The sequence below is a fragment of the Caretta caretta genome, chromosome 8 (assembly GCF_965140235.1).
Source record: "Caretta caretta isolate rCarCar2 chromosome 8, rCarCar1.hap1, whole genome shotgun sequence".
Lineage (NCBI taxonomy): Eukaryota > Metazoa > Chordata > Testudines > Cheloniidae > Caretta > Caretta caretta.
In genome coordinates this window covers 103,099,029-103,167,231 of record NC_134213.1, presented here as the reverse complement: position 1 = coordinate 103,167,231, position 68,203 = coordinate 103,099,029, and the positions used below count along the sequence as shown (strand labels likewise).

Sequence of the window (68,203 nt, the reverse complement as noted above, 5' to 3'; positions counted from 1 at the left end):
GCAGCTGGGGATCACCAGGGCACAAGTGTACTCCTGGCCGCACCCCTTTTCATGCCCCCCCCCCACACACACACACATGGAAGGCTGGGAAGGGTCCAGAGTGGTGCTGGGCCATGGTTCATTGTGTGCACCGTGGTGCACTGGACTGCGCCTCCCCAAAAGCCAGATGGCCGACAATACTTCAGTTCCCCAACACTGCCCACGCTACCCCCAACTACCATACCCATGGTGCCCATCGACATCTTGGCTGCACCATCTCCTTCCCAGGGTGCGGGGGCTCACCCAGAAGCAAAGGCCCCTTTGTTCCTCACCCCATCTTCCTGCTTCTGTGGCAGGGAGGGTGCGACGCTGTATGGAATTTGGAGGACACTTTAGGATATTATGAACACCAATATTGTGAAATTGCAATGAGTTGTGTCAGGTATGCCATATAAGGTATCTGCAGAAATGTTATAATTTTCCAAGTATGATGATCTTGTTTATATGTTTGTGTCACCTTTGCATTATGCGTTATAGATGTATGTATGTATGTCTGTGTTTCAAACTTGTGCCATGCTTCTGAATGACACCCCCAGACAGTTTGGCATCAGAGCTGCCTAGACTGCTTGATGGCTCATCACTTGTACAATGAACCCATTGAAAGGGTCAGGGATATACCTTATGACTCAGCAAGACATGCCAGGACATGCCTATGGAGAGAACTCTAAGGCTTCCAGGCCATGTGCTGGGCAGCTTGTGTTTGGAACAAAGGAAATCAAGCTGCCTGGCAAAAGACTAGAAAAGGCAGCTGATCTTCTGCTTCTTGTCTTCATTCCTGCTTGTTACCTCTGGAGTAACCGTTCTACAAACAAAGTTCTGAACAAAGGACTGAATGACCCATCCAAGTTGTGGATGTGTTCCAGAGGGACTTTCAAGCCAGCAAACTCACCAATACTGCTAGGAACCTGATATATGGACTTTGAAATCTTTGTTTGTATGTAACAGTTTACCATTTAACAACTCTCTTCTTCTTCTGTCTTTTTTCTTTATAATAAACCTTTAGTTTTAGACACTAAAGAATTGGCTGGCAGAGTGGGATTTTGGTTAAGATCCAAACCTTATACTGATCTGGTAACGTGGCTGACCCTTTGGGGGTCAGAGGAATATTTTGCATGTGTGAGCAGAGATTTTTAAATAACTTCTCACTATACTGGACCTAGGTCCTGATTAGGAGGCAGAGAACTGGAATGCAATAAAAGGGGCTGTGTGATTCCTTTGGTTGCTTCTTGATAACCAGAGTGGGGGATCAGAAGCACAGTTTATGACTGGCTGGGGAGTTTAACTTCAGTGTTACCCACCGGTCTTGGAAGTATCTGGTCTCTCTTTTGCAGCCTGCCCTGACTGTGGCATTTCCAGTGAGGGATACCCCAGGTCACAGAGGGGCACTGGGCTCTTCTCTTTACCCTTCTGGCTGTGGAGGGGGGCACTGGGGACTAGGCTGCTCTTCTGGATGGCTGCAGCAATGGCTGCAGCAATGAGAGCTCAGGGACGGTGGGTAGTAGATTGTCCTAGGCACAAGCAGCAGGGGGAAGAAGTTGTGACGGCGAGAGTGGGAGCAGGCTACAACGGGGAGCGGTTAGGAGACAGACTTAGATGGAGTGCTGGCTGGGGGAATAAGATATAGGAACTGGCATTTCAGCAGCAGAGCAGCTGTGCAGAGCCTTGAAGATCAAGCTGAGAAGCCTGGATGTGATGCAAAGGGTGAGATCACCGCTTGTTTGCTGCCAAGGGCTTTGAGCTACCGGGAGCTCAGCTGTGTCAGAGCCGCTCCACACAAGGTGTCTCATGAGGTGGAGGCTGATCCTGGGCTCTGCTGCAGCAGAGAGTTCTTTGGAAGGCAGTTAATGCCTGACTAATCTAATTGCCTTCTATGACGAGATAACTTGCTCTGTGGATGAGGGGAAAGCAGTGGACGTGTTGTTCCTTGACTTTAGAAAGCTTTTGACACGGTCTCCCACAGTATTCTTGCCAGCAAATTAAAGAAGTATGGGCTGGATGAATGGACTATAAGGTGGATAGAAAGTTGGCTAGATTGTCGGGCTCAATGGGTAGTGATCAATGGCTCCATGTCTAGTTGGCAGCCGGTATCAAGTGGAGTGCCCCAAGGGTCGGTCCTGGGCCGGTTTTGTTCAATATCTTCATAAATGATCTGGAGTATGGTGTGGATTGCACCCTCAGCAAGTTTGCAGATTACACTAAACTGGGAGGAGAGGTAGATACGCTGGAGGGTAGGGATAGGATACAGAGGTCCCTAGACAAATTAGAGGATTGGGCCAAAAGAAATCTGATGAGGTTCAACAAGAACAAGTGCAGAGTCCTGCACTTAGGACGGAAGAATCCCATGCACCACTACAGATTAAGGACCGAATGGCTCTGCAGCAGTTCAGCAGAAAAGGACCTAGGGGTTACAGTGGATGAGAAGCTGGATATGAGTCAACAGTGTGCTGTTGTTGCCAAGAAGGCCAATGGCATTTTGGGATGTATAAGTAGGGGCATTGCCAGCAGATCGAGGGACTGTGATCGTTCCCCTCTATTCAACATTGGTGAGGCTTCATCTGGTGTACGGTGTCCAGTTTTGGGCCTTCCACTACAAGAAGGATGTGGAAAAATTGGAAAATGTCCAGGGCAACAAAAATGATTCGGGGACCGGAGCACATGACGTATGAGGAGAGGCTGAGGGAACTGGGATTGTTTAGTCTACGGAAGAGAAGAATGAGGGGGGATTTGATAGCTGCTTTTAACTACCTGAAAGGGGGTTCCAAAGAGGATGGATCTAGACTGTTCTCAGTGGTAGCAGATGACAGAATGAGGAGTAATGGTCTCAAGTTGCAGTGGGGGAGGTTTAGGTTGGATATTAGGAAAAACTTTTTCACGAGGAGGGTGGTGAAACACTGGAATGTGTTACCTAGGGAGGTGGTGGAATCTCCTTCCTTAGAAGTTTTTAAGGTCAGGTTTGACAAAGCCCTGGCTGGGATGATTTAGTTGGGGATTGGTCCTGCTTTGAGCAGGGGGTTGGAGTAGATGACCTCCTGAGGTCCCTCCAACCCTGATATTCTATGATTCTATGATGTTGCAATATTTTCAAATGCAGATTACCAAGGGACTGACTTTTACTAGTAGTTGTCAATGAAGGCTGATCCAGTGGGCAATGAGACAATATCTGGAATATTCCTTGGTCCATCTAAAGGAGACTTTTAACAAAGTTGAGGTACTGGTTCTGTATTAGAGGAAAGCCCAACCCTGAGTTTCTGTGGCATCCTTAACCGCCTTGTGCTGAGCCAGACTCTCAGAGAGATATCCTCTCACCTCCCGTCTCCAAATAAACATGAAGGTTAGACACAACAGTATATATACAAATACAACCCCCTACTAACTCACTAACAATTTTCAGTTAGTCTTTGAGGTGTGCTGCTCAGTCTCTTGCATCTGTGTGTTATCCCTTCAGTCTCTGCATAGTGGAGTTCAGTACCACCCATGCGCACCCGCTCTGTGGACTCCTCCATGGCCCTTCCTGGTTCCATCTCTGCAGATCTGGGCTCAGCTAGCTTTAATCCCCTCTGTTTCCCCCTGGCACTTCCTTCCTGCCTTTTTGTCAGCCTTGGCTCCTGATCCCACCAAGCCGACCAACCTGATTGTCTAATTACCACTGCCAGCTTTCTCAAGGGGAGCTAACTAACGTCTGAGTGCTCAGAGCACAGACTCACCTGTTCGCTCCCCGCACTCTGTCCCACCATGCTTTAAGGGTGCAGCAATTTTAAGTAAGAGTTAGACTCCTCTTCCTTTTTAAACAGCTTCTTGATTATTTTATGCCATTTTCCACTAGACCATTAGACTGCAAATCTCGGACTATATGTAATGTTTTTACACTAGGGCTGTCAAATGATTACAAAAAATAATCGCAGTTAATCACGAGATTAAAAATATAGTTGCAATTAATCACAGTTTTAATCTCACTGTTAAACAATAACAGAACACCAATTTAAATGTATCATGCATAGTTTTGGCTGTTTTTCTACATTTTCAAATATATTGATTTCAATTACAATGCAGAATATAAAGTGTACAGCGCTCACTTCATATATTTTTGATTACAAATATTTGCACTATAAAAAAGATAAACAAAAGGAACAGCATATTTAAATTCACCTTGTGCAAGTACTGTAGTGAAATCTCTTTATCATGAAAGTGCAATTTACAAATGGAGAATTATTCTTATTATTTGCACAACTGCACTCAAAACCAAAATAATGTAAAACTTTAGAGCCTATAGGTCGAAGCAAGAAAGGGTATATGAATCTTTAGCACATCTGTCATATATATACCTTGCAACGCTGCTACAACCGTGCCATGCGAACGCTTGTTCTCACTTTCAGGTGACATTGTAAATAAGAAGCAGGCAGCATTATCTCCCGTAAATGTAAACAAACTTGTTTGTTTTAGCAGTTGACTGAATACGAAGTAGGACTGAGTGGACTTCTATGAGGTGAATTGAAAAATACTATTTCTTTTGTTTATTTTTTTCAGAGCAAATATTTTTAATCAAAAATAATCATATAAAGTGAGCACTGTACATTTTGTAGTCTCTGTTGTAATTGAAATCAATATATTTGAAAATGTAGAAAAACATCCAAAAATATTTATAATACCTTTAAATAAGTATTCTATTATTGTTTAACAGTGCAATTAAAACTATGATTCATCACAACTATTTGTTTAATCCAGTCAATTTGTTTTACGTTAATCACGTGCATTAACTGTGATTAATTGACAGCTCTAGTTTACACCCTTATTTGTTATCAAATTGTCTAAACTCACATCCATCAAACTGTGGACCATTATTTGACACGACCACTTCCGGTATACCATATCTAACAAAAAAGAACTTTATGTGCATAATAACATGTTTTGCAGTAGTGCTTTCTAGCAATGCTATTTTTGGAAACTGCAGTAAATAAGCCCAAACCAGTGTACAGTTTCTTCTAGCATATGTGAACAAATCAATGCCCACTTTATACCATGGAACTAAGCTCTCCTGAGTAAATATTATGGGCAGTGATGAGCTGCCAAAATCTTAACAACCGATTCCCTATAAAACGTTCAGATTTAAGGGATGTGCCCCAGTATGTATTTTTTGTACCAACAGGGTTACCATACGTCCGTATTTTCCCGGGAGGAATTTTTAAAATTTAAAAATTCCTCCCGGATGGCAATTTAAGAACCAAAAAGCCTGACCTGTCCGGGAAAATATGGGTGTGTGTTAACCCTGCCTAAAGTTCTTTTTTAAAAAGATGGGCCTGAACTAGAAATGAGGTCTGTTTCACATGCGTGGGTCCCCGCCACTCCCTGGGGGTGTGCTAGGGTGACCAGATGTCCCGATTTTATAGGGACAGTCCCAATTTTGGGATCTTTTTCTTATATAGGCTCCTATTACTCCGCACCCCCTGTCCTGATTTTTCACACTTGCTGTCTGGTCACCCTAGGGCGTGCACATGTGTGGGTCCCAGCTGCTCCCTGCCCCCCTCATTGAAGCAGGTGTGCAGGGTTACTGCCCTGGGACCTGCAGGGCACCAGTGGACATGGGGCCAGCTGCAGACAGGGGCATGGGGCAGGGCTGGCTGTGGGCAGGGGGTGCAGGAATGGCTGTGGGCAGGGCAGGGGGTGCGTGCGGCAGGGGCTGGCTGCGGGCAGGGTGGTGGGTGCTCACGGGGAGAGCAGCAGGACGCAGCCCAGGCCCAGCAGAGCAGCCGGGGACCCACCAAGCAGCAGCGGCCCCAGGGCTCGCGCCCAGGGCCAGGCGGCAGCCCACATGGCTCCCGCAGCACAGCGCCCCTGGCGTCCGGAGGAGGAATTACATCACTTCCCAGCTGGACCCCATTAAAGCCTCAGCGCCCACCTGAAGGGAAGCGGGTTAACAACCGGTTCTAAAACTGCTTCAAAATTTAACAACCGGTTCGCGTGAACTGGTGCGAACTGGCTCCAGCTCACCACTGATTATGGGCCCCTTTACTTGATTGGGTCTGTATTTCTGTCATGTTTCACAAGCTCTAATGGTTTCTTCTATGTACTCATCTATGTACCAGATGACTGGAGGATAACTAATATAATGCCAATTTTTTTAAAAGACTCCGGAGGTGATCCTGGCAATTACAGGCGGTAAGCCTGACTTTAGTACTTGGTAAATTCGTTGAAACTATAGTAAAGAACAGAATTATCAGACACATAGATGAACACGATTGTTGGGGAAGAGTCAACATGGTTTTTCTAAAGGGAAATCATGCCTCACCAATCTATTAGAATTCTTTGAGGGGGTCAACAAGCATGTGGACAAGAGTGATCCAGGAGATCTAATGTACTTAGATTTTCAGAAAGCCTTTGACAAGGTCCCTCATCAAAGGCTCTTAAGCAAAGTAAGCTGTCATGGGATAAGAAGGAAGGTCCTCTCCTGGATCAGAACCTGGTTAAAAGATGGGAAGCAAAGGGTAGGAATAAATGTTCAGTTTTCAGAACGGACAGAGGTAAATAGCGGTGTCCCCCAGGGGTCTGTACTGGGACCATTCCTATTCAACATATTCAAAAATGATCTGGAAAAAGAGGTAAACAGTCAGGTGGCAACATTTGCAGATGATACAACACTATTCAAGATGGTTAAATCCAAAGCAGACTGAAGAATTACAAAGGGATCTCACAAAACTGGGTGACTGGGCAACAAAATGAGAGATGAAATTCAATGTTGATAAATGCAGTCAGACACACTGGAAAACATAGTCCAAACTATACATATAAAATAATGGAGTCTAAATTATCTGTTACCACTCAAGAAAGATCTTGGCGTCATTGTGGATAGTTCTCTGAAAACAGCCACTCAGTGTACCATGGCAGTTAAAAAAGCAAACAGAATGTTGGGAATCATTAGGAAAGGGATAGATAATAAGACAGAAAATATCATATTGCCTCTATATAAATCCATGGTACGCCCACACCTTGAATACTGTGTGCAGATCTGGTCGCTTCATCTCAAAAACTTATATTGGAATTGGAAAAGGTTCAGAAAAGGGCAACAAATACGATTAGGGGCATGGAACAGCTTCCATATGAGGAGAGATTAATAAGACTGGGACTTTTCATCTTGGAAAAGAGACGACTAAGGGGGGATATGATAGAGGTCTATAAAATCAAGACGGGAATGGAGAAAGTAAATAAGGAAGTCTTATTTATTCCTTCTCATAACACAAGAACTAGGGGCCACCAAATGAAATTATTAGGCAGCAGATTTAAAATAAACAAAAGGAACTATTTCTTCACACAACGGACAGTCAACCTCTGGAACTCGTTTCCAGGGGATATTGTGAAGACAAGATTATAACAGGATTAAAAAAAGAACTAGATAAGTTCATGGAGCATAGGTCCAGCAATAGCTATTAGCCAGGATGGACAGGGATGCAAAACCATGCTCTGAAGTGTCCCTAGCCTCTGTTTGCCAACAGCTGGGAATGGGCAACAGGGGATGGATCACCTGATGATTCCCTGTTCTGTTCATTCCCTCTGGAGCACCTGGCATTGGCCACTGTGTTACCCGGGGTTCTTTCAACCAAAAGCTCTTGGTAACTTTTACTCTGTGCGAGGTGGTGTCAGGAAATAAATCTGGGGAGACACGGCCATCCGACCGATCAATGGCTGGCACAAACAGGACAACACAAGAGTCCTTTCACTTAAAGCTAAACTTTACTTAGTCTCAAGCATTTACACACGTCCGCAACAGGTTAGTAAAACAGCCCCAACCCTCGATGATTACCGAAGCTGAGTGTGGCTCTCGAGTGGCACAGCGGCAGCCCATCTGCCAGTGGGGAACACAACATGCATCCAGAGGGAGAGTCCAGTCCCGAAGAGTCCCCCCACCTCAAACTTTCCCCCCTTATTTTACACATTAGTAACACAATGACATGTCCCTTAAAGAAAACTTGTTAAGTAAGCAGTTTCAATGGTCAAGCAAGAGGTTCCTTCTGATTATTGATTAACCAGGTGTGGGGTTTTTCCAGAGTTTGCAGCCTTGAGGCCCCAATAGACATTCCTGGGGCACATCCTGCTCTTCTAAAACGCATGTGTCAGCAACTTCAACACAATTCTCATCAAGAAGGACGCGGGGTAAAGCTGCCCTTTCTGTGGCACCCAAAACCCCCTCCCCTCCTTCCTTGGTTAAGCTAAGACTGCTGACTTGGCTGCTTTTAGCAATAAGCCATAGTTGTTTCAGTCATTTTACGGTTTGCTGACATCTCCCCGTACAACTGTGCTAGATGGACGATTGGTTTGACCCAGTATGGCTGTTCTTACATTCACATTCATTTGAGGCCAGCATAAAATATCTCTAACCCTCCATTTACATTTTCCCATTCCCAATTGTCCTTTGTGTATTCAATTTAGCATGTCTTTCCGTAATGCTTTTGAAACAATTAGCTAGGGTAGGCCAGCCTGTGGCCTGGGACTCAGGGCAGCTGGGGCCAGTGCTGGAGCTGCCTGGCGCTCTGGGGCTGGGGACATTGACACCACAGCACCCAGCGCTCCTGGGCTGGGGGTGCTGGGGCCATGGCATCCCGGTGCTGGTGGCACTGGGTCGCTGGGGCCATGGCGCCCAGCACTCCGGGGCTGTGAGCACTCAGGCAGGCTGGCCAGGACTGGGGCTGGCGGCCGCAGTTAGGGGCTCAGGTCTCTGGTGGTGGAGGGGGGCAGAAGAGGTGGAGATGGGGTGAGGCCTCCAGCAGAAGGGACGGAGTCAGGTGCTAGCCTCCCCGAACAAGTGGCTCACGCCCTGTCCCCAACCACTAGGTCTTTTCCAAGCTTGCATACTATTTACAACTGCATAGGAAAGAATAATCTCTGGATCCTAGGGGGAGTGTCTGCTAACCCTTTGTTTGCAATAGCTACTCGTGGCGTGTGGACTATTTATGGTCTTGCATAATAAAAACCTGCCCCATTTTACATCCATGAACTAGGGCATAGGCCTCCTTTTCTGTCGGAACATATTGACACTCTGTTTTGGTTAGTGCCCTGGAAGCATACGCCACAGGTCTCCAGTGTTCACCATACTTTTGCACGAGTGCTGTGCCAATGCCTTTTTTGGAGACATCTGTAGCCACCATCATTGGGCAGTTACTGTCATAATATCTAAGTAATGGAGGCTCTTTTATGAACTTTTTCAGGTTTTCAAGTGCCTTATTATGATTGGCATCTCATGTCCATTGAGCATTTTTACACAGAAGAGCTTGCATGTTGCTGGTTTTATCGGCCAAGTTAGGTAGGTCTTGCCCAAAGGTTCAGGCTCTAACAGATCACCTTATTTGGGGTTAGAAAGGAATTTTGCCCTGAGTCAGATTGGCAGAGAACCTGGGGGTTATTTCGCCTTCCTCTGCAGCATGGGGCACGGGTCACCTGCTAGCTTGAACTAGAGGTGGAGTCTCTGGAACTGGAAGTCTTTAAATCATGATTTGAGGACTTCAATAACTCAGACAGAGGTTAGGGGTCGATTACAGGAGTGGGTGGGTGAGGTTCTGTAGCCTGCAGTGTGCAGGTCTAGATGATCATGACAGTCCCTTCTGACCTTAAAGTCTATGAATCTAGGTACAAACTGCCCTACAAACTTATCATTCCTAGGATTTTTTGTACCTCACCTTTGTCTGTTAGGCCAGCATATTGGTAATTGCCTGTATCCTGCTCAGATCTACTTGTATCTCCTGTTCCATCAGCCTTTCTCCCAGGTATGCTTCTCTGACCCTAAATTTACATTTTTGTTGATTTAGCTTTTTCCCTCCTCAACAAGCCCTTTCTATTGATCTTTTGAGCCTCTGGTCATGGTTCCTCTGGCATATGTCCCCAAATTAAAACATCATCCATCCATGCTTTGGTACCTTCAGGACCACCAAATATTTGTTGTGCTTTTCTGTGGAACACTTCAGGTGCAGGATATAACCCAAAGGTAGTCCGCAAAAGCAGTATCTCCCAAAGGCCAGTGTACAAATGTGTGCTACTTTTGTTCTAAGGGAACCTGCCGAAATCTAACTGATACATCTAGTGTGGAGAAATATTTGGCATCAACCATTTCTCCAAAGATTTCTTCCCTTGTAGATATAGGGAAAAGTTCCCTTTTTAAACATATTATTAAGTTGCTTAGGGTCTAGACATAGGTGAAGAGGTCCATCTTTCTTTTCAACCATTACTAAAGAATGGACCCACTCTGTTAGTTCTACTTTGTCTATGGTGCCTAGTGCCACAAACTTGTCCAGTTCCTCTTTGAGCTTCTGCCTGAGAAAAAGGTGCACTCCTAAGGGGGGGTGTATTATGGGACTATTGGCCTCAGTCCACTCTATCTTATATTCTGTTGAGAGCTTTCCAGTCCCCTTAAAGACATCTTGGTACTGGTCCTCAATATGTGTGATCCCCTCCCCCTCTAAAGAACACACTCTGTATAAGGCTCAGGGTCTGACACGTTTGCAACCCTAGGATTGGTGCTTTTCACTCTTGCACAATTACAAACCCTATCCTTTCCACATTGTCTTTTCCCTTTACTTCACGCGCACGTACACCGATAGTTGGAGTCAGCTCCCCGCTGTAAGCACTGAGCTTTACCTGTTTCTTTTCAGTGTGTCTTAGTTTTTCCTTTAAGACCCACACAACAGAGGCTGGTACCACAATTGCCAGTGCACCATTGTCCAACTTACCAGTCGCAAGGTTTCTGTTTGTTTCTAACATAATAGTTCAGTCACTAGGTGCTGGAGTTTCATGTGCAGTTCCAATGAAGAATTCTTCCCTGGTGCTTGCGCTGTTCCCTTCTTGGGACAGGGCGTGCACACGTTGTTTTTGTTTGAGCCTATGGTTTTCCTGCTTGCAAACTCTTGCAAAGTGGTTACACTTTTCGCAGGTGTTGCTGCGTTTTCCAGAGGCAGGCTATTGCTGTGGGCCACGCCTGCCATAACACGGTATACAGACCTTTGTACAGCCTTCTGCAAGCTCATTCCAATTTGTTTTTTTTATTCAGATTTATCTCTAGATCTCTCAAATCTGTTTTGCCTCTGCACTTCTCTGTAGGTTAGAGGAATTGTAATCTCGTCCACTGCTTCAGTATGTTCTTTTCCCTCCCACAGTTTTCATCTGGCTCGAATAACTTCAGAGGCCAGGCAAACTCGGATTGCCTTTTCTAAATTCAAGCCTGGATCTTCCAGCAGTCTCTTTCTGAGCTCTATTCCTCTGCTGGCCATAACAATCTGTTTTCTAATTACGGAACCGGTGAGTTCTCCACCATCGGCTCAGCAGTCTGAGATCAGGCACAAATTCTTCAAAAGTTTCTCCCTCTTTTTGAGCTCTCCTATGAAAGTTGTATCTTTCAAAAGTCTCCTTGCTTCCAGGAGCACAGTACGTCGCAGATTTCTGCAGCACTGCCTCATAACTAGCCTGCTCTTCTTGGCTTACCTGCAGACTGTTATGTACATCTAGCGCTTCTGACCCAGCTATAATAAGGAAAATCTTTTGTTTATCTGCCTTCCCAGTGGCTCCACTGGTCTGCTGCATTGGTGCAGAGTTTGAACTTTGTTGGGGCTCTGAGCTGCTCCATTTCCAGTCCGTGTTCTCATCACCCCACTCCGGACACCAGGTGATATTACTGCGTTCTTATGACAGAGACTAAGACAACATTGAGGGAGTTCATTCTTTATTAGAAGCAGAGGTGGATTAAGTTTTTGTGGGGCCCTGAGACAGAGGAAGTGGGGCACCTCCCCATCCCTTCCACCTGCAGTCCCCCCCCCCGCCCTCCTCCCCATACTCCTGCTGGGGAAATGGGGTTGGGGCACAGGGGCTTGCCCTACTCCACCTGCCCACAGCTCCTGCTGGGGAGCGGGGTCAGGGCACGGGGGCTTCCCCTGCTGTCTTGCAGGAGCACCGGGCAGGCAGAGTGCGGGAAGCTCCCATGCCCCGCTCCCCGCAGGAGTGCCAGGCAGGAGAAGCAGGTTGGAGTGTTGGGGCGCCCACTTTTCCAGGGCCTCCCAAGTGGCTGGGGCCCCTGGGCATGAGTCCCGTTGGCCCAGTGGCTAATCCACCAGTGATTAGAAGAAAGTCCAAGAGTGTAATGATCTTGGGGTTCATTAAATAACAAACCAGTGAATGAGAAAGGAATAAAACTTTAACAAAACAAACTGGAGAGCGTCTGTACTGAGCTGCTGCACACAGCCATGTGGTGTTCCCAAACCCTGCCTCCAGAGCACTGCTCCAAATTTCTATGGTTATAATACTGTCCTTTATGAAGGAGTGTCTCTAAATTATAATCTTCTACAAACATATCTCTACATCTTCCCTCTTAAAGAAAAACAAATTAACTCTTATACACATATATAAACAGCTAACAACTATCTAATAATTCATTATTAAATTCTCAACCCATGTAGTACATTTCCATAAACCCAATGTAAGAGGAGTGGTTACCTGCACGTCATTCTCGAGTGAGTCTTTACCACTCACTTTCCTCAAATACCCCTTCTCCAGGTAGGTTAGCAAGTCTCTATGAGTCTTTCAGGATGTTTAATCTTCTGCTCTGATCTTCTCTGAGTTGTTCTCTTGTTCCTTGACAGTTTCTCCTTTGTGCATTAATAAAGGATCAGTCAGATGGGAAATGTCAGAGTCCACATCTACTGTCAACATGTTGGAACTTTCTGGGATTACTTGTAAATCCCTCCGATTATGTCGAAATGTGTCCCCCTGCTCTGTCTGGACTACATAAGATGCAGCTGTTCTTTAATGGTACTACTTTGGCCCCAAGTGTTAGAGGTATGATCCCTCAGGCACACTCTGTCACCTGGGTTAAGAGATGGGCGATCACGGGCTCTTTTGTCAAAATAATATTTCTGGTTCCACTTCTGATTTTCTTTCATCTTCCGCATGGTTTCATTGTTGTGCGATTTCAGCAGGTTATCAGTAATTAGTAAGTTAGATCTGATCCTTCTTCCCATTAACATCTGACCTGGAGAAAAGCCATTCTCCCAGGGTGTACTTCAGTAAACCAGTAACGCTTTATACAAATCACCCCCACTGTCAAAAGTCTTTTTCATAAGGTTCTTTACTGTCCGTATAGACCTTTCCGCAAGTCCATTTGATTGGGGATAATATGGGTTGGATGTTTTGGGATGAAAATCCGAATCTATGGCAAATTGCCTAAAATCTGCACTGGAAAATTGTAGCCCATTATTGATAAAGATTTCACCTGGAATTCCATGTCTGGAGAAGATTCCCTTCATGCCGGCTATCACTGATTTACTATTAGTACTGGGCAGTGTGCAAATTTCTGGATACAGAGAATAATAATCCTTTGATTACCAGTTAAATAAGTTAGTGCCGATCTTCCCATAAAGCCTTTGTGGAGCTGGCTGAGGTCTCAGCGGCTCTGCCTGCTGGCGTGGCTTGTATTCCAAGCATGAAAAGCAGTTTCCTACCACATTAGCGATGTCGTGATTGATCCGTGGCCAATACAGCACCATTCATGCTCATTGTTTGCACTTCTCAATTCCTAAATGACTCTAATGGATCTTCTGCAGCATTTCTTTTTGGAGGCTCATTGGAATGACAACCTTACCGCCCTGGAAAATCACCCCCATCTATCAAAGTCAGTTCATGTCTGCAGTGCCAATAGTTTTGCATACTTGGACAGCAACTGCTTATTTCTTCAGGCCATCCTTTAATTATCACTTCTTTCAGGATTCCCAACGATTACTGAGGATGTGCCTAAGAGCTCTATGACCTCACCGTGTTAGATGCTGTCCAAGCACAGAACAAGACAACGTGCCCTGCCCCAAATAAAAATAAACATTAAGAACAGCACTGCTCTCCTATAACAATTATCCCCAGTGTCCATTCCATTATCAGAATCATCCCAGCCGCTTGATCCAAACTGCCGGAATTTAGAAACCTTTCTTGCTGTGCCGACTCCCTCCCCAGTCTTTGCATTTATGTGCAGGGAGTTTAATACATTAACCCACTGTGTAACCTCTACCTCTTATTTTAGAACAACTCCATCTCTCCTGCCTTATGCTGCCCATTGGAAGTATTAGCCAAATTGTTGGATCATATTAAAGAAGTTCTGTATTAAAATCACAAATGAGTTTGATTCCCCATAGTTTAAATTCCAGGGTATTACTAATTAAGAGGTCTCTTGGTTTTTGGTGCTGTTTCTCTCCCTCTATGTGTGAAACTTGCAAGCTGCTAATTGTGTTAGTACATTCTAAAACAGAGTCTGTTCTCAAAGCAATTCACACAGAGAGAGACTCAAAGCAATACTCTGTAACAACAGAAACAGCACCCAGAGACTCCCCACCCTTTTGTTGTATTCATCTCGCTTTGTTAACAATTGTGATTAAAATAGAGATAGAGGATGTATGTGGATGGATGCTTGGTGTGAATAATAATTGAATGATCAGGGAGGTGGCAGCCTAAGAATCCAGTGTCCATCAACTGAAGAAGGTGTCAAGTGGAAATAACCAGAGGACCCTCCGGAGGGCAGACTGGAATCCACCCAACAGCCTCAAGAATGGGAGAACCAAAGAACAAGATAACATCTGGCAGCACGGAGCCATCAGGAATGTGCCATCTCCTGATTGATTCAGCAACAGCATGATGAAGCAATTCCCATAGACTGGCATAGGAAGAAATTCCTATAAAAATGGACTCTAGCAAGTGAGAACTTTGGGGTCTGATTCTGCAAACCAACTTCCAGGAGCATCAGATGAGCATCTAACAAGGCCCTGCTCCCTCCTCATGTCCAGGCCATCTGGCCAGTGGCTTGGCATGAGCAACTCTAAGGCTGGTAACTATGATAACAACCTTGCAGAACCTGTGTGTGTGTGTATGAATGAATGTGTGAATAAATATGAAATTGAATGGAATGTTACAGCTATAACTAACTGCTTACTGAAAAGGAGGACTTGTGGCATCTTAGAGACTAACAAATTTATTTGAGCATAAGCTTTCGTGAGCTACAGCTCACTTCATCGGATGCATTCTGTGGAAAATATAGTGAGGAGATTTAGATACACACAGAACATGAAAAAATGGGTGTTTATCATGCACACTGTGCATCCTTACAGTCTCTAAGGTGCCACAAGTACTCCTTTTCTTTTTGCGAATACAGACTAACACGGCTGCTACTCTGAAACCTAACTGCTCACTAGGATTCTTTCTGTATTCACAGTAAATGTGGCATTTTGCCTTTTCTCCTTTAATAAGATCCTGCTGGTTTTTATTTTATTGGTATAACAAAATCAACTGAGTTAGGTGAAAAGCACTTCTTCTAAAGCCCACAGGACAAGCCTTGCGAAGTCTCAGTCTAGCAGGTGGGCATCTGTTTTACTTGTGTGGAGATGATGCAATCCAAACAGGCTCTGACTGCAGGAGTTACTCCAATGATCTTTGATTCCAAAATTATGCCTGTTACATTGTTGGATGGTCTCCCACATCAACATCCAGATATTTTCTCTAATGCTTAACTCTGACAAGTTCTCAGGGAAGATCATCCACACAGTGAATTCATCCGATGAAGTGAGCTGTAGCTCACGAAAGCTTATGCTCAGATAAATTGGTTAGTCTCTAAGGTGCCACAAGTCCTCCTTTTCTTTTTACAGAAATAGAAAGAATTCTCAGACTAAGGTCATGTCTACACTAGCAAGCTTACAGTGGCACAGCTGTACTGATGAGAAACTGTACTGTGTAAGAAATCCAGGAGCAGGCAGATGTAGGATAACATGCTCCCTGCATTAATCTTGTCTTTTCACCCATGTTTTAAGTGATTCCTGATTATAGCAAATTCCAGGTGTCTGGTGACACATATTCCTGTGTGGGCTATAATTGGAAGAGGTAGGATGTCTCGTATCCTTGCTATAACAACATTTACTTTGGCATCTGGGAGGCAGCAAAACAAAAAACATCAGCCCCAAGTGTCCCAGCCCAGGCTTCTTATTGTGGAGTCATAAATTAAAGAACCTAAATCAGTTAAGCATTGCAATTTTGAGCAGAGCAATACCTAAGGTGTTGCAATTCTAAGTGGGGCAACACCTAAACACATTCCTTCTGGTCCTTCCCCCCCACAAGTAAAGTTGGCAGCAGATCAGCTGCTGGGTATTTGTGTGACTCTACCTCTTTGGATATCATTGGATCAGTCTGCCAACTGGAACACCTATAAAGAGTAATTGGATGGTGCATTTGCTGGTCGGGAGAGGACATACACAGCAGGAAAATGACATCTGTGGTGGTAAGACTGATAACAGCTATTTGGTGCTGGCTGCATAAGGATGTTTCTCGAATCTTTTACCTGCCCGCTGTGCTTTGTCTGACCTACACGGTGCTGAAAGCAATCAAGCTGTATCAGTGGAGAAGGGAGCTGAACAAAGCTTTGAAGAGTTTTCCAGGCCCTCCAGTCCACTGGCTTTTTGGCAATGTCCATGAGGTAAGGAAAGAGTTGGGAGTGCAGAACACTTCAGTGGTGGTGGTGAAGACTTAAAGCTCAAATCGAAAAACCAAAAGCAGCTTCCTTCTATAGAGAGACAGCCTGCCTAGTGGTTAGAACACAAGTCTGGGAGCCAGGACCTCCTGAGGTTTTCTCCAAGCTCTGATATAAAGTTGCTATCTAGAATGGAGGGGTGGGGAAGTCACTTAACCTCCTGCCTACTCGTAGTGAAGGAGGAATAATAATGTTTACATTGGTCACTGGTTGTTGAGAGGATAAATTGATAATTATACAATGCTCTGAAGACATTTATGCTCTATAAATGCTGAAGTGTTAGGATTATAATTATATAGATTTTTATAAAGTTACTGCAGGAATTTGGAAGGGTTATAAATTCTCATGTTTCAAGAGATAAGGCAACCAGTAGCTAAGGAAGGCTTGAAAAAAACTATTTGTGTGGGAAAGTTCTTACAGAACTGTTTTTGGCTGGGTATCTTGTAGCATCTTCTGAATCTGATAGTACTGGCCGCTGTTGGAGACAAGATACTGGACTAGATGGACCCACTGGTCTGATCAAGTATGGCAATGACCATGCTCATATGAAGTAAAAGAGAAAAATAGTTAGAGCAACAACTCCACCTTCCTGGCCTCTAGGCTAATATCATTCAGATCTATGTTTCATGCATAATATTGTATAGCATACATTATACAGTGTGTGCTTTCCATTTAAGTAGCCACAGAAGAAACAATCAGATGGGGGCAAGAGGGATTTGAGACAGAAAAACTCTGGTTAAACTTTCAGTAGAAAATAATCTATGAGCAAGTTTATTTATTTACTTATTTTGCATGCTTCCCATTCAGTAATTTCTTTGCAGACATATAAGGTCCAAATTTATGCTTGTGTTCTTAGCTTATAGACACTGAAGGTCAGATAATTACTGAAGTCAACAGGGTTATTCATGTGAGTAAGTGTGAGCCTACTAATGTGAGTAAGGAATGCATAATTTAATCCCCAAGAGATTGGCCACATTGGGGGTTGGATTATCAGTGGCACTGAGCTGGGACAAAGGTGGCATCACATCACCTTTCTGCATCTCTCCGTCCCCAGTCCTGGGGACAGCAGGGGATTGTTTCAGACTCTGGTGTAATTTAGAGCAGTCTTGGGGCTGCTCTGTAATATGCCTAACTGTCTAGGGCCATCTAAGAGCCATCCACCGGCCAAGGATTCCTGAAGCACAGTGTATGCCAGTCACCCCCTTCTTGACCCCAGCAGACCCTCTATCCCAGGGGTCAGAAGCATGTAGCATAAAGGTTTCTATGCCAGCCTCTGAGACTTGGAGATCCCCAGCTGCCTTCTTATGTCAGCTTTCTACCCCTCTTACCACCAGAGCGGAGCACGGGGGATAAGGTAAGGGTTAGGGGACTTGCCTTGTGTGAAGCCTCCTGCAGAAATGAAATGGTAAACATAGTATTTTGTCCTTCTTCCCACAAATCTCTGGCCTGACAATCCTAATCAAGCAGCATGGGCTGTGTTGCAATAGTCTGAAAATGCTAAAGCTAGATCCCTAGAATCCACCAGGGCTTATAAAAAGCAAACCCAGCAAATTCTTTGCCATTTTGCACTGCTTCTTCTGCTAACTCATTTGACTGTGCGTAGGAAGGACTTGACATGGGATGCTTGAACTGATACAAAGAGAACTGCCAAAATGACTCACTCCTGAATTGTGAGCCATTATTTCAGCTGGAATATTGTGTTATGCAAGTGAGTTAGTTACACTGAATGGCAACCGAGTAGCTAGTTTCCTTGCTAGTGTGTTGTACAACAGCTCAAATAACAGAAATTGAGCGTCTGTCCCTCAGTAAGAGATCCTGCTTAGCTCAAGTAGATCGACACCACCCTGTGGTGTCAGTCGTTGCTTTACATTTTGTTTCTTCTCTTTATTTCACACTAGGATAGTTTATCTTCATTGGCACAGTTTCAGGTATCTCCACCTCTGACCCCTGTCTGCTCTAGGGATGCCCCCTTAGGTCTCAGGGCTCCTGCTGTCACCTCTCTATAAGCAGAGTCTTGCAACTCTGTCCCTCCAGACCATGGTTTCAGGCATGCAGTCCCCCTGCAGTTCACTGCCATTATCCTATAGCACCTGCAGTCTGGAGCTCTCTCTTTCAAGGGCTAGGACAGTGGTTTACCAGAGACCAGGAAGCCATCACAGATATTTAAGGACAAAAGCCTTCCAGAGAAAACATGCAAAACAATTGATACTCTATACGCTTGCTTCAGCTTACCAAGTGTGCCTAGCACCTGGAGACCTTGGCAGGTTCTAGTCCTTCATACCCTGGAGCAGGGGTTGCCATCTTGGTTAAAGGTTCCTGGCAATTGGTTGAATCCAAATGAGGGCCCTCTCAGTCAGTTTAAGCTGACACTTCTCTACAGTTTGTGGGGCCTTTGTTTCCCAGGTGTCCTGAAACAGGCAAAACCAGTTACTTTACCTTTCCGGGCGGGGGGGGGGGGGGGGGGGGAGGGAGGGAAGGGGGGTGAAACTTCAAAGGCCAGGTAGCTGCATAACCAGAACTAGGATTTAGCATTAATCACCCCTTAGCGTGTCTGTATTCCACAAGAATCTCAGCCAGCAAACCAGGAACACACAAACATGTATAAAATGTATTGATACAAAGGCCTATGAATGTTCGATAGACCCATACCCGTCTCACGCATCTCAATATAAGTCTTCTGAAGTTTCCATGTGTCCAAGGATGGACCCAAACTCCTCACTGTTTAAGTTTCTGCTTCTTGGCATTTCCACAACACCTCACACAAGGCGTTACGATGCCTATCTCATGCCTAAGCCCCAGTCTGAAACTCAAAGCTGGTGCAGAGAGGTGTTGCCCTGCCTGTCTCAGCTGCAGGGCCTGAGTGGGTAGATGTGCTCTCAGAATGACTAACTCCACACAGTGAAGCTGGGAGAGGGGAGGAAAAGGCAGCCTCTCTTATAACCATTAGCCCAGAGATTGGGGAATTCATCCAGGATATGGGACACCCTGATTCAATCCCCTTCTGCATTCAATCCCTGCCCATGTTCTGCCCCCCTCCTTCCCCCTACCCTGAAGCCGGCGGGAGTTCAGCTCCAGCTGGCAGGCTCCCTGCTAGCCTCCGCACCACATGGTGCCCAGGAAGCAGCCGGCAGGTCCCTCCTCCAGCTCCTATGCGTAGGGGCAGCCAGGGGGCTCTGCACGCTGCCCCTGACCCAAGCGCTGCCCCCACAGCTCCTATTGGCTGGGAACCGTGGCCAATGGGAGCTGCGAGGGTGGCACCTGTGCACAGGGCAGCACGCAGAACCGCCTGGCAGTGGCCTCCACGTAGGAGCCGGAGGGGGGACATGTCACTGCTTCCGGTGTGTGTGGGGGGGTCAGGCACTTGGGACCAGCCTGGGGAGAGTCGGGCCAGTGGCCCGGTGCAGCACTGGGGACGTCCTGAGGCTGGGGGAGCCAGTAGCTTGGCCTGACGCTGGAGCGGGGGGCGGCGGCTGGGGCAGGCAGCCTGGCCCGGGGGGGGGGGGGGTGCAGCCAGTGAGGTTAGAACAGGTGAGCTGGGGCTCCTCAGGCTGTGGGGAGGGGGGGCCTTGGGAGGAAGGGGCAAGGCCTGTGGGCTAGCCTCCCTGAAGGGGAGGTTCGCCAGCCGCCCATGCACTTCTGCCTCATGAGGAGAAGGGATCTGAGCATGGATTGTCCATTTTTCACATGAGTGCCCTAATGTCTAGGTTACAGAGTCAGTCTCACTAACTCTCTGGCCCAATGCATATTTAATTCTATATCCACACAGAGGAACAGCTTCAATGGGAGAGACTGAGAGACCCCACATCAGAACATCCTAGAATCTAGTGCTTAGGGCCCTCAGCTGGTTGGAGGGAAACCCTTGTTGAAATGCCTTCTCCTCATCTGACAGAGCGGGGAATTGAACCACAGTCCCCCACATCATGAAGGAGTTTCCTAACCACTGGGTTACAGGTTATAAGGGAAGCCTCCTCCTCTCTCCCACTGCCAAGGGGCATTTTGTGTAGAATTAAGTATGGAACATCACTATTCTTGGAAGAAGTAGCTTAGGCCTGTAACTCTAGGAGAGGTTCACAGAGATACGTGCCTCCCTCCAGCTCAGATTGAGGGGCCTAACTCCCCGAGAGATGTGGGGCTTAGAATACACCCCTCTCCTTCACATCTGCTATTGGCTGATTAAGGTGGTTCCGTGCCTAGCATGTTGGCTTTTGTGGATCCCATTCTTAGGGGCTGTCTCTCCCTACGCATCATAGGGAGCCTGGCCACCTAACTCAGCTTTTGTGGATTCCACGGGGTGCCTATTAAGAGTTAGGCATTGCACCACTCAGCCTTGCAATGCCTAAGTTTTGTTTGTGGATGTGGACCTTAGTGTTTCTCTGGCTAGAGCTGATCAGGATTTTGAAATGTTGACACAGACACATGAGATAACCACAGCAACATTTTACATTTAAAAAAAAATTGTGTCCATCTTCCAATCATTGCTATAGCTGCTTGGGAAATTTTGAAAAATTCAATGACAAAACAGGGGGAATAATGTCAAAGCTTTTTACCTGTCCCCTCTCTATCTTGCTTTCCTGCCACCTCTAAATCTAAGGTGAGGTCCACACTAAAACATTAGGTCAACCCAGTTACATCATTTAGGGTTGTGAAAAATTCACACCCCTGAGTGACATAGTTAAGACAACCTAATCCCTGGTATAGAGAGTGCTAAGCCAATGGAAGAATTCTTTTGTCAACCGAGCTACCGCCTCTCAGGGAAGTGGATTAACTATAGTGACAGGGTTTTTGTAGTCTGGAATTGGGACAGCAATTTAGCACATACTTAAGTCTCAGTAATCTGGAAGTTTTCCGGATTCAGGGCCCTAGACATGATGAAGTTTAAATTCTTTTCCTTATTTTTCTGTGTTTCTGACAAAACCAAAATACATGCCTATGGACAAGAAACCTTCCACTTTTGAGAGATTTGTTTCAGTTTGTCAAACAGGGCAGTATGGAGTATCTCCAGTGATTTGTTTAGAGATCAGGTGCTCTCAGAGGTCTGCCTCAAACCATCACAAAGCAAAACAAAATAAGCAGTTTTGATTGCCCCAAGGCTTCAGTAGAGACCCAGGAAGACAAGCTGGCTCCTTCCGGGTCTCATCTTATCTGAAGAAAGGGCAAAGTTTATAAACTCCTTTATCTCCCAGAATGCCATGCCCCAGCTCAGAAATGCAATTGGGCTGCTAGGGAACTCTGTCTCCTAGCAACCTTGCTCCTCTGAATCCGAGAGGACTATCCCAAGTCAGCCTTGTCCCTCACCTCTGAGGGGAGCTCCAACCCGCTCAGCCTGGGGAACCCCAGCCTCACATTCACCAGTATGTTTTAAGAGGTAAAGCCTGGACCAGGGTAGTGCCACATTTTAAGGGCCAGTGCGCTTCATTCCATCCAGGGCACTCTGTGTCACCCTCTAATTAATTCAACAGTATCATGTATAAATAATTAAAATTGGGATTGAAGCATCACTGGTGGGGGATTGGTGCTGACTGAATGTCCCAGGAGATGAATGAATCCCTACCCTGATGGGAGGGTGGGGAAAACAGGGTTAACTGGTCCAGAGGTACCCATTGCCAAACAAAACAGAAGCTAGGGAGGGGCTGCAGCCTATGGCCGTAGGAGTCCCACAGATGGCAGGTTGGGGTCCCTGTTTGCACAAAGTGAACCCTCGGACATTTGGAGTGCTGGACTATGGTGACCTGCTGTTACAACAACTAATCATAAATCTATATTGGGGTAGCACCTAGGAGCCCCAGTCATGGACCAGAATCCCATTGTCCTAGGCATTGTTCAGACATATAACAAAAAGACAGCCCCTGCCCCAAAGAGCTTACAACAGGTGGAGATAGACAAACAGGGGGAGCAATAGTTATAATTCATTTCACTATTATGACACCAATGATCAACAGTGTAGGGGCCTGTGACAAAGCTCTGTCCTTGCCTCTGTGGGTCCCACGTTTCCTGGCGGATTTCGCTAGCCTCAGAGGCTCACTGTGACCCTCCACGTAACCCTTCTTTCTCTAGAGACAAGGGCCACAGTCTACTGAGCCATTTTCATCATAAGTCAGCAAGGGAAATGAGGAGAAGTTATCCTTCCTTGCACAGTCTCTGTTGTCTCCCAGTCTCAGTGATTAATCAGGGGCAAAGGTGGGAGGGGGGGGAGCCCGGGCCCACCTTCTACTCCAGGCTCCAGCCCAGGGACCCTAATAGTATCAGCTATGGTAGCTGACCTTTTAGAAACACGCATGTACAATTCCCTAGGCTACTTCCCCCACAGCAGCCTTCACTTCCTCAAGCTCCACTTCACCCTTACCTCAGGGCCTCTTTCCTTGTGCCTGATATGGTGTGTACTACTCAGCCTCTCCAACAGCACTACTTCCTCCCACAGCTCCCGACATGCACACCCTCCTGACTGACTGGGAGGCTTTTAACTTGTTTCAGCCAGCCTCTGATTGGCTTCAGGTGTCCCAATCAACCTAACATTCTCCCTGCCTTCTGGAAAGTTCTTAATTGGCCCCAGGTGTCTCAATTGACCTGGAGCAGCTTCCATTTCACTTAACCTGGTACCAGGGATTTGATTAGCCTGGAGCTAATATATCTATCTCCCACTACTTTTCTATAGCCATCTGGCCTTCCCCTGTCACAGGGCCTCAGAAATCACAGTAGCTGTCCAAGTTAAAAGTCAGCTGAAAAGTCCAATGAGTAAAAATGGGTGGGAAAAGGGGGGGCTTGGCAAAGGCACATATCAGACACCTAACTTTTGTCTTCTCCTTTGTCATTAACAAAGCTGGCTGAAAATTTGCAGATGGAACATGATTCTGTCACAAAATCCGATTAATCGAAACCTAAACATTCCATAGACATATCAATTTTGACTGAATTTTGTTTAGGGAAAAAAATCAAAATGAAGCCTTTGTTTCAAAACAGTTTTTTTGTTTTGAATTTTTAAAAATATTTTATTTGTATATATTTACATTTTATTTTATATTCTTTTATAAAATAATGTAAACATGTAAAAATAAAATGCAAAATAGAACAATATAAAACATAAACATCAACTACAATGTAAAAAAAAAAATAAAAAAAATCAAAACAGAAACATACCGGTTTGAGCATTGGCCTGCTAAACCCAGGGTTGTGAGTTCAATCCTTGAGGGTGCCATTTAGGGATCTGGGGCAAAAATTGGGGATTGGTCCTGCTTTAAGCAGGGGGTTGGACTAGATGACCTCCTGAGGTCCCTTCCAACCCTGATATTCTATGATTCTATGATACCATTTCGATTTTATTGAAATGGAAACTTTTAATGGACCCCCAAATGATTTTTTCCCCCAAATATTCCATTTCACAGGAGACTTTGAAAATCAGTGTTTCATTCTGATTCTGAACAAAGATGAATTTTGAATTCACAGATTTTCCCATAAAACAGAATTTCAGGTTCCCAACCAGAACAGGTCATTCATTACTAGTATTTAGTAATCTAGATATTCACTAATTCTTATAGTACCGTAAAAGCACACGGTGCTGTAGAATAATAATCCCTGTCCTTATCGGCGCCATGAAAACGAATGATTTTCCTCACTGACTTTTAAGGAAGCATGATCAAATCCTATGGCACAAGCTAATGCAACAGAGACCAAGCAGAGCTGAGTTTGACCCTTGTCGCAGTAACACCTCCTGGAGTAGGTGGCACTTCAGAAGTTTTAAGAAAAAGGAGGATGGTACATAAGGAACATTAGCTGGGTGCTTGTGCCAACAATGTAGGCACACAGAAGAGAAGGCACAGAATCAGGAGTGGGTGGTGGAGCCTGAAGGAGCTATCAGAGTAGAAGTGTGGATGAAGTGTAAGAAGCACAAGACAGTGTGGGAGGAGATGAAATTTTAAATGGATGATCCTAACTATGTGTACTTGCAGGGCCAGATTCCCTAGCTGGTGTAAATCAACACTGCTCCAGGAAGACAATTTGGACATCACATATGTTTTCGGATCAATGGGCGAGAACAACAACAAAGTCAAAACTCTTGGCATTGATTTTGATTTTGATATTGACTTGAAGGAAACAGATCAAATGTTGAAAGTGTTGTTAATATTCAGCTGTATAATAAATTAGGGGACAATGGATAGAAATTTTTAAAAAGAGTAAATGGGATTGTCGCAGTTCAAGGAAACTGCAATTGTATTCCCCTTCTATGGTCCTCCAGGGCACCAACTCTAGGGTCCCAGCTTCTCCGCAGTCACCTCTCTTGGGCAAAAAGAACAGGAGTACTTGTGGCACCTTAGAGACTAACAAATTTATTAGAGCATAAGGTTTCAGAGGCACACATCTCTCTGCCTTCTGACGAGAGTATTTTCAGGCTTCACAGCTCCCTGCCTGCACTATGAATTCCCCAGCAAAGGCAGACTGCCTGTGGAGGTCTGCTTTACTTTTCTCCTCAGAGCCGGTAAACAGTGTAATTGCCACAGTTATAAAAAGTTACCACACAGCTCTTTCTAAGCAAGCACATTTATTCTTAAGGTATAAGCATTACAGAGAAAACATATTAAAAACAAACAATAAAAGAACTTACATGTGTGGTTTACCAGAGATCACCTCCAGCTCCAACAAGATTTCTGGCTGGTGAACAGTCCTTCAAACCTCACCAAGGGTCACAAGCTTATAACAGTTGTTATCTCAGAACGAGCACACTCATGAATCTATGGTCCCCTCCTTTGTTGAGTTTGGATCTTTGAAGAAACCATGAATGGGTAATTAGTCATACCGGGGGGTTCCCCCTCAGGGAGAAGCTTGCATAACCAGAGTAGATGCATTGCACACCCATCCTAGAGATTTCCTGGGAAAACTGTTGATCTTTAAAAGTTCATTCTTTTCTTGGCCCATTGTTTTAAGAGTTCTTTGAAGCACAAACCCCTTTCCAAAGTTTACATTAGTCCTGTCTCCCCCTAGAAGTTCGATACCATCCCATAATAATGCATATAGATTTGTATTTTCATACAATGAACTCCTAGGATACTTAATTCAATAAGGTTTGCCCAGGATATTGCAGGAAATTGCTATACCTTTCACAGGGATGACTAGGGTAATTATAGGCCAGTCAGTCTGACATCGATCCCAACCAAGATAATGGAGTGACTGATACAGGACTGGATGAATAAAGAATTAAAGCAGGGTAATATAATTAATACCAATCAACATGGGATTATTTAAAATATATCAAGTTAGTTTGACGGGATCTCTTTTTCTGATTAAATTAAAAGTTTGATTGATAAAGGTAACAGTGTTGATGTAATATACATAGACTTCTGTTAGGCACCTCTGATCTAGACCATACATCATCAAAGGAGCCACACTGATTTGCACCTGCTGAAGGTGCATCCCTGTAGGCCCGTCTACACTGCAAAACAAAACAAACAAACAAACAAAAACACGAAACAGACCACGGCATTGCATTGCAGAATCCGGGTCTACAGGCTGGGGCTCATGCTACTGGGCTAAATATAGCACTGTAGACATTTCTGCTCAGGCTGGAGCTTGGGCTGTGAGACCCAACCCCTTGCCAGGTTTAAGAATCCATGCTGGAATGTCTACACTTCTATTTTAAGCCCTGTAGCATGAACCCCACAAGCCTGAGTCAGTTGACCTGGGCTCTGAGATTTGCTGTTGTGGGGTGCTTTTTTTAAGTGTAGATGTACCCTAAAAGTCTTCATTGTGAGAAGAGACAAAAGAAGGCACATGATTAGGGCTGGCCGTAGATTTTTAATGTGCTTACTATTGTAGGCACCATAGTATCAAGTGCTGCATTATCCAGCCTATGGCTGAGATTGGTTGCTTTTGCTAAACCCTTACAGTAAGGCACAATTCTTTTATTAAGCTACTAACCACTGCTATCAAATGACATTGTAAATCTGACAAAAACAAAGGCCTTCAAGCCTAGTTCTACCCCCACAGAGGGGTATATGAAGGGAGGTAAATTTTGAATTGAGACTTTGTGGGTGGAAGATGGAACAATTTAATACTGGAGTGCACTAGGAAAGAAGTTGTGTGTACTTTGCTTGCTTAAATGTTTGTTCATCTCACTTTCACGGCAATGAATTATTAAATAATAGTTCTTCTATACCAGATAGATCACATACTTTAGATTTTGCACTGTCCGGTGATAGTTATCCATTCTTCTGACATTGGAAATGTTGTCTTGAACTCTACAGGAGAGAGATTTTGGCAAATGCCTGACCTATTGCTTCTGTTCTCTTTTTCCTCCATCATTGTTGCAGTTCACCGGAAGAGGGAAGGATCTGGACAAGGCTTTGGAATGGAGTAAAAAGTACACACGTGCCTTCCCCGTGTGGTTTGGAAAATTTGTAGTGTTTGTGAGCCTCAACGATGCTGATTATGCTAAGGCTGTATGTGCCAGGGGAGGTAAGAGGTGGTGCATTTTGCCTCTGAATGAGAACAACACACTTGTTATCGAAGTCCTCCAAGGTGTGATTCTGCTGTGAGGCCTGCCAGGAATTGAGTAAGCAAGTGTAAGCTCAGCCCTGATGTATGGCTGTAGCCTTCTGCCTTTTCTCCTTGGGGTTATGGGCTAAGTTCCCTTCAAACTGCTCGGCCGCACAGCGGCCTGTCAAGGGCCGCGCAGGTGCTCAGGGCTGTGGCAGAGAGAGACGCCTCTCCCGCAGCCCCAGAGCTGCTGTGGTGGGGAGAGGCGCCTCTCCCCCCAAGCCCAGGTGTGCTGCAGGGAGAGAGAGCCGAGGGGAGTCCTCTCTCCCGACTGCAGCCCCAGGGCAGCCTTCACCCCAAACCCCTCATCTCTGGCCCCACCCCAGAGCCCACACCCCTGGGTGGAGCCCTCCCCCCGCACCGCAACCCTCTGCCCCAGCCCTGAATCCCCTCCCGCACCCTGAATCCCTCATCCCTGGCCCCACCCTGGAGCCCACACTAACAGCTGGAGCCCTCACTTCTCACACCCCAACCCTCTGCCCCAGCCCTGTATTCCCTCCCATACCCTGAACCCCTTATTCCTGGCCCCAGCCCTGAGCCTCCTCCCATACACTGAACCCCCTCATTCCTGGTCACAACTGAGAGTCCACACCCTGAGCCAGAGCCCTCACTCCCCACCCACCCGCCAACTCTCTGCCCCAGCCCTGAGCCACCTCCCACACTCTGAACCTCTCGGCCCCACCCCCACTACACATCACCTCCATATTGGGGCACATAACAAAATTCATTCCGCACATGCATGGGAAAAATTAGAGGGAACATTTGTTATGGGTCTTGAGTTCACCTTTCAGGGCACCTGGTACCTCCACCCAAGGAAACCCCTACTAGTGCAGAGAACATAGGGGGCTTGTCCCTTCAGAAAATATTTCACACACAATATCATAAAGAGGAATATCAGTCAGAGCACACACAAATAAAATAGCTATCACAATTCCCAGGTAATAAAACAGTAACTATTGATTAGGTATGGGGAACTGAGACTAAGGGGCAAAGGAAAAAGGGATCAGGATAACAAAAGACAAAACCAACAATACATAAAATCCACCCCTTCCAACATATACAGCCACTAAAAGCCACCCTTTGGGCCCAGCACCTGCCTAGGTAAATAGTGAGTTAAGAATCATCCTTTGATTGGTGTTGCAGCACTGAAGTTGGTGGCTGGCTTAAAACAAAACAGCAGAATAAATAAATAAGGATGTTCTTATGAAATATCCACCCCAAGGATGGCCAGATCATCCTTGTTGCTCTCTGGTCCGGATTCCAATGTGCAGGTAGGTTGGCTCTTGGTAGCCCGACCATGACTCTCCACATTACTGAGTGTCCCAAAAATCCCATAAAATCCTCCCTTGGATAGGAATGCGGAGGGCTGAAAGGTCCTCCCTGGCTGTGACGTTTCTCTCCCTGCTACACTCCAAACACAGTCAAAAAAATGAAAGTAAAACCAAACACCCTGTCTCGTGGTGCTGCCTCATTATGGCTGGTTCTGGTTGTGTGGCTAGCCAGTCTGTCTCCTCTGCCACCAATTGCTGCTGCGATTCAGGGGCGAGTCCGGGAGATGCTCAGTATAGCATTTCAGAAGCACCCTCTCCAAAGGAGTTACATGAGGAGAGTTAGGGGAGGTAACAGGTGAGGATGGATGATTTTATGTATGTGTTTATAGAGGGTTGAGCAGTGAGGCAGCAAAAATTGCAAATGAAACAGTTATTTAAGTTAGTCAAAACTAAATCAGGCTGTGAGACACTTCAAGTGAATCCAACCAAGCTAACTGAATGGGCAACACAATAGCAGATGCAATGCATTGTTGTTAAATGCAAAGTAATGCATATTGGACCGAAAAAAAATGAACTACTCATACACCTTCCAGGGTTCTAACTTAAGTGTATTACAGAGCAGTCTACACTATGGGCTCCATTTTATTTCCTCTCTCTCCACTGCTGAAGTCCCTTCTTTGGCTGCTTCTGCCTCTGTCGGCTGGAGTCTCTGGCTGGCTTCTCTGCAGTTTTGCAGTAACAATAATAGCAACTTTAGCTTTCCAGGGAGCTCCATCCATTCTGAGTTCTCCAAACACAATGTCTCAGAGAGATCCCTAGCCCAGATAGAAAATGTGAAACTGTCCAATGACCATGGGTCTGTATACAACCACATATTGCTACCCAGCTCTGAAGCAATTCCCTAGGGTATTTCTCTACCATAGAAAAAAAATTTCTTGGACACTTGCATGCTGCACCTGTACCCGCACTGTGTGTCTATTTTTATAGGGCTACATAAAAAGAACACAGTAGCTAGGGTGCATCACCTTTAGCATATCCAGAGACAATAAACCGTTCTGAACTGTGATGGGGGAGAAGGTTGCGGGGGACGAGGGTTCACAGTGTTAGTACAAATGGTCCTTTTATTTTAACGATATAGGCTGGCCCTGTACAATGTTCCTATTCAGCTCTAGGCCTACAGTATCCTGGGTCATTGTAGTCTTGTGTCTCTTCTTCACGTAGAGACTTTCACATTGTGCTGAGTTATTTATTATATGCCGTCCCCCCATTATTTTAATATCCCAGAGACAAAGCACAGAGGGGGAGCAACATTCCTTTCTATATGTATGGTACAACAGGGGGTTACAGTTCAGGGCTAGTTGCACCTCTGTCTCCTCTTCTGAATGTACCCTCTTCTAGGTGGCTTCAAGCATTCACCTCTAGGGCAGAATCCTGTGATTCTCCCACTCTTAGACCAGGGTACTAGACTGTAGCACCCTGTGTACAAACTGTGCTTATCCCAACAGATCCTACTGGACTCGGTACCTACAGTTCTTCCCTCTGGGATCTAGTGGCCAGCAGGGGATAGAAGATCCAAACCAGCCTTCTTAAACAAAGTATTGTTTAGTTCTAACAGTAGGAACACAGTATGACAAGGGAAAAGGTTTCTAAAACAACAAAAGGCCTATATGTATGTTCATCTTACCCTCCTTGCCTTGGTAGGCACTCTAGACAGCCTAAGGTCTGGTGGGCAGTTTCTCCCCCTTAACCATCAGCTAAACCCATCTCCCCCTTCCTAGGCTGATTCAACCTTGGGGAATGGAGATAACATATCACCGTTACGAGTCCTAGGTGAAGTGAGCTGTAGCTCACGAAAGCTCATGCTCAGATAAATTGGTTAGTCTCTCAGGTGCCACAAGTCCTCCTTTTCTTTTGCGAATACTAAGACTAACACGGCTGCTACTCTGAAAGGTGTGTGTTAGTGAGCTCGTATCTGGACTACTGTCTGTTTTCCTGGGTGGTTTCCCTGAACAAAGCTCAGGCAAACATATGGAGCCCATAGTATTCTAAGGGCTTGTCTAGATGGTGAGTTAGTGCTTGGCAAACTGGGCTGTAAATCTACAGCACGTTAGCGTGTTGCACATTAACTAAACTAAAAGCAGTTCTTAGTGGAGAGCAGGTCAATATGTGCTAGGGAACTTTTAGCACATGGTTGCACCATCCAGATGGACTGTTAGTGCATGGCATGCTAGGAATGCGTCAGTGGACTGCACACTAGCGCGCCATCTAGACAAACCCATAGATTAAAGGCAACTCCACACCCATCACTACAGGTCTGCAGACAAGCTGTCTAGGGATATGAATGACCAATGTAATCAATCAATGTGGATCGAACCACTAACACAAAGCTTTTTTTCTCTCCCCATCACGATTTTGCAGATCCCAAGGATAATATTTTCTATCGCTACGTACTCCCATGGATTGGTATGTATAGTCTCGCTTTTAGCCATCAATAATGATACGGAGAAGCTAGTCCACCAGCTGAGTCCCTGTGTTTCCGTGATTGCAAAGCAAGGCTCTTTCAGGTTGTTTCAATACACAAAACCTCCCGGGGCAACTTCATCCCTTATTCTGACTATTCATGTTTATTACAGCAGTGCCTAAGGCAGGGCCAACCGAATGAGGGGCCCCATTGTGCTGGCACTATTCAGAGTGTGAGATGGGATGGAGCTGTTCAAATGAGTAGAATTACAACATGTCTCCCTGCTTTTGGGTCTCCCTGCTTTTGCTCTCCTGCCTTAACGGTTTGTTTAGCAGCTGTCTGAAGTGTTTATGTTGTCTGGGATTTTTAAGACTTGCATTCTTTAATTCATTTCCATTTTAAAAGCTATACAGTGTATTAAACATTAAAAGTAGCTTGCAGAGGAGCTGATTCACTGCAGCAATTGCCTCTCTAGTGACGGTCACTCTGACCCAGAGGCGATCTGCCTCTTCTTGCCACTCAGCCTGCTAGCCAGGTCATGGTTTGGTCACACCCCTTCTGGGGTGACAGAAAGTCCAACGAATTGAAGTCCGGTGTCCTTACATCTGGTCCTCAGTCCCAAATCTCAGCCTCAGTGTCCACTCCTTATACCCTTTCCCCAGGGCTTTAAATCAGCCTGATCCCCGTATGTCAGGGGCTTCAAGCCACCTTCCCTGTGGCTAGTAGGGAAACCCAGATCCCCCATCTACACTGGGCTCCAGGCCAGGAACCCTGGGATAAGCAGCCAAGGTCTGCTCCCTCAGACACCTTGCTGCTGCCTCCCTGGACTCCTTCCTGCCTTTTTCTCAGTCCCTTCTTTGGTTCTTTGTACCAGTCAGCTCCTCCCATGGTTTCTCCCCAAGAGGCCCAGTTCCTGCCAGTGCGTCAGGGTCAACCATAGGAGCTTGCTCCAATCACGTGTCTTACCCCCACCCTCCACCCACAGGCTTTGTCCTCACCCTGAAGGAATCTTCTTGCTCCCCTCAGGTCTCTCTGCTCTCTATTAGGAAGAGGGTGACTGCAGTCTTACAATAGGCTAATGGTACCAGGGGAAAGCCTATAATAGGGTAGTGATGGGAAAACCCACCTTGGAGATAAATATTCACATGAAATGAGATTTTGTAAGGCATTTACCTTGAAACTAGCAAACAGGATAAACCGTAGTGATTGGGGGTGAGGGTGCAAGGGAGATGCTGAGGTTTGGTTTGGAGACACATTCAGAAGCTGCTTATCTGAACCTCTTTCACTTAGAAGAAAGACAGGCTGGAGATTTTGCAAGAAGAAACGACCTCATTAGAGTCTGGTCCTTTCTTCCAGCTGAGCCAGAAATACCAGGTGTGCAGCATTCCCCAAACTTGAACTGCGTAGCTCCTAATACTGTTGATCATGGACACAAATTACTTGAGGCTTAGGCATTGGTACAGAAATAATCAGATTGCGTTGACTAATAGGCTGGATTTTTTCATTTGGAACTTTTTTCAATGAGAAAAAGGCCTTTCTTAAATGAAAATGTTTGTGGCTATATATGTTTTCTTGAAATTTTCTGAATTTTTGACAAAGCCCACAAACCAAAAACATTTCGTTTTTCAAAACTGGAAACCTACCCCTTTTTTAATTGTAGGGGTTTTGGTTGTCCCCCACCCTTTTCTTTCAGTTTTTCTCTGCCTCCCCTCCTTTTCACTGGGAAAAAAGAGGGGAAATGGGGAAAAACACTAAATCTCCAAAAACCAAAAAAAATGGTTTTGGAAAAGCAAACATTTTCCTGTTATCAGTTTCCATTTTTTCTTCAAAATAAATCAAAAGATTTTGAATATTTTTTGCAAGGAACGTAGAAAAAACTAAATTATCCCCCCGTCTCCTCCCCCCTCCAGCCCCCCACCAAATACCACTTTTCTGAGCAGCTCCCTTCTCTAGTGACGTAAATCATCTGATCTTTGTTGCCTGTGTTTCTCTAGGGAAAGGATTACTGACCTTACAAGGGCGAAAGTGGTTCCAGCATCGTAAACTGCTGACTCCTGGATTTCACTATGGGGTTCTGAAACCTTATGTGTCATTGATCACCAAATCTACTCAAGTGATGCTGGTAGGAACTGCTGTTGCTGTTGTCATCACCCGTACTTTGTTCTTTTCCAACTTTTATGCTCAAGGCAAAGCCTTTCTTGCCATTTCTTCGCTGTTTTCTTGGATTCTCTGCCTGCGTGATGTACTATTTGAAGGACATATCGGGCGATTCACTTCTGTCTTGAATGCTACGACATAGTTTACACTTGCGTAACATGTTTCCAGATCAGAATTCTCCACTCACTCACAATGGTGGTAGCATTTTACATCTTCTCTGCACTCACTTTGAACAAACATAAATCACTAGAGAGCTTGTACAGCAAGCCCTACATCATCCTCCCAACACACGCACTTGAAGCCCCAACATGGAGGTGGGGTGACCAGAGAGGGTTTTCCAGAGAGCATCTGTGCTCCAGCCGTCCCCTGCTGCTAGTATAGTTCCTTGGGATATGTTCCAGTTGAAAGCAAGTTAGAGCAGCCCTGAGTCTATAGGTCAAACCAGACCCAGGACCAGGGGAGTGCACTGGCTCCATGCTGCAGACGAATGCGAACCCCCCCTCACAGGCCCCTTCCAATCTACTCTGGGGAGAAATTCCCTCCCAACCCCAAACCTGGCAATCAGTATGACTCTGAATGCATGAGAGATTCAAACCAGCCAGGCATCTAAAAAGAGGATTCTCTGTACCACCTCAGAGCACTTGGTCCACCCTGTCCAATGCCCTGTCCCAAGCGGTGGCCAGTCTCTGACGTTTCAGAGAAAAGTGGGAAAACCCCTCGGTATTCATCTGGCCAATTGTGCACCAGGAAAATTATTCCTTCCTGACCCCAGTAGGCAAATGACTGAAGCCCTGAAGCATCCAATTTGATTATAGTCATTCTCTTAATACAGAGATGCAAGTGTTATGAGCATGTTGAGGGCAATGCAGGCAATCCTGTTCTCCCCATGGCCAGTGAAGAAAGGAGATGAACAGGGGGACCCAGAGATTCACAGATCCTGAAGCCAGAAGGGACTGCTACGAACATCCATTTTACCCCATTGCACACACAGGTTCCAAGTGATGGCAAATCCACCCCCAACACTGATAAGCTGTTCCAGTGTTTAGGAAATCACCTAACTTCAATTTTCAGCTCCCGGGTCTTGTTATGCCTTCCTCAGCAAAGCTGAAGAGCCCCATGCCATCAGATATCTTTCCCACGCCTAAGTACCAATTCACAGCGTTAAGTCGCCTCTCAGCCTTCTCTCTGATAAGCTGAGTGGGCTGAGCTCCTTAGGTCTCACATTGGAAAGCTTGTTTTCCAGCTGCCAGGTCATTTTTGTGGCCTTTATTTTGAACTGTTTGACTAACATCTGAGTTTTTTGTTCTCACTCTTCCCTTTCTGTCTGCTTGCCTTTGCCTTAGTTTTCCCGTTTCCCCTTATGAATAACTTTTTCCTGCCTTCTTCCAAATAAATCTGCCCTCTGCCCTCCTCCATTTCTTCCTCTTCCCCCTTCCTTTCTCCCCCAATTCACTTCCATTGGGCCCTACATTCTCCTCTTGTCAGGGGACCAGCGGGGGTCCAAGGTGCCGCTTGGCTTCAGGGCAGCAGTGCCTGGGCAGTGGGAATCTAAGAGGGTGCCTTTTCTATCAGGAGTAAGTAATGAGAGTCTCAGGAGTCTCCCTCTTTCTGGAGGTAGCCATGCCTAGTGACAGGAGTCCAGAGGGCTGCCTTCTCTGGCACTGGTAGTGCCTAGCGGCAATAGACCAAGGAGCTGCCCTCTCTGGCAGTGGTATGGCCCAGTGGCAAGTGCAGGGAGAGGAGGGGAACCCGGTCCCACCCTACTACACCATGTTCTGAAGCAGGCCCTTCAAAACCCATTACCCCATTGCAGGGTTCAGGTCTCCATATCCCCAAGCACGTCCCCCGGGTCGCTTCCTACCCTTCATCCTTACTCTGGTATCTCTTCCGCTGGTTGCAGTGCATCATCCCCTTCAGTCCCTACGGTGAACTGCGCTTCCGTGGTGTAGTCAGGATTCTCAGCCTTGGCGGTCTGTAGTCCTGTTGGCTTCTCAGCAGAAGCCTGCAGTGTATGTCCGCTTTCCTCCTCAGCCAGCCCAGACTGGGCTGAGCTGCTTCCTTTTATATGCTCCCTCCACTGGAAGTGTGCCCAGCAAGGGCGAGGGGGAGTGGCCTCTTGGGCCCAAAGCAGTTTGTTAATCCCTGTGTCACCAGTGCGGGGTTGCTACACCCAATCACACCTCCTCTGCTAAATTCCCCCCTGCCTCACCCTCCGGAGTAATCAGGAGGGGGGAAAGGAGTTCACAGGGCCATTTTGTATCCTGGTACTATTAACCCCCACTATTCAAAAATCGTAATCAGGTCAGTCAAAATCATAAGATTGGATTCACACTCATGAGATTAAAACAATAATAAATAATAGTAATAAACGCTGTGAATCTTTGAATGAATCCAAGGCCAGAAGTCACCTTTAGATCATTTAATCTGATCTCCTGTAGAAAATAGGCCATAGAATTTCATCCCATTCCTCTGGTATTGAGCCCCGTAACTTGTGTTTGGCGAAAGCATCTCTTCCAGAAAGACACTCAGTCTAGATCTGAAGACATCAAGAGATGGAGAAGATACCATTTCCCTTGGTAGTTTGTTCCCAGAGTTAATCACTATCACAGTTAAAAATGTGTGCCTTAGTTCTGATCTGAATTTGTTTGGCTTTAGCTTCCAGCCATTGATAAACTGGGTTCTTTTTATTTGCCCTCTGGTCTCTGAACTCTTTTGAGTGCGCTTGGGCCACATTTTCAAGCCTTTCTCTGTAATCATGAGAGCTATGAAAATGAAAAGCTGAAATTTTCATGCACTCACATGACTCCAGGAGCTGGCGCTTTAAGAGAAACACCAAATATCATGATACGCATAATAAAATCATGAGTGCTGGCAATACTAGTTCTCTTGATCCTTTAAACTGGGATGTGGAGGGAAAGGTGGTGGTGGTTCAGGAACTCTCTTCTGTCTTCCTCTTGAAGCTGGTAGGTGGTAAGGTTAAGAACGTAAGAAGAATATCAAGTGATCCATCCTGTGTCACCCATTCCCAGCTTCTGGCAAACAGAGGCTAGGGACACCATCCCTGTCCATCCTAGTTAACAGCCACTGGTGGACCTAGACTCCAGGAATTTATCTAGCTCTTTTTTGAATCCTGTTATAATCTTGGCCTTCACACCATCCCCTGGAAATGAGTTCCACAGGTTGACTGTGCATTTTGCTTGTTTTAAACTGCCCCCTATTAATTTCATTTGGTGACCCCTAGTTCTTGTGTTATGAGAAGGAGTAAATAACACTTCCTTATTTACTTTCTCCACACCAGTCATGATTTTATAGACCTCCATCGTATCCATCTTAGTTGTTTCTTTTCCAAGCTGAAAAGTCCCAGTCTGATTAATCTCTCCTCATATGGCAGCCATTCCATACCCCTAATCATTTTTGTTGCCCTTTTCTGAACCTTTTCCAATTCCAATATATCTTTTTTGAGATGGGGCGACCACATCTGCATGCAGTATTCAAGATGTGGGCATACCATGGATTTATATAGAGGCAATATGATATTTTCTGTCTTATTATCTATTCTTTTCCTAATGATTCCCAACATTCTGTTTGCTTTTTTGACTGCCACTGCACATTGAGTGAATGTTTTCAGAGAACTTTAAAATCCAATCTTTAAAAAAGGGAAGAAGGAGGATCTTGGGAACTACAGGCCAGTCAGCCTCACCTCAGTCCCCGGAAAAATCATGGAGCAGGTCCTCAAAGAATCAATCCTGAAGCACTTACATGAGAGGAAAGTGATCAGGAACAGTCAGCATGGATTTACCAAGGGAAGGTCATGCCTGACTAATCTAATCGCCTTCTATGATGAGATTACTGGTTCTGTGGATGAAGGGAAAGCAGTGGATGTATTGTTTCTTGACTTTAGCAAAGCTTTTGACACGGTCTCCCACAGTATTCTTGTCAGCAAGTTAAAGAAGTATGGGCTGGATGAATGCACTATAAGGTGGGTAGAAAGTTGGCTAGATTGTCGGGCTCAACGGGTAGTGATCAATGGCTCCATGTCTAGTTGGCAGCCGGTGTCAAGTGGAGTGCCCCAGGGGTCGGTCCTGGGGCGGGTTTTGTTCAATATCTTCATAAATGATCTGGAGGATGGTGTGGATTGCACTCTCAGCAAATTTGCGGATGATACTAAACTGGGAGGAGTGGTAGATACGCTGGAGGGCAGGGATAGGATACAGAGGGACCTAGACAAATTGGAGGATTGGGCCAAAAGAAATCTGATGAGGTTCAATAAGGATAAGTGCAGGGTCCTGCACTTAGGACGGAAGAACCCAATGCACAGCTACAGACTAGGGACCGAATGGCTAGGCAGCAGTTCTGCGGAAAAGGACCTAGGGGTGACAGTGGACAAGAAGCTGGATATGAGTCAGCAGTGTGCCCTTGTTGCCAAGAAGGCCAATGGCATTTTGGGATGTATAAGTAGGGGCATAGCGAGCAGATCGAGGGACGTGATCGTCCCCCTCTATTCGACATTGGTGAGGCCTCATCTGGAGTACTGTGTCCAGTTTTGGGCCCCACACTACAAGAAGGATGTGGATAAATTGGAGAGAATCCAGCGAAGGGCAACAAAAATGATTAGGGGTCTGGAACACATGACTTATGAGGAGAGGCTGAGGGAACTGGGATTGTTTAGTCTGCAGAAGAGAAGAATGAGGGGGGATTTGATAGCTGCTTTCAACTACCTGAGAGGTGGTTCCAGAGAGGATGGTTCTAGACTATTCTCAGTGGTAGAAGAGGACAGGACAAGGAGTAACGGTCTCAAGTTGCAGTGGGGGAGGTTTAGGTTGGATATTAGGAAAATCTTTTTCACTAGGAGGGTGGTGAAACACTGGAATGCGTTACCTAGGGAGGTGGTAGAATCTCCTTCCTTAGAAGTTTTTAAGGTCAGGCTTGACAAAGCCCTGGCTGGGATGATTTAATTGGGGATTGGTCCTGCTTTGAGCAGGGGGTTGGACTAGATGACCTCCTGAGGTCCCTTCCAACCCTGATATTCTATGATTCTATGAACTACCCACAGTGACTCCAAGATCTCTTTCTTGAGTGATAACAGCTAATTTAGACCCATCATTTTGTATGTATAGTTGGGATTATGTTTTCCCATGTGTCTGATTTTATATTTATCAACATTGAATTTCATCTATCATTTTGTTGCCCAGTCACCCAGTTTTGTGAGATCCCTTTGTAATTCTTCACAGTCTGCTTTGGACTTAACCATCTTGAATAGTTTTGTATCATCTGCAAATGTTGCCACCTCACCATTTACCTCTTTTTCCAGATCATTTTTGAATATGTTGAATAGGAATGGTCCCAGTACAGACCCCTGGGGGAAGCCACTATTTACCTCTGTCCGTTCTGAAAACTGACCATTTATTCCTACCCTTTGCTTCCCATCTTTTAACCAGGTTCTGATCCAGGAGAGGACCTTCCTTCTTATCCCATGACAGCTTACTTTGCTTAAGAGCCTTTGATGAGGGACCTTGTCAAAGGCTTTCTGAAAATCTAAGTACATTAGATCTCCTCGATCACTCTTGTCCACATGCTTGTTGACCCCCCTCAAAGAATTCTAGTAGATTGGTGAGGCATCATTTCCCTTTACAAAAACCATGTTGACTTTTCTCCAACAAATTATGTTAATCTTTGTGTCTGACAATTTTGTTCTTTACTATAGTTTCAACCAGTTTGCCCGGTATTGAAGTTAGGCTTACCGGCCTGTAATTGCCGGGATCACCTCTGCAGCCCTTTTTAAAAATTGGCATCATATTAGCTATCCTCCAGTCATTTGGTACAGAAGCTGATTTAAATGATAGGTGACATGTCACAGTTAGTAGTTCTGCAATTTCACATTTGAGTTCCTTCAGAACTCTTGGGTGAACACCATCTGGTCCTGGTGACTTATTACTGTTTAGTTTATCAATTTGCTCCTCTAATGACACCTCAATCTGGGACGGTTCCTCAGATTTGTTACCTAAAGAGATTGGCTCAGGTTTGGGAATCTCCCTTACATCCTCAGCCGAGAAGACCGATGCAAACATTTCATTTAGTTTCTCCGCAATGGCTTTACTGTCCTTGAGTGCTCCATGGTTTCCATGTAAAGTGCTGCATGGAGGAAACCATTTGCAGCACACTACAACTTTTATTCATTCTACAAAACTCAAGAACTCTGCTACATATTCTTGAGCAGCATCTATTGGCACTTCATCTATTTACTAGCTACTTACATTTCTACAGACATCTCTCTTTTATAGAGCACTCCTGTAACAGTAAGGGGGAGAATTCATGGAGAAGAGGCTGTAGAGGGTGCCTTTCCTCCCATCGGGAGTTACTACTGCTGCATCTAGTGTCCAGAAGGCCGGGAGCGCAACAAACTCCCCTGCCAGGCATTCTGCTACTCCCACTTCAGATTCCCCTGACTGGTGAGTCCTTACCTCATCAGTTAAGGACAAGGGGGAGCACTGGTGAGCAGAGTCTCCCCATGCTGAGGAGAGAAGAAGGGGATCTCTTTTGCTGCTTTCACCAGAAAAATGAGAGACAAAGCTGGAAGTGTAGGCTGGGAGAAGCTGTGAAAGAACTTGAAATCTAAATACGCTGTCGTAGTATAATCAACACATTTGACTTACATTGGAGACAGGAGATAGAGAGAAATAATTCTGGCCTCTCCACTATATATCAGGTACAAATACAGATCTCATTTATATTTTGACTTTAAACCCTTCCACTCCCTGCTCCTCCAAAACTAGCTTTGCTAATATTTGATTAACAGAACACTGTGTAGTCCTCCCTTTCCCATATTTCACAAGTAGATTTTAAATTTTAACCACCCAGAAGGTAAATGCAAATGTGACTGATCCCCTTGGGCCAACAGGGGGGGTTGAACTGGGAACTTTCAGAGTCAAAAGCATGTACTGTAAACAGTCAAGATAAAGGATTAACCCACAAAGTTAGAAGATGTAGCACAGTCATTGTACCAATCAGCCACCTGAGGGGGTCAACAACCTACTCTCCCGTGGTGTTAGGTATATCGACTGCTCTGTGTAAGCTCGAAAACTCGTCTCTCTCACTGTGGAAGTTGGTCCAATGAAAGTTATTACCTCATCCACCTTGTTGCTCTAGCATCTAGCAAGGCATTTCTGTCCCTTCTCATTTCCCGTCTCCTTCCTGCATTAGGATAAATGGGAACATCTGATCACTCAGGAGAAGTCGGTGGAGCTCTTTGGACATGTCAGCTTGATGACTCTAGACAGCATCTTGAAATGTGCCTTTAGTCACGAGAGCAACTGCCAGATCGACAAGTCAGTACACGGGGAAGACCTGGGCAAAAATTTTTGGACAAATAATTTGTTTGCCAAAGAAAGCAGTTTTGGTCGACTCAAAACTATTTGCGAATATGACACAAATAGTCACAAAACTGCTGGAGGGGGTGGTGTGGTGCTGTTGCGATAACCCTCCTCCCACACCCTTTATAACCTTTAGCCCAGCGGTTCAGATATTCTGAGACTCTGGTTTGAATCCGCCTCTAGAAAATTGACTTTTTTGATTCACTGGAAAGTTTTGGATTCAGTTCAACCTAAACTGAATATTTTATTTTATTTTTTAGAACTGCCTTCAAACCAAAAAGTCAGTTCTTCTCCCAGCTCTAACTGGGAGCTTTATGCAATGTTATCCGGATAGACCGCTGCCACAAACTCACTGTTTAGGGATAGGATATTGCAACTTTGGGATTCATGGTGACTATGTTACATCTCTACCACAGGCAGAAAAGTTATATACTTTGCTAAATGCCATTTAAATCCTTCTACAAACTTTTCTTTCAGGGAGAATTCCTACATCAAATCTGTCTGTGAAATCACCTTTCAGATAAATTACAGGATCTGGTACCTCCCATATCAGATTGATTTCATCTATTGGCTCAGTCGTGATGGACGTCGATTCCAGAAGGCCTGTGACATGGTGCATCTCCAAACAGGTATTTCTCAATGTTCTTGTCACTGTCTTTCTCTGAAACTTGCGGAGAAGGGCAAAAAGCTCTTTAGAGAAAATCTAACTCCCGCTGAAACCAATGAGAAGCGATCAGTTGACTTCAACAGGCGCCAGATTGGTGCTTTGGTCTCCATGACTCTCAGTATAGCAACAAAGTCTTCTGTTGATCTATAGACATTGTATAGATGTGCAAGCTTCCCACATATTGCACTGCCAAGGTGCCTCACTCCTCTTCTGGGGAGTCCACCTTTAGAGGTGTGAGGGAGGTGCACTCTTCATGGACCCTTGGCTTCTTTGATAAGTCTGCCATCAAAGGTGTTATGTGAGTTGGACACCTGATTGCACCTTCCAGTCATTACCTATCGGGGCTGGATTTGAGCTGACCTTCCCCTAAATTCAAATTATGCAAACTCAAATTTAGTGAGAAATAACTGTGGAGCCAACTGGGTAATGGAATGAGAGCGATCCCATTCCCTCCCACATAGATACAAGAAAGCACTGAGTAGAGTCCTTCTAACAGGCCTCTGCTTCTGCCCTGCATCCTATGGCACCCATACAGAGTGAATCCTATCATCATCAACATGGAGGATGATGGGGCCAGAAAACCTCACATGTTGAGATTGCCCTTCACTCTGTTGGTAGAATTAGCAAAGCAATCCAGAGTCTTGAAATATATATTTTTATTGTTCTTTTTCTGAAACAGATAAAGTGATAGAGGAGAGGAAGAAATCCCTCAAGGATGAGCGAGAACTTGAAAAGATCCAGAAGAAGAGACACCTGGACTTCCTGGATATTCTTCTGTGTGCCAAGGTAAGTACAGAAGAACCTTGGTTATTTCTCATATCTTGTGAATAAGTGTGTGTAAGTCTGTTAGACAAAAAAATTCTCACATTGATTTTTCCACTTTGTAGCAACCTAGCTGGGTTGGGCTAAAAGTGAATTTTCTCCAGCATCAGTTAATTTCTGGAGCAAGTTCTTTAAGGACTCCACATCCTTCAACTTCCTTTGTTTATAGGTATTGTGACAAAGTTCCTCCTCTGCCTTGTCCTGCGCTTATTCTCACCTCAGAGGTTCACGGCAGCCCTCAGTTTGGCCACTTTCATGGCTCAAATCTGCCGTTCACTCAGTTAGCCTCATCACTGGCCAGCATGGGGAAAGGAAGAAGAACAATCCCCACAGTCTTTGCTGATCCACCGAGTGGATCGGGGAACAGGACAGAGACCTTCCCCTCTGGTGGAATCCACAGTCCAGTTCAACTCCTCCGGTATCAAGTAGGGAGTTGGGGGGATGGAGGGATGGGGGGAACCCGGGCCCACCCTCTACTTCGGGTTCCAGCCCAGGGCCCTGTGGAATGCAGCTGTCTACACTGACTCCTGTAACAGCTGTGTGACAGCTACAACTCCCTGGGCTACTTCCCCATGGCCTCCTCCCAACACCTTCTTTATTCTCACCACGGGACCTTCCTCCTGATGTCTGATAATGCTTGTACTTCTCAGTCTTCCAGTAGTACGCCTTCTCACTCTCAGCTTCTTGCACCTCTTGCTCCCAGCTCCTTGCATGCACCACAAACTGAAGTGAGCTCCTTTTTAAACCCAGGTGCCCTGATTAGCCTGCCTTAATTGATTCTAGCAGCTTCTTGATTGGCTGCAGGTGTTCTAATCAGCCTGTCTGCCTTAATTGTTTCCAGAAAGTTCCTGATTGTTCTGGAACCTTCCCTGTTACCTTACCCAGGGAAAAGGGACCTACTTAACCTGGGGCTAATATATCTGCCTTCTATCACTCTCCTGTAGCCAACTGGCCCGACCCTGTCACAGTATCTACAGCTTCAAATTCACATATTTTAGCATAGTCCAAGAATTCCCTATTCTTCAATGGTGGTCCCTTGTCCTATTCCTGATGATAAACTGCATGATGCTTGTATCACGTTGTCATATACTTTCTGCTTTTGCCAGATCATCCAGTTGTATGTCATCAACAAGAACATGCATAATTGACACCTTTCCTTGATTACCAGGTGATATCTGGGCATGAATTATTTCAAAAGTGACTCTGCTCCAACTTCTTTCTTGTATATGGCATTTTGGGGTGTATAAGTAGGGGCATTGCCAGCAGATCAAGGGACGTGATCGTTCCCCTCTATTCGACATTGGTGAGGCCTCATCTGGAGTACTGTGTCCAATTTTGGGCTCCACACTACAAGGAGGATGTGGAGAAATTGGAGAGAATCCAGCGAAGGGCAACAAAAATGATTAGGCGTCTGGAACACATGACTTATGAGGAGAGGCTGAGGGAACTGGGATTGTTTAGTCTGCAGAAGAGAAGAATGAGGGGGGATTTGATAGCTGCTTTCAACTACCTGAGAGGTGGTTCCAGAGAGGATGGTTCTAGACTATTCTCAGTGGTAGAAGAGGACAGGACAAGGAGTAACGGTCTCAAGTTGCAGTGGGGGAGATTTAGGTTGGATATTAGGAAAATCTTTTTCACTAGGAGGGTGGTGAAACACTGGAATGCGTTACCTAGGGAGGTGGTAGAATCCCCTTCCTTAGAAGTTTTTAAGGTCAGGCTTGACAAAGCCCTGGCTGGGATGATTTAGTTGGGGATTGGTCCTGCTCTGGGCAGGGGGTTGGACTAGATGACCTCCAGAGGTCCCTTCCAACTCTGATATTCCATGATTCTATGATTCTATATCACAGTCACTGGTTTATCTTCAATTTTAGCCTTGAATCCAAGACCAGTGAGAAACTAGTGAAACTTCATACAACCATACTCAAAACCTAACATATCATTTTTCATTTGTGAAATAATTTTCTCTGATAGTATCTGTTACATTCTCGGGTGCAATCCAGCCCAGTGACAGATTGTGTTACTGTGAAAGGGTCCTCGGGGTGCCACCCGAAGTGTGGCACCCCTGAGCGCTCTAAACCGACCAATCTGGACTGTTTCTCGCACTGTGATGTTAATGTCAAGCTACAAGCTTCTGATAGGCACTGCCCTTACATAGCCATCCACAGGCAGGGACACACCCAACTGAGTTACAAGAATGATCTCCCAGCCACTCATGAACCATCAATAGAAAAGCTTCGGCCAATTGCCCCTAGCTCCCCAGCCTTGCATCCCAGAAAAAGCTTTTGACACGGTCTCCCACAGTATTCTTGTCAGCAAGTTAAAGAAGTATGGGCTGGATGGATGCACTACAAGGTGGGTAGAAAGTTGGCTAGATTGTCGGGCTCAACGGGTAGTGATCAATGGCTCCATGTCTAGTTGGCAGCCGGTATCTAGCGGAGTGCCCCAACGGTCGGTCCTGGGGCGGGTTTTGTTCAATATCTTCATTAATGATCTGGAGGATGGTGTGGATTGCACCCTCAGCAAGTTTGCGGATGACACTAAACTGGGAGGAGTGGTAGATACGCTGGAGGCCAAGGATAGGATACAGAGGGACCTAGACAAATTGGAGGATTGGGCCAAAAGAAATCTGATGAGGTTCAACAAGGACAAGTGCAGAGTCCTGCACTTAGGACGGAAGAATCCAATGCACCGCTACAGGCTAGGGACCGAATGGCTTGGCAGCAGTTCTGCAGAGAAGCACCTAGGGGTGACAGTGGACGAGAAGCTGGATATGAGTCAACAGTGTGCCGTTGTTGCCAAGAAGGCCAATGGCATTTTGGGATGTATAAGTAGGCGCATTGCCAGCAGATCGAGGGACGTGATCGTTCCCCTCTATCTGACATTGGTGAGGCCTCATCTGGAGTACTGTGTCCAGTTTTGGGCCCCACACTTCAAGAAGGATGTGGAGAAATTGGAGAGAGTCCAGCGAAGGGCAACAAAAATGATAAGGGGACTGGAACACATGAGTTATGAGAAGAGGCTGAGGGAATTGGGATTGTTTAGTCTGCAGAAGAGAAGAATGAGGGGGGATTTGATAGCTGCTTTTAACGACCTGAAAGGTGGATCCAAAGAGGATGGATCTAGACTATTCTCAGTGATAGCAGATGATAGGACAAGGAGTAATGGTCTCAAGTTGCAGTGGGGGAGACTTAGGCTGGATATTAGGAAAAACTTTTTCACTAGGAGGGTGGTGAAACACTGGAATGCGTTACCTAGGGAGGTGGTGGAATCCCCTTCCTTAGAAGTTTTTAAGGTCAGGCTTGACAAAGCCCTGGCTGGGATGATTTAGTTGGGATTGGTCCTGCTCTGGGCAAGGGGTTGGACTAGATGGCCTCCAGAGGTCCCTTCCAACTCTGTTATTCTATGATTCTATTCTATGAAATATGCCCTCTTGCTCAAGGTTGCCTTGGACAGTGCAACCTCATTTGTAAGTTTGCCACTTCTTCATAGGAAAGTAGACACGCACTAGCCTTTGGAATCTGAGCAGAGATTCCCCCAAGCACTTCAACCCAAACTGTTTTAGATAAAATATAGTAAAACAGGTTTATTAACTACAGAAAGATCGATTTAAAGTGATTAGAAGTAGCAGGCACAGAGATCAAAGTTGTTTGCTAAAATCCAGATTGATCTATTCCTGCCAACTTTCATTGCCACAGAATAGCCATTTGACAGGCCAGTCAGCGTTGATGACACCCGACTAGAGGTGTTAGCTTATTCTTTGTCTTTGAGAACCAGTTTACCCACTCCCCAGAGGTGCCTGGTAAACGCACTGTAGTCATAATTTCAGTTTGTGTTCATAACTCTTAATCCGCATTTTGTACATACATTAAACAAGAAGATTGATCAGTGTGTTAGTTTTTAAATCATACCTCACAAGGCATACTTTGCACAAAGATTATTTCAATAACGTGGAGGGTGTGAATACAGTGGTGCTTCTGGTAACACGGATCTCATTGCACTTTAGAGCAGTCATTGAGACCTATGTCTCGATAGTGATGTAGCTCTCAATCCTTCCTTAGAAGCATCTTCAGCTTTTTCAGTGGGTAAAAGAATTACATCCACAGTGCTGATATCAACGTTACAAATCCTTGATCTCTCATGCTTTGGCGTCCATGCTCATTTTGTATCTTACTGAAGAAATTCTCTCAGGTGAATAGCTCAAGCTGCAAGTTGTGTATGAACCCACATTGCTTCCCTTCACAAAAAGAGGAGACCAGGATGCACTGTGGGAGTTGTCTTTCTGACGATCTGTCAAGGGGTCAGCGGGGTACAAGGTGTCACTTTGCTTAAAGGGCAGTAGAGGTCACTGGTGGGATCCTAAGAGGTGCTTCCTCTGGTGGGAGTAAGTAGTGAGAGTCCAATGAGTCGCTCTCTCTAGCAATGGCTTTGTCTAGGGGCAAGCGTCCACAAAGCTGCTTTAGCTAGGGGCAGTACCGCCCGGTGGCTAGAGTATGAGTAGCTTCTTTACTAGTGACAATGCCACCCAATGGTGAGAGTCCAAGTCGGCCTCTTTCCCTAGTACACAATGGCTCGAGTCCCAGTGCTCAGCTTCAGTGGTTTGCAGTCCTGGCAGCTTCTTGGCAGGAGCCTGCTGCACACATCTGCTCTCCTCCTTAGCCAGCCCTGACTGAGCTGAGCCGTTCCCTTTTATATGCTCCCTCCATGAAAGCATGCCCAGCAAGGGTGAAGGGGTGAGGCTTGTTTGGCCCAAAGCAGTTTGTTAACCCTTGCATCACCAGTCTTGTGTTGATACACCCCATCACAGGATCCTGGCCCACAGAGGAGAATGGGGACAAGAGGAGCCAATTACAACTCCCATGAGGCACGCAATGCCTATTCTCAGCCAAAATCTTTTAGTTTAGAGTTTGATGAAAACTCCAAATTTCCCATAATTTTTCTGGATGAAAACAAATAGACAATTTCCAACAGAAAAAGAAAAAAAAAAACCAGACCAGCTCTACTGGCCACCCCAGTCTGTGCACTGGTCTCGGAGTGAACCACATTGCATGCCCAATGGGGAAGAGACCTGAGATAACAGAGAGACTTCTGGAGCTCAGGGGTCGAAAGAAAGAGAGAAGAGACCATTTTTAACCCCACTGTTACTCTGCATTTGGCATCGCCATTGGTGGGGGGAGTGGTATGTCTGCTTAATGTTTGCCAAGGGCAGCATTAGGTGCCATGTGGTACAGCAGAAGCAAAGTATATCTGGGCTAATACATTCCCTTGACCAATATCCCTGTCTAATTAGGATGAAAAGGGAGCAGGATTATCTGATGAAGACATACGTGCTGAGGTGGACACTTTCATGTTTGGGGGTCATGATACCACAGCCAGTGGGATCTCTTGGACCTTATACTGCCTGGCCATGTACCCAGAGCACCAGCAGAAATGCAGAGAAGAGATACGGGAGCTTCTGGGAGACCGGGAGACCATTCAGTGGTGAGCGCTCACATCTTATTTCATGATATTTCCTCTCAAGATTATGTCTGGTGAACTAAGATATTCTTGAGTGTTGGAAACCAAGAAATCCCTGAAACTCAGGGCATCGGGCAGTGTGGTATGTTGCGCTGATATTTAGTTGGAGTCTGATCCAAAGCCCAGTGGTAGTTCAGAGGGAGTCTTTACAATGATTCCAATGGTCTTTGGGTCAGAGTTTTGAACAGGATTTTCATTGTCTTTAACATGGATGCTTGCAAGAACATTTCATGTTTTGCATGGTAACTGGAGACTGTCAAATAGTTGAGGGGTCAGCTAGTTCTGACTTACTTATATATTTAAACATCAAACTCCCCACATTAAACATAAATAGACACTAACTTTGTGGGACCCACAGGTTTAAAAATGGTTCCCGCTCTTGTTCTCCACTGTCTGGCTCTTCAGGGGCATTCAGTTCACCAGTGCTAATCTCCAGCTGGGCCTGACATTACTGATGAGACTGACATAAACAACTGAGATAATGGTGCCATATGTGACTTTCAGATCCTTTGAAAATAAGCGGACGCTACCCCGGATATCTGTGTTGCAAAGTTGTCAGGAAAATCTACCAGCATACGTGCAAAATTTTACCTCCTGCCATCCAGCCCTCTAATCTACATAATTAAGTAGCCCTCGTCACTGTAATATGTATGAGAACCTTGGATGATAATGAGAAAATTAAACAATATTTTACTTGTCCATCAAAAACTGTTGTGGTCAAAGGCAAGCTGAATTTTGTAACGCTGTTTTAATTAGGGTCACTCTCAGATTAAACCACTTGGACTGAGCTGGGAGTAGATTTCAATCATGTTCTGTGATTATTCAAATGGTTTAATGAGTTCTCATGGGCCTCCTTGCATTCTGTCCCTTTGGCTCGCTGAAAATGTTCAAGTGATTAGGTATTATTGGCATGGATTTTTGTGGGAAGCAAATTTCAAATCCACGTGCATGAATATTTGTAGAAACCAAATTGAAATGTTCCTAGACAAAGGTTCCTGATGGTAATGCTTGTACCCTCGTTCAGCCAGGCAACTTTGTATAACCTATCTGACTAATCACAACTAAGCCACATGACTTAAATTTCTAGTAGAAAATGCCAGAACCTTTCAGCAAACTGTCTGCAACCAGGCAGGACCCACAGAGTAAAAACATAATATTCCATGAGCAGAAAAATAGGAGGCTGAATATTTTCCACTGAATGCATTCGATGAAGTGAGCTGTAGCTCATGAAAGCTTATGCTCAAATAAATTAGTTAGTCTTTAAGGTGCCACAAGTCCTCCTTTTCTTTTTGCGAATACAGACTAACACGACTGCTACTCTGAAACCTGAATACACTGGGTCATTTTTCACTGTGGCTTCTTTACTCACCCCAAATGCTTATCTATACAGCTTTGTACACTCTTTAAGGCAGTGGTCGCCAACCTTTCTACACACTTTTTGAATTTAAGTGCAACCCAGGATCTACCCCGCCCCTTCCCCAAAGCCTTGCTCACTCCATCTCACTCACCACCACCATGCTATCGCTCTCCATCACCCTCACTCACTTTAACTGGGCTGCAGCAGGGGTTTGGGGTTTGGGAGGGGGTGCAGGCTCTGGGCTGGGGCTGAGGGGTTCAGAGTGTGGGAGGGAGCTCTGGGCTGAGCCAGGGGCATAGGGTTGGGGTGTAGGGGTGGTGAGGAGTGCAAGCTCTGGGAGGGAGTTTGGGTGCAGGAGGGGGCTCCAGTCTGGGGCAGAAGGAGGTATAGGGTGCTGGCTCTTGGAGAGGGCTCAGGGCTGGGGAAGGGGCTTGGGATGCAGGATGGGGTTCGGGGTGCAGGAGGGGGTATGGGGTGCTGGCTCCAAGAGGGGACTCAGGGCTGGGGGTTGGGGTGCAGCCTCCCGCCGGGCGGCACTTACCTCGGGCAGCTCCCGGTCAGCAGCTCAGCGGGGCTAAGGCAAGCTCCCTGCCTGCCCTGGCCCCACACCACTCCCGGAAGGGGCCAACGTGCCGCTGCAGCCCCTGAGGGGTGGGCACATGGCTCCGCGCGCTGCCCCTCTCTGCAGGCACTGCCCCCAGAGTTCCCCATTCCCGGCCAATGGGAGCTGCAGGGGCGGTGCTTGCAGGGAGGAGACCCCTGTCTCCCCCGCCACTCGGGGCCACGGGGGCGTGCTGGCCACTTCCAGTAGTGGCGTCGAGCTGGGGCAGGCAGGAAGCCTGCCTTAGCGGCAGTCCCTCTGCACCTCCAGACTTTTAGCAGCCAGAGATGGCGATCGACTGGGAGAGTCTCCAGGATCGACCAGTTGATCGCAATCGACCAGTTAGTGACTACTGCTTTAGGGAAAGGTCCTTATCTCACGACTCATTTGCAAAGCACTTGACTTGACACATGCTCGGAGCTGCATAAATAATCATAAAAATGAATGACAGCTTTTGTTGGCTGTGTAGCCGCTCAGCCTTTCCCACCCAAACCCTCTGGCCTTTCAGAAACTGGGGAGGGTGCCAAGGAAGGCAGGTAGAGAGCATGCAGAGAGGCCCGGATTTTAAATGTAGGTCAACTGCTTTATGCTTCAGGAGGAAACTATGTGCCCAATCCTGAAAACCCTTGTGACTAAGGCAGCAGAGCAAGCAGGCTGGCATGCTCCGGTACACCGTACCAGCAAGCTATTTATAGCCAGTATGGAGTACCAGAAAGACACAGCAGCAGTCCGGCTGGAGGAGAGGGCTGGGGGGCAGGGCTGGGGGTTCTGCTCCTTTCCCTGTGGCCCTTCCAAGCAGGGAAAGTAGCAGAACTCCCAGCCCCGCCCCCTGCCCTTCCACGGATCAGACACACTGGACTCATTGGAAAAGCAGACAAGTTACAGATCTAACAAACAAACCAAACAAGCTCAGGGGATATGACCCCATGAGCCGAATAGCTGAGCAACTGCCATTCTTATATACTGAGGTGGCCAAACTTACTGACCCTCCAAGCCACACACCATAGTCTGCAGAAGTTCAAGAGCTTCACGACATCCTCCCTTTTTGCTGATTTTCATCACATGGGAGAAAATTTCACTGTATTTTACAGGCTTAAAAAATAGAATCAAAGGAGCGAAGTTGTCAGTGTAAAATCCAGCCCAGCAGGTCTAGTGAAAATGATCATTTTAGGCAGAACGATAGGGTCAGCAGCTCAGCCTGGACACTGGGTGCACGTTTTGTATGCAACCTGCAGCGTGGATTCTCAGCACAGAGATGGCCTGTCAGTATTATTGCATCGAGAAGGAGGGTGTCACTCAATTTCTCTTGCTTGCAGGGATGACCTTGGTAAGATGCCTTACACCACAATGTGCATCAAGGAGAGTATGCGTATTCTCCCTCCAGTGCCTCTTGTGAGCCGCCAGCTCAGCAAACCCATCACGTTCCATGACGGACGTTATTTACCAGAAGGTCGGTTTCCTCCATTTCCCCTTTTCCATTAACCCTTATGTGAGGTGTACTAGCCAGTTAAAAGGACAAACACCTCTTGAAGCAAAGTTTTTGGAGTCTGTCTTGCTGGTTGTCGAGAGCTACAAATTTCTTCCACAGCCACTCCATTAAGCTTTACCAAATCCAGGCTCACTAAACGGGCCATGTAGAAACCTGAAGTTATTTGGTCTCGAAGTGGCCTCTGTTGGGTCACATAGTCTATCTGCCTTCATTATCGCTGCATCTGAGCCTATTATCCCTAGTAGATGGGACTAAGGACTAGCCTTAGCCTTGAATGCCTTCTCCAGTTATGGTGATCTCAGCACATTCATTGCAAGACTTTCTAGGCTTCCCCTCTCTTCTCCCTCCCCATAACACTGTGATTGGGACCTGTTGAGCAGCTGAAAGGAGAATATGTCCATGAACTTCCCATGCTGCCAATCTCTACAGATCCTGCCCCTTTCTCTCCTTCACACATAGACTACGGCAGCTGTGGGGCTGCAGTCGTCCTCCTAGAGGGGACGAGGGGGATAAAAATGTTCCTCTGGTGGTCAGCAGGACTGGAGACGATCATGGTGGTGGTGTCCAATCTTCCCAGTTCCCAACTGCCCCAGGGGAAAATCTCTGTGCCCAGCAGATCTGTCCACCCCCAATGGCTGATGTAAAATGGAGCTTCTGCAGTTGACTCTCAGCTGTGGAGTCCCACTTGCCCCCTCACTTCTCTTTCTGTGGAGATGGGTAGACTTAACAGGGGTGCAGGGGCTCCCTGGTGTTGTCCCTAATAGTCCTGAGGGATGTCTAGACTCTGCAGCCTGGACACTGGGTGGAGCGGGGCTGATATGTTGCCCGTTCCAAGCCTCCCACGTGATTCCAGTTGAGCTCCAGAGCCATACAGTCAGGCTGAGCGGTGGAGCTCCAGCTGGTTTCATGTCACAGAACCCCACTAGGGAAGAGCTAGATATTATTATTGCTCTTATCACAGAAGTTCAGAGGGAGAGCTGTCAAACCTTCCCACTGAGCAATTGCACTGGGATGGGTGGCCTGAAAATGGGGGTCATAAAAATGCAAGCTACTGTGGTTGTAAGAATGCTTAGCCCCTCAGAGAACATAGCTTAAGCAGAGAAGCTATGTCCAAGACCTGTCTTTTTCTTAAGCTTTTTATCCCTTCTGTTGCTTTGCAGGCACTTTGGTTGGAATAAACATCTATCTTATACACAGGGATCCCAAATTATGGAAAGATCCTGAGGTACAGTACTCTTTTGTCTTTATAACAACAACCTGCTTCCTGCAGCTACTGTACTGGGGTAGCGTCCGGGGGCGGAGGGGGCCCATCCTGGATCAGGTCCCCGTTGTGTTAGGTGCTGTACAAACACAGAGCAAGATCCTGGCCCTTGCCCCACAGAGATTACAGCCTAAATAGATCAGACAGAGAAAAGATGAAAGGGGAAGTGACTTGCCAAAGGTCACACAGCATTTCAGGACATAGAATCCAGGTGGCCTGACTGCCAGGGCAGCATCCTTATCCACTGTATCATGGTTCCGCCTACTCAAAGGATGCTATAAAGCTCCCTGCCACACCTGGCTCTGTTGTGGCCCTCTGGCTGGAGACACATCTAATTTGCAATGCTATAATTTCACTTATGCAACAATGACACAGTGAGGCTATCATTCAGCAAGCAACAGGAATACGAGAAATCAGCTGCCAATCTAAACAAGAGTGCTACAGTGATGTTATCTCTTCTGAGTTATCAAACACTCTCATTACAGGTATTTGATCCCATGAGGTTTTCGCCGGAGAACTCCTCCCAGAGACACTCTCATGCTTTTATGCCTTTTTCAGCTGGAGCAAGGTGGGGTATAGCATTAGTATTCATGTCTATTTAGTGCTACAAACCTACGCAGCATTTAATAAGGGAGTCAATGCTGCCAAGAGCTCAAGCCCTGATCCAGATGGGAATTTTGCCACTGACTCCAACGGGAACAGGATGGGGTCCTTCGGCAGACAAGAAAAAGGGAGAGAAGGTACTGTCAGGCAACAGAAGGGACATGGTGCAGAGAGATCATTGGCCAGGAAGCAAGGCAGAACGGATTCCTGGGGAAGTGGGTTTTAAGGAGGCATTTGAAAGGGGAGAGGGTGCACTAGGTAGACAGGAAATGGGAGATTGTTCCATGTACAGAGAGCAGTGTGATGTGACTCCAAGAATGGGAGACAAAGAAGGGGTTGGAAGCCTCCAGCCCCTTCTTCTCAGGCTGCCAGCTCCTGGTTTGATCCCTGGAGTAATTTAGAGCAGCCTCAGAGCTGCTTTACATTACCTTGGATGCCATGGGTCCATTCCAACAGCCAGAGATTGGTATTTCAGCACAGAGATAACCCCTTTCCCAAGACACACCCCCTACACCGGGGACCAGGAAGTGGACTGGCACAGGGGTCACTATGACAGCTTTATGCCCCCCAAAGTTTTCTCCCAACAAGGGCTTCATGGAAGTTAATGGGTCAGATTCCCAGCTCGTGTAAGTCTGTGTAGCTCCACTGAAAAAATCTTTTAAATCTTCTATTAAAGATACAGAAAAGAAGGGAAAACAATTCAAGCATTTGAAATGTAAGGTATTAAGTAAGACTTTCATTTTAACAGCATGCCTTGATTCCTTTCCTTTTAGCCGGAGAGAGTTTTTAGAAGGAAAACCCTCCTATTTTACAGTCTCTTCGCTGGTATTAAAGATGGTAATAACAGTCTTTTTGGGGAGAAAGAGAAGAAGTTAGTTGAGGTGGCTTGGTGCTGTGGTTGTGAAAATCCAGTCCCCTTTCCTAAAAGACACAACAAGACAAATCCACACCCTAGGGGAGAAAAGAACAGCAAGGATAGGGAATGCAGCTTCTGTCTCTGGTGTTGGCTTTTACTTGTAACCTCCGCGCTGGAGAAACAAGTGTGGCACACATTTTTATTAGCCGCTCCGAGACTTGACAAACTCATACTAGCCGGGGACTGTTTAGAGCATTGCTTTTAAACTGCCTCTGTGATCACAGGCTTACAGCAGCACAGCAAAATAGACAGTCTCGGCTGGCTAAGCCACTCTTATTAGACAGAAGGAAAAAGGAAAGGAATAGGAAAGAGAAGAAACAAGGTGGAAAAGGACAAAATCTCACATCCCTGGTGGTGGTTGGGATCTAGCCTGAGCCAGTGGAGCTGGCGATGTCAGCTGAGTCTGAGTCTGCTCGGGATGAGGATGACAAAGGCCAACAATGTCCCAGTATCTCCCAGAGCCCCAGGAGATGGTGGTGATGACTGCCCTCATAGCAAAGCTTGCTCCTTTCAGTTTACCTGTCCCCAACCAGCAGCTGTCAGACAGCTTCTTCTTGAAAAGAAAAGGGAGTTTGGAGCAGAACATTTTGCCCTCATTACTGCATTCACCAGTTAGGCCTAATTTCCAACACACCAGTTTTGGTCCTTTGATTTCCAGTCCCGCACTTCTCTTGTTTTCCAGACATGGTCTAAATGCATTCCCCGAGTTAGATCAGGAGGTCCTTTTGTTTGGATTAATTCAGTTTGTTGCCCCTTTGCACCTTTCCCCATCGACATTGGTTGTTATAGATTATTGTGACACTTTATGGACTTTCACTCACTTTTCACAGCTGGGCTTACAATGAGGATATATCCGCAGACCCAATTATCACACCTCCTTTCCCAAGATCCACCTGCTACACCTGGGGATTGCAAGTAGCGTGGCATAGGGGTCACTAGGACAGCTTTATGCCCCCACAGAGATTTCTCCCGTGGTGGGCTCCATAGACGTTCATGGGCCAGAGCCCCCAGCTGGCGTAAATCAGTCAGTGTAGGGCCTTTGAATTCCCTTGACTTAATCATACTGTAAATAACCGTAGTTACAAGAAAGGCACGAAATCTGCCTCACCCGGACGCTGACTAACACAAGTTAGAGGGTTTTCTTCTCACACCTGACATAATATTAAACCACACACCTTAAAATTACAGATGTAGTGGGACACAATGGTGTTTTATCATTTGAAGCTTGGTAAACAAACTCTAAGTAAAGCCATTTGATTCTTCCCTGATTTAGCTTCTGAAAGGAATCTCCAGCAGGGGACAAGTGACTCCACCTTCCAAACACAGTAGGGAGAAATCCAACCAGGGGAAATCTACTGTGCTTTCCCGTATCATTTACACATTATTACACAGTTATGCTGCCCTTCCTGACTCTGCTGAGAATATTAGGAATTATATACCCAGACATGGAACATGATCCTACCTATTTGTTACAATCTGATTTAGGATGCCAGAAGCATAATTTGCCCCTGGGCTACTGCTATTTTATTCCAGCATCAGTCTGTTGAAATCAAGAGCATTTCATCAGCACAAAGTAGGTGTGACGGAGAAGTGAATTAGGTTCAAATTATTCAAGATCACATTCTGATTGGTCATATCGGGCCTTTTTCATGAGGTTACTATAAGCTGGAAGAATGGCTGGGGGGAAAAATGACACAATTACAGTCGGCAAGGTCTTCCTCGACGCATAATATTAATAGCAAAAAGGCAAATTAAAGTAATTTAAGTGAAGAAAGGAAATAGCGAGCTCCCCAGCTCGGGAATCAACCCAGTCCTGTGACCCTGAGCCTGGAACCTGTTCCTGCCAAAACCATTCTCTCTCCTCTCTATCTCCCAAGCAATAATTTATAACCCTGTCCTTAAGCACCTGTGGAGGAACAGGGGGAAGCTGAGCTGAGGTTGACCCCTTATTTGCTGAGGATCAGATTCAGCCCTGTACACACTGTCACAATCACCAACTCCCAAGGATGTCTGGCTGCAAGCTCATCACCCACACAGAAAGGAAAGCCCACATACCCGTGACATACAGAGGATGGGGAAATACGGAAAGGGGGTGGGCGGAAAAGAGGTGGGAAGGTCTGTCTAGTGAGTCAGCTTCTTTTGAAATCAGCCCAGCTGCCTGGAGAGATTTGCTGGCTGTGAGGGAGGAGGAGGAGGGGACCTGGGTGGGGTTGGCCATTACAATTTCTCCACTGGCTTCAATTTAAAGAGACATGCCACATTTTCTTCTCCAGCCTATGGCACTTAGCAATAGTTGAAAGGCAGCAGGGCTACTTCAGAGTTTTCCTTCAAGTGAGAAGGTGAATTGAGAGCTGTGAAGTACATGTTTATGTTTTAAAGGTGATAAGTGGGATGTGGGGTCGAGAGAAAGGGGGAAAACAAGAGTATAGAAAATGCCAAACATGAGGCCAGCTGCTCCTTCCAGCAGCATGCAAGAAACATTAAAATAATCATTTAGAATTGCATGGATTGGACCCAGCCCTCATCGACTCATAGACTTCAAGGGCAGAAGGGACCTTCATGATCATCTAATCTGGCCTCCTGAACATTGCAGGCATAGAACCTCACCCACCCACTCCTGCAGTAAATCCCAAACCTCTGGCTGAGTTACTGAAGTCCTTAAATCTTGATTTAAAGTCTTAAGTTACAGAAACTCCAACCTTTACTCTAGTTCAAGCCAGCAAATGGCCCATTCCTTACACTGCAGAGGAATGTGAAACCCTCTGAGGGTCTTTGCCAATCTGACCTGGGAGAAAATACCTTTCCTGACCCCAAATACGGAGATCAGTTAGACCCTGGGCATGTGGGTGAGACCAACGAGCCAGACACCTGGGAAAGAATTCTCTGCAGTAACTCAGAGCCCTCCCCATCTAGTGTCCCATCTCCGGCCATTGGAGATATTTGCTTATAGCAGTTGTGGTTGGGCCATATGCATTGTAAGCAATCTCATCATAACATTCCCTCCATAAACTTATCAAGCTCAGTCTTTAAACAAATTAGGTTTCTTGCCCCCACAATTTCCCTTGGAAGGCTGTTCCAGAACTTCAGTTCTCTGATGGTTAGACACCTTCATCTAATTTCAAGCCTAAACTTGTTAATGGCCAGTTTATATCCATTTTTCTGCCAATATTGGCCCTTACCTTAACTCCTCTCCCTCGATGATGTTTATCCCTCTTATGTATTTATACAGAGCAATATCTCCCCTCACCCTTCCTTTTTTTAGGCTAAATAAGCCAAGCTCCTTAAGTCTCCTCTTATAAGTTCTCCATTCCTCTCATCAATGTAGTAGCCCTGCTCTGTATGTGTCCAAGTTTGAATTAATCTTTCTTAAACTTGGGAGACAAGAATTGCGCACAGTATTCCAAATGAGGTCTCACCAGTGCCTTGTATAATGGTTCTAACACTTCCCTATCTCTATTGAAAATACCTTGCTGAATGCACGCTAGGATTGCACTAGCTTTTTTCACACCAAATCATATTGGTGGCTTATAGTCATCCTGTGATCAACCAATATGCTCAGATCTTTCTCCTCCTCTGCTGCTTTCAACTGGTAAATCTGCAGCTTATAGCAAAAAATCTTTTTGGTAGTCCCTAAGTGCACGACCATGCACTTTGCCCTATTAAAGTTCATCCCATTTCTATTACTCCAGTTTTCAAGATCATCCAAAACTTCTTGTATGATATTCTGGTCCTCCTCCATATTGGCAATACCTCCCACCTTTGTGTCACCAGCAAATTTTATTAGCCACTTTTTGTGCCAAGGTCATTAATGAAAATGTTAATGAAGATTGGTCCCAAGATTTATCCTTGAGGAACTACACTAGTAACCTTGCTCCAGCCTCACAGTTCACCTTTCAGTATGGCCCATTGCAATCTCCTCTTTAATTGGTCCCTATCCACCTTTCAGTTCTTGTATTAATCTCCATCTTCTCCAATTTTACTAATAATTTCCCATGTGGAATTGTATCAAATGCTTTACTGAAAGGCAAGTAGATTAGATCTACTGCATTTCCTTTGTCTACAAAATCGGTTATCTTCCCAAAGAAAGAGATCAGGTTCGTCTGGCACAATCTATCTTTTTAAAAACCATCTTGTATTTTATCCCAATTGCCATTTATCTTGATGTCTTTAATTACTTTCTATTTCAAAATTTGTTCTAAGACCTTGCATACAATTAAGGCCAAAATAATGGGCCTGTAGTTTCCTGAATCACTACTTCCTCCCGCCCCCGCCCCCTCCACTTCTTGAGTATAGCTACTATATATGCAATTCTCCAGTCACAGGGTATGACTCCCGAGTTTATGGATTCACTAAAATCCTTGCTATGGGGCTTTCAATTGCGTGAGTGAATTTTCTTTAATATTCTTGGGTGGAGATTATCCAGCCCCCAATTTGATCCCATTAAACTGTTTGAATTTGGATTCCACCTCAAATGTGGTAATTTCTACTTCATAGCCTTGTTCCCATTAGCCACCTTGCCACTGTCCCCAAGTGCCTCATTATCCTTACTAAAAACTGAGGCTAAATGTTCATTTCTGTGTTTGACCATACCTAGATTATCTCTTTAATCTCCACCCCATCCTCAGTCCTTAGTGGTCCCAGTTCTTCTTTCCTTGTTTTCTTTTTTATTTACCTGGCTAAAGTACCTTTTACCACTGGATATTTTTTCCTCTGCAAGGTCCAGCTCAGCTTGGCTTTTGGCAGTACTCACTTTAGCTTTCTTTTTCTGAACTCCAAGAGGCAGCTGTCCTTGCTGATCCATTCTGAGTCCTTTATTCTGTTCTTGCACAGATAAACTATGATAGAAATCAATGGGAGTGAGTAAAAAGAAAGGCAAAGAGCTCAGTATTTGACCCTTTCATTAGGGAAAGGAAGAGTTTTCTATTTCTTTCCCTGTTATTTTCTTGTGTCTGTCTCTATGCACTGCTTTCCACAATGGAAGAGTTTTTGCTTAAGATCCCTGTGATCTCTCCCCATGCCATACAGCCTCAGTTGAGATTGGCAGAGGTGCTCAAGTGGGCTCCCCGTCGACTAGAAAGAGGCTGGACTGGTGGGAACTCCTTCTCTATGAGGGTCCCTGAGCTCTGGGACAGACTTGCAAGCCTGGACCAAGAAAGCTCAAATCTACTGATCTTCAGAGCATACTGCAAGACACATGTATTTATGTGGGCTCCTGTGAGGTGTTTATGTATGTCTTTCTCTTTGAGAGAGGAGAGGGAAGTCAAGTGTTCTGGGGGCAATCTCATTGGTCTTATGGCAGAGGTGCCTAGAACCTTGGATAGTTGGCAACTTTTATTTTTTGTATAAATGTAATAATAATTGAACACAACTTGGTTTTTACAAAATTTAAAAAGTGAATATATGCAAATATTAAAGAGTCATAGAATAATAAAATTGGAGAAAGGCCAGAACCATTTATCTTACTGCCCTCAGCTTCTTTATATACACATAAAAGGATGGGGTCTAAATCAGCTGTTACCACTCAAGAAAGAGATCTTGGAGTCACTGTGGATAGTTCTCTGAAAACATCCACTCAATGTGCAGCGGCAGCCAAAAAAGTGAATAGAATGTTGCGAATCATTAGGAAAGGGATAGATGATAAGACAGAAAATATCAGATTGCCTCTGTATAAATCCATGGTATGCCCACATCTTGAATACTGCATTTAGATCTGGCCGCCCCATCTCAAAAAAGATAAATTGGAATTGGAAAAGGTACAGAGAAGGGCAACAAAAATTATCAGGGGTATGGAATGGCTTCCATATGAGGAGAGATTAATAAGACTGGGACTTTTCAGCTTGGAAAAGAGACGACTAAGCGGGGATATGATAGAGGTCTATAAAATCATGACTGGCGTGTAGAAAGCAAATAAGGAAGTGTACACAAGAACATAACACAAGAACTAGGGGTCACCAAATGAAAGTAATAGGCAGCAGGTTTAAAACAAACAAAAGGAAGTATTTCTTCACACAATGCAGTCAACCTGTGTAACTCTTTGCCAGAGGATGTTGTGAAGGCCAAGACTATAACAGGGTTCAAAAAAGAACTGGATATGTTCATGGAGGATAGGTCTATCATTGGCTACAAGTGAGGATTAGCAGGGATCGTGTCCCTAGTTCTGTTTGCCAGAAGCTAGGAATGTGCGACAGGGGATGGATCACTTGATGATTACCTGTTCTGTTCATTCCCTCTGAAGCCCCTGGCATTGCACACTGTCAAAAGACAGGATACTGGGCTAGATGGACCTTTGGTCTGACCCAGTATGGCCATTCTTATGTTCTTATGAACTTATGAACAACAATGGTCCTGCTATGCAGGGTGCTGTAGCTGAACTGTCCTTGGTTTTGCAAAAAGACCACCCTAACCAACAAGGTGCTGCAAAACCAAACCTGCACCTGAGTTTGCCCATCCCCGTTACGTTAACAATCAGCCATGCCATCAGGTGTCAAGATATTGGTCATTTCTTGAGTGACGCATTTTCCTGTCCTTCAGTCCCTCCTTTCAGAATTATAGTGCTTGAAGGGCTGCATTAGTGGCCAAACAATGCACTCCAGAAGCTAGATCCTCCATTGGTGTAAGTCAGCATTTCTCCTTTTAAGTCAATAGAGCGATGTCAATTTGCACCTGCGTTGGCGACATATTGCTTAACAACCATGCGATGGGTAACAATTCTCGAGGTTACTTTATAGTCAAGACATATATGTTGACATCACCTACATATTAAGGGCAGTACCATCTCCTGGTATTAAGGCTCCACTAAGGAGATAGTAAAACCTGATCTAATCTTCTGTTCGTGCTAAGAGTTGCATGTTGTTTCTTCCTTGTAGCTGTAGAATTCTATATATTCAATGAACAACAATGCTGGAGTCTATGGAAGGTTTGGACTGATCCTAAAATATAAACTAATGAGTTTGATGGCTTAAACCCGTTTGATTCCTTTAGGCATGAACCACATGGAGCATAGGGAATTGTTGAGCAGCAATTAGCCCAGTCAAAGAATTGGCAAACAGTGAACAATAAACTAAGTCTTTTAAAGCGCTCTCTTTTTGTTGGATTAATGGGACATGAAAGAATCTTAATACGCCTGATACAAGAGCACTTGAAGTCAAGTGGTGGAATGCCCCACAAACTTTGGAGCAAGCACCAGGATCCTCAGGTTCGGGAATCTCACTGGTTTCATCTCTCTCTTCTCAGGAACTGTATTGGGCAGCAATTTGCCATGATTGAGATGAAAGTGGCCATTGCTTTGTCCCTGCTACGTTTTGAGTTTTCACCCAATCCAGAGAAGACTCCCAGGAAAATACCCCAGTTGGTCTTACGATCCAAGAATGGGATACATGTGCACTTGAAGAAAATCCACTGGCATTGACATTGTGAAATGAGTGGGCAAAATACATAAGAGATTTGTAAGCTATTTGATGATCAAATGCATTAAAAATCCCATCTTTGGGGAAAAAAAGATCCCCACTCCCTTTGAACCTGAAAGGCTGCTTGTTGGACCAGTCAAAGACATATATATATATTTATTCTAAGCCATATGATGTCTTCCATTAAAACTGTATTCCCAAACACTTTCTGGTTACTTTAATGACAGAGGGACAGAAAAATTAGATTGATAAGCAAGGGAGAAAAATGTGAATCAGATCTTCAGTCAGTGTAAATCAACCTAGCTCCACTGATTTCATCGGAGTTTAGTTGATTGATACAAGCGGGAGATTTAGGTCTATGTTATCAGATGAGATTTGAAAATTTGATCCAGTAGTCACCATTTAAAGACAATTTCTCCAAATAGGAACTTCGTTGTGACCTTAAAGCTTTTATTTCCTTTGCTAGGTACAAGGGGAAACTATGGTATCTCAGATTCCTCTATGTGGCAACTCTTGGCAAATGATCACTCTTTAATAGGGTAGGAGAGTGGACTCACTGCTGGCATGCCCCCTCATGGCTAGAGGTAGCGTTGCAGGCACTCCTTCTCCAGTCAGGTCAAGTTCTGTCCCACCCATTCTGGGGTAAACATAGAGCCAATAAAATAAACTTAGAGAAACATAACTCTTTGCTCCTAACCAGACTCACTCCTCCGCAGACTCTTCGCCCTCCCTGGGCTCTGCAGGGTTGTGCTCCGGCTCTTGTGTGGAATGACTTCCCAGGCTTTCTCCTAGTTGTGTTTATTGGATGCACACAGAGAAGTTAGATAAGAACTTAAATACTCATGTTGGAAGGTTGCAATATAACTTTATTTTCTTAGAATTCAGAACCATAATGCAAAACAACCAATAAACAGAGAGACCCCCCCCACCCTGAGAATTTAAAGTGATAGATCACAATTTGAACACACTTTTCAATCCACCACACTCCTCCCTTGTAAATTCCTCAAACACAATTTTAAAAAAAATCACAAATTTAACCTTAGAGGAGGTCTGTGATTTTGCGGAGGCCAGTGGTGCCTGCCATGGAGAGAAAGTGACACCTGACCTTTGACCTGATTGGGTCGCCCCCAATAGAAGCACTATCCCCCTCTCTCTCTTGGCCATTATCTCCAATGCTTTCTCCTCCTCCTCCTCTGGCCAACAAAAGCTACACACGTCCTCACTGATGTCAAGGGCCGCATTCTGTAACCGTACTGAGGTTCTGTCTGGTAACGGTTGATCCATGGGCCTCTTCATTATTTCCCATTTTACCTCTACCAAATATGTCTCTAGTCCCAATATCTGCTTTACAGCTTTCCCCCCACTTCATCCCTCCAATGTGATTTTGCACCAACACTGTCTGCCTTCAGCAGAAAAACCTGGCAGGTTTATGGGGTAGGTTTTTTCACTCTTTCACATCTTTTGTCGAGTGCTCTCCATAGGTCAGGTCAAATTTAGTACATAACTAGCATTTTAAAAACAAAGCAGCTGGAGTCTTCTGAGTGGCAGGCTGTGGGATAGACCTATATGAGAGTAGGGAATTTGCAATGCAATGTGGCAGGGGACTCCATTCATTTTTGTCTAGTGCTTGTTTTAATGTCATCACAACACCCTCTGCCAGTCCATGTGATGCTGACTTAATATGTTTCACTGAATTTTGCTGTGGGAATGTCTGAAAATCCCAGAACTAAACCGTGGACTGTTATGTGGAAAGACGTCCTCGGGTAACCCATAAGTGGCAAATATTGCAAAGCACTTCAGTTGTTTATTACAGACGAGGTTTTAAATCATGTGCCCCACCTCTGGCCACCAAGAATAATCATTAACCACTACTAAATATATTTGCTTTTTCTGCAAAGCCAATGCACAGCTGCTGCCAGGGTGTCTCTTCTGGCATGTTCCTATGGCTATAACGGGAGTCACACTGGCTACTTTCCATTTCTAAATCTTAATCTAAAGCCGGCCACCAAAAACAATTTCTGGCCATCCCTTCCATATGTATTAACCCTCAGTGCTGCTCGTGTAATTCCACCAGCATCCTTTTCTGTTCACATATTGGCGTTATCACTTGTATTCCCCATAGCAAACAACCCTTCTGCATGGCTATCTCCAGTTTCCTGAAATAGTGACGGCTAAGTTGCTCTTTGGTTATGTGATTTGGGCAGTCTCAAGTGTGGTGCATCATCTTTAGCTAAATCACATTTTTGTCTTGTTAAGAGAGCAACTTCCTTAGCTGTAATAGGGAGGTCATCTAGGAAAGAGACTCTGTCCATGGAATTTTCCTCTCTCCGATTCCCTGTGTGCAAGGGCAAACAGGACAATGCATCTGCATTAGCATGGTTTTCAGATGGTCTATAATATATCCCATCTTAGTAGGTAGCTAAGATCAAAACCCCCTCTTTGAAGTCTAGCTGCCGCTAGTGGTGGAATGCCTACATCTGGGTCCATTATTTTTACTGTTGGTTTATGATTGGTAACAAGGGCAAATTTTTTTACAAACAGGTACTCATGGAAATTAATAACCCAAGTCTCTTTTTCTATCTGTGAGTATTTTTTCTTGGCCTTTGGCAATGTTCTGGGAGCAGATGTTATGGGTTTTTCACTCCCGTCTTTACAAAGGTGCGAAACAAAAACCTCAATTCCTACAGGAGACACATCACAGGCTAGCATTGTGGGACGCTCCAGATTAAAATGCACCAATAGGCTGGCATGACTTAATTTCTTTTTTGTTTTCTCCAAAGCCTTATTTTTTTTTTCTGTCCAAACCCACTTCATATGTCTCCATAACCAGGCAGACATCAGACTGGTTACTGCTGATAAGTTTTGAATGACTCTTCCATAATAACAGGTTTCAGAGTAACAGCCGTGTTAGTCTGTATTCGCAAAAAGAAAAGGAGGACTTGTGGCACCTTAGAGACTAACCAATTTATTTGAGCATGAGCTTTCGTGAGCTACAGCTCACTTCATCGGATGCATACCGTGGAAACTGCAGCAGACTTTATATATACACAGAGAATATGAAACAATACCTCCTCCCACCCCACTGTCCTGCTGGTAATAGCTTATCTAAAGTGATCATCAGGTGGGCCATTTCCAGCACAAATCCAGGTTTTCTCACCCTCCACCCCCCCACACAAATTCACTCTCCTGCTGGTGCTAGCCCATCCAAAGTGACAACTCTTTACATAATCAAGTCGGGCTATTTCCTGCACAAATCCAGGTTTTCTCACATCCCCCCACCCCCATACACACACAAACTCACTCTCCTGCTGGTAGTAGCTCATCCAAACTGACCACTCTCCAAGTTTAAATCCAAGTTAAACCAGAACATCTGGGGGGGGGGGGGTGCAAGGTAGCCTGTTTCCTCTTGTTTTTTCCTACCCCCCCCCCCCAGATGTTCTGGTTTAACTTGGATTTAAACTTGGAGAGTGGTCAGTTTGGATGAGCTATTACCAGCAGGAGAGTGAGTTTGTGAGTGTATGGGGGTGGGGGGGATGTGAGAAAACCTGGATTTGTGCAGGAAATAGCCCGACTTGATTATGTAAAGAGTTGTCACTTTGGATGGGCTAGCACCAGCAGGAGAGTGAATTTGTGTGGGGGGGTGGAGGGTGAGAAAACCTGGATTTGTGCTGGAAATGGCCCACCTGATGATCACTTTAGATAAGCTATTACCAGCAGGACAGTGGGGTGGGAGGAGGTATTGTTTCATATTCTCTGTGTATATATAAAGTCTGCTGCAGTTTCCACGGTATGCATCCGATGAAGTGAGCTGTAGCTCATGAAAGCTCATGCTCAAATAAATTGGTTAGTCTCTAAGGTGCCACAAGTACTCCTTTTCTTCCATAATAGTTTTAACATAGCCTGAAACGATCTAAGCTCCGAGACATTATATAGCCCAGGGGCATTCTGAATGGCTTTTGTCATCACTTTTAACAGGTGTACTCCTGCATCTAGAAAATGGCTGGATGAAGTAACCCGATTTTGAAGAAAAGCATGCATATCCTTAAAAATATGCCCAAGAAGTGTACATCCCATGAACCCCACCAGTGGGATCAACTATTCCTGGTTCCTATTCTTTGCTGCACGTTGGATACCTCAACAGGATTACCCAACTGAAGTTACTCTATGGCAGTCAACCTCAGGGTATTCTTGATTTGCCGAAAGGGCATGTGGGAAGAATAGGTCCCCAGATGGGAAAGTGTTCAAAATGGGCTTAATCCATTGAAATAATTTCATTAAATTCTATGGATGCTGAATCAGGTCCCATGTCTTTACACTGTATGAGAAGTTAAAAGCTCTAGGGACTTATATAACAGACCTTATAGATTGCTTTGCAGGTCCAGGAACAACATCACAGCTAAACAGATGCTAATACCGCTGACCCAAAACCGGAATTTGAGATTTTGAAATGTCACATGTCCCAGACCTGGGCAAAAAGTCAAAAATCTCAGAATTTTTCATGAAATGAAATATTCTGAAACATTTTGTTTTAACCTTATCATTTTTGACATATCATATATTACAAAAGTCAAAACATTTGCACTTTTGTATTATAAATAATAACATAACAAAAGTCACAACAAAATATTTCAATACACATGTATTGAAAATTTAGACAGAATTGATACATTCCTCTGAACCACTTCCATTTAACTGCACAGCAGACTTCCACTGATGTGCAGCCTATTGCTTTGGAGCATCAGACTCCTTCCCTTCTTATTGATGTTCCTGTTTCTACTCTTTCAACCCAGGAAAAGTTCGTACAATTCGGCAGCAGAGTAGCACTTGGGTATATATGCAACTGCCTCTTTGCACAACGTGTGAAGATGCCAACTGAAGTCAAATGGAAGGTTGCAGGATGCTTAATTAATTATATGTGGGAACATGCAGTGCTGCAGGAACATGAAATCTGTGCTAGAGAGGGTGGAAAAACATCTCTTAGTCATGAGTGTAGGAGGATGTCTCTTGGATTGATCACCTTCCTGCTGCTGAAAGTGATCCAGCTGTGTCATAGGAGACAGGAGATGATCAAAAACTTAGTTTCCCAGGTCCTCCGACCTACTTGTTTTATGGCAACCGCCACAAGGTAGGAAGGAGTTGGACTGATGCTACATGCCCTGAAAGAATGAGCACTGACACAGCAATAGACATATTGCAACTGAAACTTAACTCCAAAGCACTGGACCTTGTGGCAGATAAGGGATGGGATCCTAGTGCTGGCTGCCCTGTCAACGGCTCTTTGTGCTGGAGTGTGGAGGCAACTGCCTGTTCCAGTAGGGATAAGAATAGTTATATACGTTACTGGAGTGTTGTGGGGAGTCCGTTACCCATGATCAGAGAAATAATTCCCTTTCCAGGCTTAATGCTAAGGTAATTTCTTTAATGCTACATGAACTATGGGGCCTGATCTCTCTTAAACTGGTGTAAGTCAGGAGTAACTGTGTTTAAATCTGTGGAGTTACACTGGTGTACATGAGAAGCAAATATAGCCTGCTGGTTTAGATCGGGCTGGTAGTCTGTAGGATGTCTGCCTCATTTGTTGCAGAAGTTGGAAGGTGTGTAGTAATAAGGGCATTGCAGAACGAGAAAGGACAGTTTCACGGGTAAGGCAGTTTAATGCCACCCACTCATCTTCCAGGGGTATAAATTAGTTAATGAAGATAAATTAGTTAATGTTTGTGAAGCAGTCAGATACCTTAGCAACAGGAGTTAATAATTCTGTCTTTAGAGGAATGTTTGAATAACCTGCCATGGCATGGGGCCACACATTGAAAGCAGAGGAGCAAACAAAATACTGAATAGCTGCTCATTCACTGAGCACCGTCCATCCTGTGCTCTGAATGAGGCAGGGGTTTCTGGGCCTGTGCTTAGCTACTGCAGTGATGGAGGCAATGTAAGTATCTCTGTATCTAGCTATTGCTAAAAAGGAAAGGCTCAAGATAGTGATCTGCTCACACCATATGAGCACATCTCACAAATCCCGCTCTAAGCAGGTCACATGGGTTTCCTTTATTAACAGGTCATTATCTATTTGTTAAAAAGTTAAATATGCTTTGCTTATATAGATGCCTTAATATATATTACTAATTGAGGACCAAATTCTGCTTTCAATTATACCAGTATAATTCTGAAATAAACTCACATCACTGGAATTATTCTGGATTTACACTGGTTTAGCCAATAGCAGAATTTGAGCCTGACTGTCAAACTGGTGTCCTCGGGCCTGATTCTGATCTCACTTACAATGGCATAAATCAAAGTTAATTCTACTGAAGCCAATAGAGTTACATCCTATATCTGAAGTGCAGTTCTTCTCAATGAAAATAGCAGTGTGGAGTTCCATGTTAATTATCTCTCAGTGACATCAAGAGCAAAACATGTTTGTTCAGTTACAAGAGAAGAGTGGTTGGGGTTATTTTGGTCAGCTCTGCAAACTCAGCTTGGGATCTGAGAAGCAAGCTGGGTTCTTTCTGGCTCATGGAACATCACTACTAATAAAGCTTTAAGATCAGCCAGAGTGCTTATGCTCAGAGTCCATAGAAGCATTTCTCTAGAGGATTGCAGAAGGGCATCCTCAAGGCGGGATTCCTGATTTTGGAATTCATCTTTCTAATTAATCCAGCAAAGCCCAAATCTCAGGACCTCCATGGGACACTTACTATTTACTTAGACTTTCCCTGAGTACAGCAAGTTGCATAAGAAGGCTTGGCCTTAGATCCCTAGCTAAGCTGATTCTTATCCAGTGGGCTGTTTTTAATTATGTTTTAAGATGTTTTTAATTATGAAAATATGCCCAAAGCATATAAAGGGCGTGTATCTTACATGTCTAATAATTGCTACATGCAGCAGTGTTTGTGTTGCCTCTTATTCTTTCTCATGTTTTCTTCTAGCTACTATTGTGAGTCATTGCTATTAATGTTTATAGAGAAACAATTAAAAGTACAGAAAGGTAAATGGTTTACAGCTCGTATATGATCCCAAATACAGCACACTTCACAAGATCACCGATGGAATGGGACTGTTACTCAGTTTTACAACTCATCAAAATGACACAATCAAACAATGCTGCATAGACACAACTCATTTGGGTGGGGATTACTGAAATAAAATAGGAGAAGATGTATATGAAAGGGAAAGGAGGGGACTGGGAGGAGGGAAAAGGATGAAAGATTGGGGGTGGGAGC

At 45.2% G+C, this 68,203-nt stretch overlaps 1 protein-coding gene across 1 annotated transcript; it reads left to right on the top strand.

Moving 5' to 3' along the window:
• Positions 1-16,283: 16,283 nt before the first annotated feature.
• Positions 16,284-67,973, top strand: LOC125641970 (cytochrome P450 4B1). The gene is made up of 13 exons (XM_048862667.2): positions 16,284-16,507; positions 26,860-27,004; positions 30,775-30,819; positions 32,812-32,939; positions 40,175-40,299; positions 40,822-40,973; positions 41,691-41,797; positions 47,121-47,311; positions 50,622-50,755; positions 51,955-52,019; positions 52,541-52,623; positions 60,808-61,019; positions 64,956-67,973. Exons 1-12 carry the CDS (start codon positions 16,298-16,300, stop codon positions 60,980-60,982), a joined length of 1,560 nt encoding a protein of 519 aa, XP_048718624.1. The 5' UTR covers positions 16,284-16,297; the 3' UTR covers positions 60,983-61,019; positions 64,956-67,973.
• The last annotated feature ends 230 nt before the right edge of the window (positions 67,974-68,203 follow it).

Coding starts and splice junctions, on each gene's coding strand:
- LOC125641970 (XM_048862667.2), top strand. CDS start 16,298: ATGACATCTGTGGTGGTAAGACTGATAACAGCTATTTGGTGCTGGCTG. Junction 41,798..47,120: donor ATATTCTTCTGTGTGCCAAG/GTAAGTACAGAA, acceptor CTGTCTAATTAG/GATGAAAAGGGAGCAGGATT. Junction 47,312..50,621: donor GACCGGGAGACCATTCAGTG/GTGAGCGCTCAC, acceptor TCTTGCTTGCAG/GGATGACCTTGGTAAGATGC.